This window comes from Nothobranchius furzeri, chromosome 8 (assembly GCF_043380555.1).
Source record: "Nothobranchius furzeri strain GRZ-AD chromosome 8, NfurGRZ-RIMD1, whole genome shotgun sequence".
NCBI classification, from domain to species: domain Eukaryota; kingdom Metazoa; phylum Chordata; class Actinopteri; order Cyprinodontiformes; family Nothobranchiidae; genus Nothobranchius; species Nothobranchius furzeri.
In genome coordinates this window covers 57,575,891-57,645,050 of record NC_091748.1, presented here as the reverse complement: position 1 = coordinate 57,645,050, position 69,160 = coordinate 57,575,891, and the positions used below count along the sequence as shown (strand labels likewise).

General features: G+C 41.2%; 7 protein-coding genes across 11 annotated transcripts in view; 2 read left to right on the top strand and 5 right to left on the bottom strand.

Annotated features, from left to right (window-relative positions):
• mydgf (myeloid-derived growth factor) overlaps positions 1-2,505 on the bottom strand; it is a 9,698-nt gene extending 7,193 nt beyond the window's left edge. The window contains exons 1-3 of the mRNA XM_015971302.3: positions 2,263-2,505; positions 333-383; positions 175-236 (exon numbers count right to left, since the gene is read on the bottom strand). Of these exons, the coding sequence (XP_015826788.1) occupies positions 175-236; positions 333-383; positions 2,263-2,424 (275 nt within the window). The 5' untranslated portion in view covers positions 2,425-2,505. The remainder of the gene's footprint in view (positions 1-174; positions 237-332; positions 384-2,262) is intronic.
• Positions 2,506-15,837: 13,332 nt separating this feature from the next.
• loxl5a (lysyl oxidase-like 5a) lies at positions 15,838-22,115 on the bottom strand. Of its 2 annotated transcripts, none has more exons than XM_054752366.2 (7): positions 21,978-22,115; positions 17,714-17,822; positions 17,197-17,334; positions 16,557-16,713; positions 16,325-16,420; positions 16,146-16,261; positions 15,838-16,072 (listed from the first exon to the last, which is right to left on the bottom strand). In XM_054752366.2, exons 1-7 carry the CDS (start codon positions 21,982-21,984, stop codon positions 16,066-16,068), a joined length of 630 nt encoding a protein of 209 aa, XP_054608341.1. In that variant the 5' UTR covers positions 21,985-22,115; the 3' UTR covers positions 15,838-16,065. The 2 variants fall into 2 exon arrangements, with proteins under 2 accessions (XP_054608341.1, XP_015826789.3); XM_015971303.3 differs by lacking the exon at positions 21,978-22,115 and adding an exon at positions 18,068-19,019.
• A 790-nt stretch (positions 22,116-22,905) lies between these two features.
• mibp (muscle-specific beta 1 integrin binding protein) lies at positions 22,906-25,944 on the bottom strand. 2 transcript variants are annotated; one of them, XM_015971306.3, is made up of 8 exons: positions 25,768-25,938; positions 25,022-25,112; positions 24,494-24,542; positions 24,109-24,283; positions 23,599-23,670; positions 23,411-23,517; positions 23,228-23,313; positions 22,906-23,130 (listed from the first exon to the last, which is right to left on the bottom strand). In XM_015971306.3, the coding sequence occupies exons 1-7, from the start codon at positions 25,791-25,793 to the stop codon at positions 23,228-23,230; spliced, it is 606 nt and encodes a 201-aa protein (XP_015826792.1). In that variant the 5' UTR covers positions 25,794-25,938; the 3' UTR covers positions 22,906-23,130. The 2 variants fall into 2 exon arrangements, with proteins under 2 accessions (XP_015826792.1, XP_054608344.1); XM_054752369.2 differs by lacking the exon at positions 24,494-24,542 and having other exon boundaries at positions 25,768-25,944.
• Positions 25,945-29,255: 3,311 nt separating this feature from the next.
• On the bottom strand, positions 29,256-44,556 carry atcaya (ATCAY kinesin light chain interacting caytaxin a). Of its 2 annotated transcripts, XM_054752367.2 has the most exons (12): positions 44,418-44,556; positions 42,635-42,732; positions 38,524-38,582; positions 38,179-38,424; positions 37,851-38,024; positions 37,671-37,773; positions 37,462-37,593; positions 37,142-37,228; positions 30,261-30,359; positions 30,014-30,049; positions 29,640-29,708; positions 29,256-29,433 (listed from the first exon to the last, which is right to left on the bottom strand). In XM_054752367.2, the coding sequence occupies exons 2-12, from the start codon at positions 42,709-42,711 to the stop codon at positions 29,406-29,408; spliced, it is 1,110 nt and encodes a 369-aa protein (XP_054608342.2). In that variant the 5' UTR covers positions 42,712-42,732; positions 44,418-44,556; the 3' UTR covers positions 29,256-29,405. The 2 variants fall into 2 exon arrangements, with proteins under 2 accessions (XP_054608342.2, XP_054608343.2); XM_054752368.2 differs by lacking the exons at positions 42,635-42,732; positions 44,418-44,556 and adding an exon at positions 40,163-40,351.
• LOC139071448 (uncharacterized) lies at positions 30,897-33,991 on the top strand. The gene is made up of 2 exons (XM_070553930.1): positions 30,897-31,080; positions 31,876-33,991. Exons 1-2 carry the CDS (start codon positions 30,991-30,993, stop codon positions 33,802-33,804), a joined length of 2,019 nt encoding a protein of 672 aa, XP_070410031.1. The 5' UTR covers positions 30,897-30,990; the 3' UTR covers positions 33,805-33,991.
• Positions 34,975-36,827, bottom strand: LOC129164485 (uncharacterized). The gene is made up of 2 exons (XM_070553931.1): positions 35,865-36,827; positions 34,975-35,468 (listed from the first exon to the last, which is right to left on the bottom strand). Exons 1-2 carry the CDS (start codon positions 36,690-36,692, stop codon positions 35,142-35,144), a joined length of 1,155 nt encoding a protein of 384 aa, XP_070410032.1. The 5' UTR covers positions 36,693-36,827; the 3' UTR covers positions 34,975-35,141.
• Positions 44,557-45,797: 1,241 nt separating the features above from the next.
• The window catches only part of zfr2 (zinc finger RNA binding protein 2), a 24,766-nt gene continuing 1,403 nt past the window's right edge, over positions 45,798-69,160 (top strand). Inside the window, exons 1-17 of one of the 2 annotated variants that reach the window (XM_015971308.3) lie at positions 45,798-45,892; positions 50,327-50,558; positions 50,736-50,844; positions 51,256-51,489; positions 52,210-52,535; positions 52,745-52,933; positions 53,134-53,344; positions 54,130-54,296; positions 55,909-56,028; positions 56,185-56,330; positions 60,773-60,899; positions 60,980-61,173; positions 61,936-62,104; positions 63,130-63,304; positions 68,126-68,214; positions 68,330-68,425; positions 68,644-68,755. In XM_015971308.3, coding sequence (XP_015826794.3) covers positions 45,840-45,892; positions 50,327-50,558; positions 50,736-50,844; positions 51,256-51,489; positions 52,210-52,535; positions 52,745-52,933; positions 53,134-53,344; positions 54,130-54,296; positions 55,909-56,028; positions 56,185-56,330; positions 60,773-60,899; positions 60,980-61,173; positions 61,936-62,104; positions 63,130-63,304; positions 68,126-68,214; positions 68,330-68,425; positions 68,644-68,755 — 2,749 coding nt within the window. In that variant the 5' untranslated portion in view covers positions 45,798-45,839. Of the gene's footprint in view, positions 45,893-50,326; positions 50,574-50,735; positions 50,845-51,255; positions 51,490-52,209; positions 52,536-52,744; positions 52,934-53,133; positions 53,345-54,129; positions 54,297-55,908; positions 56,029-56,184; positions 56,331-60,772; positions 60,900-60,979; positions 61,174-61,935; positions 62,105-63,129; positions 63,305-68,125; positions 68,215-68,329; positions 68,426-68,643; positions 68,756-69,160 lie in introns of both variants that reach the window. The other variant, XM_015971307.3, reaches the window with a different exon arrangement.

Genomic DNA, 69,160 nt, shown 5'->3' with positions numbered 1-69,160 from the left:
TCGTCACAAGTGAAAAAAAAAAACGTGCGTGAACGGAGGGCGCCACAGACAGCTTGGTTTGGAAATATGGAGGCAAGTGTTACTAATGTTTTAAGGACTTGCATCATTCTGGAGAATGAATATTTAGAGTCCAGAAAACGAGCCCTCTGAGGTCATGGATCATGTGTGACTCACCTCCACACTGAGCAAGAAAACAGCCTGTCATCGTCACTCAGACCCACACTCATCAGCCATTGCTGTTTAAAAAATGAAACAGAAGTCAGGAAAAAACCTGCTGTGATCAATGAGCAGTAGAGTTAGTTATGTTGGGAGCACTATCTGGCAAAACGTACCTCATTGGTGCCCCCTTGTGACGCATATGTGAAGGTGCACTCATACTCCCTCTGAAACAAGAAACAGCATGCATTACAGCACAGACAGAGCATTTAAACAAGCCTTCTCTTTGATAAAAACAGACCCGTCTCAATGTTGTTGTCCCAGAGAAATTATATTTTTTCCTTATTTTCATTAGAGTGCATCTTCTATAAATATAACCTCCAGATCACACATTTGCTCTGATGATCCTTGCCAGTATTTGAAGTACTATTCCTGCTACCTTCAGAGCCAACATTCTTTTTTATCCCCATTTCAGCATTCATTTATTTTATTTTAACATTGTGCAGCAGAATGCTTTCATGTCACCTTATTCTCCCCTAAACAGAAATTAAATACTATTTTGTCCCGGATGGCAATTCAAGGTAAATGATAAATAGTCCGTATAGCGCTTTTCTGAGTCAGAGGACTCCAATGCACTTTACACTACAGTCAGTAATTCACCTATTCACACACACACACACACACACACACACACACACACACACACACACACACACACACACACACACACAGAGAGAGAGAGAGAGAGAGAGATGGTGGTGATCTACACTGTAGCCACAACTGCCCTGGGGTGCACTGACAGAAGCAGCAGGATGAGCCTATGACCGTACATACATGTAATCACACAAAGAAGACACGCAAGAGAAAAAAAAGCTTAAACTGAAAGGATGCACAATCTTCTACACCATCATGGTTTTCATTTGAAGATGTGATGCCAACTAGAACACACCTGAGTCCAAAGGTCCAAAATAAATGCCTGATGTTTGATGAGATATATAACATCTTTATACAGGCTTCACGAGAATCCATGATTGTCCGGATTATTTTTGTCATTTGTTTAAATGAAAAAATACTCATCTAATTTTATTAGTTTAAAATAAGTGTTTAATATCTAAATAATTTAACAATTACTTGATTATACTCTATAGGTGTCCTCCTGTTGACAGAATATTGTTAGTTTTGTCTAGTCTTAGTCATCACGCGTTACTCTTTTGTCATTAATTTTGGAATGAAATTGAACTAATCAGGAAATGTTTGGGGCGTTATTAAAAAGTGTTTCACGTGTGCGTACATGTAAACTAAAGCAAACAAAAACTAGTTTAAATGGGAAAATGTTGTATTTTGTTTTTTTCGCAAGCACAGAAAGGAAGTATACTTTGTTATAAATTTGTTAATTATTCTAGCTAAATTCTATCTCCACAAATGCAAATATAGTAACCAAAACCCTAATTTCAAGCACTATTATAGTGACACTCTATCATACATAAAATTGATTAGTGGATCACTAAACAAAAAAGCTTTAAAAACTATAACTATTTGCACCACCTATAATTCATTTGGATGTGTGTAACATTTCTGTTGTGCACCCCCTGGCATATGTTTCATTTTCTTTGTTCAATTTTGTATACAATTTGTTTGTATACTTATCATCTTGTTCAATAAAGTTTTGAAAAAAAAAGACAAAAACTAGTTCAGTCACGCAGCTCTCATCCAATCAATGGGTCCGTTGTGGCATTTCAGCAACGACGTGTCAGCAGTTTACAGGCTATGTCGTCATCAAACCGCGACGACCACTGGCAAATGGAATGTAGTTTTTCTACTTTTTATTATTAAAATTTTTACATGTTAAGACAAATATTCAAACTATTTCGTCTACCTACTATTTTAAATATTTGGTCTTTCAATGTCAAGCTAAATAATTATCAACAAAGCAAAACGAACAAAAAAGCAACGATTATTTTTTTTCTCATTCAAAGCCAGAAGACTAGAAGAACTTCAATTTTAACTTAACTGCTGGTTTTAGCAGGGGTTATAGTCTTTATCGGAACTTATGTCAATTTAAAGACATAGGTCGAATACAGACAAAAGCTTAAATTAGCGACTTACAATCCGCTCGGTGAAAGAATGTACAACTCCTCCAGGTGTCACGTTAAACTCCACTGTTTTTGTGTTTTCGGGCGAAGCTTCAGTCAGGACACACACAGAAACCAGCGCACATAAAAGCAGAAAGGACATGTTCGCCACGGGAAAGTTCCTCTGGGTAGCCATCTCTGTTTAGTCTCTGGTGTTGCTGAGAACGGCAGCCCCAGTCACAAGTGTTTCGTCGACTGTTAATGTCGTCAGCTCCTCCTGCGCCAAACATCAAACCCAAAAAACAACAACAATGCTTTATAAAAAAACAGAATTACATTTCCTTTCTCGGAAAAAAAATGAGTGTGTTTGATCATGTATTTTTTTTTATTGACTTAAACATTTCATTGGGACATTTCTGTTCTACCACACGATGGCGCCCTTGTTAAATCAACGTCACAGTTGCATTTCAAGTAAATAAAGTAGAGGAGTATAATATTCTTCTAAATTTGGATTTGTATTAAAGTTAAACCAGAGTGACAGTTTTAAAAAGGGTGGCTTGCCAACTCCGGGTCGGGAGAGAGGTCCTACCTCAAGTGGAGGAGTTTAAGTTCCTCGGAGTCTTGTTCACGAGTGAGGGTAGGAGGGATCGGGAGATCGACAGGCGGATTGGTTCAGCGTCTGCAGTGATGCGGACACTGAGCCGATCTGTCGTGGTGAAGAGGAAGCTGAGCCAGAAAGCCAGGCTCTGGATTTACCGGTCGATCTATGTCCCAATCCTCACCTATGGTCATGAGCTTTGGGTAATGACCGAAAGAACGAGATTGCGGATACAAGCGGCCGAATTGAGTTTCCTCTGTAGGGTGGCCGGGCTCAGCCTTAGAGATAGGGTGAGGAGCTTGGACATTCGGGAGGGACTCGGAATAGAACCGCTGCTCCTCCGGATCGAAAGGAGTCAGTTGAGGTGGTTTGGGCATCTGGTCAGGATGCCTCCTGGACGCCTCCCTGGGGAGGTGTTTCGGGCATGTCCTGCCGGCAGGAGACCCCCGGGTCGACCCAGGACACGTTGGAGAGGTTACATCTCCAGTCTGGTCCGGGAACGCCTTGGGGTCCTGCCAGAGGAGCTGGTGGAGATGGCGGGGGAGAGGACGGTCTGGAGCTCCCTAGTTGGGATGCTGCCCCCACGACCCGGATAAGTGGAGGAAGACGACGACGAAAGAAAATAACCATTACAGATTTATTTGCCCATCTCAATCAGTTACCACCTTTCCAACTGATGATAATCCTCTTCTATATCTAAATGCATTACTTTATATGTGTGTTTGTTTAACATTTGTGTCATTTTTCCAATTGCTGGTGTTTTCCTTGATTCTTCTTGTGTATGTCTTTTGCCACTTGTAACGTAGGCAAATCGATTATTTTTATTTGTTATGACCAGGAAGATGTAATATTCTGTATAAATATTAAATATCAACCTGCTAGGTCATTGTTGTAATTATTCAGAAGATTATTTATTGTAATTATCAGAAGACTCTAGGTTTTAATTCAGAAGATCTAGGTTCTTTGCTTTTTCAGTGATCAACCACACTTTGTGTTACTTCAAGAAAGAGTCAGTGTGAGTGGATGTAACTAAACGTGTTGAAGGAACCTATGTGTGAATGCGATGTCAGTCAGAGCTTCCTTATCAAAGTAAGCTGAGTTCTGGTGAAAAGAATTTGGTTTTCTCTAAGCTATAAAGTTGTTATCATCAGAAGCACATCAGACTCAATCTGTCATGTCTACTTCACCGGTTTTTGAGAGACCCTCTTGGTGGATCCGAAAGTCGCAGGGGTCGGCTGACCTTTGGCACTGGAGAGCTGTAGAATACCGTGGTACCGACTCTTCAGTCCAGAGATGTCTCGGGTCACAATAGCTGGATGGAACCGTGCGTCTGGCGGACTCTTACGGAGTCTAACAATATCAGCTTTGTTTCTGCAGGAACTGTTTGCTCATCAGCTTTGCATGTGCAAAAAGGTTTTGGCGACGTGTCAAAATCTTTGATGGTTAAAGAGGCTTTGCTACAGAAGGCCGGTCTGAGCGATTCTCTAGAACTGTCAAATCACTCAGGATGATCCAGTTTTAAGGTTTTGATGTTATGACTTGCACAGCCAGTCAGAGGCTGACAAGTTTGAGAGATGTTACCAAGACAACTCAGAAACACGCCTTCTTGATACAGGATGTTCTGACTGGTTTAAAAGTCTCTATGTGTTGGAGTTTAACTTAACCATACTTGTTGTTGTGTGAGTGCAGGTGTGAGGACCTCATCGTCTAAACATGTTGAGCACATGGCAGGTTCTAGTAGACATAAACATAGCATAACCTCCATTCAGTGAGAACAGATTAATGAAGCATTTCATTATACTATAATTATTATAAGTAGTAATAAACAAATGTTTATTTAATGATTATCTATATTATAAGTCGTGGAAGAAGTTCATATTGATTTAAGAAATCATTCTTGAATTTAGCAATTGATTCAAGCTGGAGTTCTTCCTTCTGTGGATGCAGCCAGATGGGACCTTGGGAAAGAAAGTTATTGTTTATCTTTCAGACTTGTAGAGTCTGTGAGTCCTAGCTGTATGAAGGCAGGCTCATTTAAAGGGAACACATGCAGTGTTATGTCTCCTTTCTGACCAGATGTGTTGGAAGGTCAGAATGTACCTAAACTGACCATTTCTGTCACACTTTTGTGACATTTAGTGCATGCCTTCCCTGTTCCTGTCACTTTTGTTAGGGTTGCTTATTTTGTAATTTCTGCAAATTTACATCGTGATTGTTTTTTTTAATGCATTTCAAATCTTGGTCTTCAATCAGCCAAAAAGAGCACACGTCACCCCTCTGTTCATTGAGCTCCACTGGCTACCGCTAGCTGCACGCATCAAATTCAAATTGCTAACGCTAGCATACAAAGTCCGAGATGGTACGGCTCCATCCACCTGAATCCTCTTGCAAAGGCTTACGTCTCGGCCCGGCCGCTCCGGTCATCACAGGATCGTCGGCTAGCAGTGCGTACACCACGCTCAGGACAATCCAGACTCTTCTCATGCATCGTTCCACAAATGTGGAATGATGTTCCAAGCACTACAAGAACAGGGGCTTCCTTTTCAATTTTCAAGAAACTCCTGAAGACCCTGCTCTTCAGAGAGCATCTTCTTAACTAGCACCCTCCCTGCATCCGTCCCCCTCTCTACCGTCCACTCCTTTGTTCCCTCCTCTCCATGGCTGATGTCAAGTTGTTGTTGTTGTTATTGTTGTTGTTAGCCTCAAGGGCAACATGCCGATTATCACTTGTAAGTCGCTTTGGACAAAAGTGTCTGCTAAATACATAAACATAAACATAAATCTTGCCTTGCATCTACTTTACATGTTCATGTAATCTGGCTTCCTTTGATCATTTGGGCTCCTTGTCTGTGTCCCTTACAGTATAGTTCTGGAATCCAGGTTCTTCATTTTTTATTTGTGGATTTTATTAGTCGAAGGTTAAAATAATAGCTTACTGCCCATGTGTTGTATATGTACCCTTGTTATTATTTTTCTTCAAATGTTTGGTTGGTGCTGCTGTAACAAGTGAGGTTCACCACTGTGGGATCAATACATTCTATTCTATTCTATTCTAATCAGCAGGTGATTAAAAGGCTTCTACAGAGCCAGGTTAACCACTGAACATGTGAATCAAATATTTTGGAGCAGGGAAACAACTCAAATGTGTTGGATTCCGGCTCCTGGTCTATATATCAGGCAAACCTTTCCATGATTGGGTATCTAATTGGACCAATTCTAAGCTAATCTTGTTGTATTTGTGCTTTACTTTGTTTATTTTGTGCTGCACCGAGTCTTGGTCAAATTATTAGAGTTTTACAGTTTTATATCTGCTGCTGTTTAATTCTTTCCCTGAGAAGAAGTTGAGAAATAAAACATGTTGGGATGTTGGAAGGGTCATATGGGTGTCTGTTTGGATATAGTCCAGGATGTTTGTCCAGGAATTTCACATTCAGGTGTAAAGCTGAGAGGGCAGAGCTCATCTTCTCAAAATGATGGGCCTCATTAACACTGATGCTTATAAGGTCCCACTCTGTAATTCATCACTGCAAGGAATTTGACACTGGCTGCTTTGTGGTTGTAAATAAAACAAAAGCTGCCTTCACACACAACAAAACACCCTTAAAAGTATTTCACTGTTGTCAAATCACATATATGTGCTCTCATTTAGTTGTTTAAAACCCTAATTCATTAGTATGACTTGAGAATTTCTTTTCATAGTGTGAATATGTGAATGACTGTTGCATTGTAAAGTGCCTTGGGGGGGATATAGGAATCTAAAGGTGCTATATACAGGCGAGCACCATCACGATTAGAATCTTGCTGAAGTATCCAAAATATACAGGTGAAGCTTGAAACATACTTAGGAACCCTTTGCAGGCGTGTTGGATTCGTTAGCTGATCAGTGTGACACTTTCAGTCTAGATTATTGAACCTTTTCACAATATTCTAATCGTCTGACATTTTGAATGTGGGGTTTTCGTCAGCTGTAAGCAGTAATCATCACAATTATTACAAATAAAGGCTTGAAATATCTGGCTTTGCATGGAATGAGTCTGTCTCACATATTAGTTTCACTTTTTAAGTCAAATTTGTGAAAACAAGTGAACTTTTGCACAGGTCTCTAACTTTTTAAGATCCACATGTAAATACAGGCCATTGTCCATTTACCAGTTTTTTAATACAATTCAGTTGGACAAAGTAAGTTTCTGATCACTCTGAGAATCGATTCCTCCCACAACCATCAGTCTGTATCACATAAAAAAAATAGTTTTTGGTCTGAATGTGTGTGTTTATGTCAAAAATGATAAAATAAAATGGTCCTGACGGGTTTCTCATTATATAAGATGAAATTCAGAAACTACAGAGATCAAACTTGTACAAATACAAAAATTATTCTTCCTCTTCTTCTCTGAAAATAACGGGGAACAATCTGTCCTAAAATTTCTCCAACACTCACAGTTCAGCCTGAAATACACATGCCATGTTTCTGTTACAGATGTTGTTTGTCCAGAACATCTGTCCTACAGGAGACACCAAGCTTCCTGCATGTCTGCATGTTAACGGCCCTGGAGCCCACAAAGAATCCTCCAAGTCATAGAGTAACACATGTTTGGTACGAAAACATTAACATTAAGATTGTCTGGCACTCGTGTGCTAAAACCATAAAACATTGTGAGCATTTAGAGCAAAATTCAGACACAAACTAGCTGAAGGGTTTCAACTCAACAACCTGTGTGCTCCGACCTTCTGACCTCCATCACCTCTTCATTCAGACAGCCTCTCTGCCGTGTTAGACTGTCCAGCCCCAAAGAACGCAACCACAGGATTAATAACAGGATGTGTTCTCTCAGGCAGCCAGCTGAGTGTTTCCATGTATTTACAGCAGCTGCAGAAAGGAAAGTACACTCATGTTTTCTTTGAAAAGGAGAAAGCTGCTATTGAACCTGATGGTGTGTGGAATCAGACTGACAGACCTTTTGCGGGTAAAAGTTTATTTGTAATTTTAGCTCACCAGATGACTACATCGGGAGAGAAGAAATCGTAGACTTTTGCTCAAACAGGCTCCCCTCATCCACCCGTCTGTCTCTGCTGCAGACAGACAATTCCCACAAACAGATTTATCAAACCGGTGCCAAATTCTGTCACTAATGTAAGCCCATTTTCCAGACTTTACAGTATAGACACGTTTATCATAATGTACCTGAAACGGCATCATTCAGACATTTGTGCCTCATTGTGCCACATTTGTAAGCTTTCTTTCTTTTGATAAATGCTCTGTTTCTTTACAAAGCTTGTTTGAATACCTCTTTTTAAAATTATAGTCACAAATTCCATCAGGTTTTCCTGAATGCTTAGCACTGATGTGTGGGTGCGTTTCAGTTATTTGGTGCAGATCTTCCAAAATAAAAATAAAAACATCAGATTTTACCAATTTACATTAAGGGTAAAAAGCAGAAGTATTAGCGTGGTTTCTGTGAATAATTACTATCTAGATAGCTCTTTGAATGGCCTCAGTTTGGAGAAACAGAGATTAGTTGTGATTGTACTGATATGTTTAGACATCTCTGTTGTCATGTTGATGTTAAACTGTATTCGGGGTGAAACATTTGTGTATTGTATCATATATTATAAATATAACAGTTAACTTTTACAACAATTAAAAGGATATGCAACTTTTTCATATAATTTTCTTGAGCCAGTATGTGCTAAAATGACCCTTTACAGAAGAATAAAGTGTCACTCAGACACCACCGCCCTCTGTGGTCAGAGTACAGCATTTGCAACTTCAGAGTGGGAGTCCAGTCTGTTGGACTAAGAAAAAAAGTTGAGCTGACATACCTGGCGCTGCAGTCTGCTTCTAGCTCATTTCAATTCAATTCAATTCAAAAATACTTTATTAATCCCAGAGGGAAATTGATTGCTGTAGTAGCTCAGAATAATAATAATAATCATCAAGTCATCAAAGAGTTATTGTATATTACAATGGCTGTTGGCAGGAAGGATCTCCAGTAGCGGTCAGTGTTGCAGCAAAACTGAAGAAGCCTCTGACTGAAGACACTCTTCCGTTGTCGGACAGTCTTGTGAAGAGAATGCTCAGGGTTGTCCATAATTTCCTTGATTCTCTGGAGAATCCTTCTTTGCATTATCTCCTCCAGTGGTTCCACAGTCGTCCTCAGAACAGAACCAGCCTTTTTTATTAGGCTGTGGAGCCTTTTCAGATCCCTGCTTCTGATGCTACTACCCCAACAGACGATGGCTGAAGAGATTACACTCTCAACAACAGACTTGTAGAAGATCTGCAGCATCTTGCTACAGACACTGAAGGACCTAAGCGTCATCAAGAAGTGCAGTCTGCTGTGTCCCTTCTTGTAAACGGCTTCACCGTTCTTTCTCTATAGTCCAGTCTGTTGTCCAGGTGAACTCCAAGGTATTTGTATTCCTCAACCACCTCCACGCCTTCTCCCATGACGGAAACAGTGTTTGACTCCACCCTGTTTCTTCTGAAGTCTAAAATCATCTCCTTTGTTTTGTTCACGTTCAAGGTCAGATAATTGTTTCCACACCATGCCACAAAGCGCTCCACTAGCTCTCTGAACTCAGCTTCCTGTCCATCTCTGATACACCCGACGACTGCAGAGTCATCTGAGTATTTCTGTAGATGACAGGTCTCTGATTTGTACTGGAAGTCTGAGGTGTACAGGGTGAAAGGGAATGGTGAGAGTACAGTCCCCTGTGGTGCTCCAATGTTACTGATAGCCTGGTTTGATGTGCAGTTCTTCAGCCTCACAAACTGTGGTCTGTTTGTCAGGTAGTCTTTAATCCAGGTGATAGTTGAAGCCCCCACCTGTGTCTTCTGGAGTTTCTGACAAAGTACATCAGGCTGGATTGTGTTAAATGCACTGGAGAAATCAAAGAACATGACCCTCACAGTGCTGCCTGCTTTGTCCAGATGACAGTGGGTTTGTTGAAGCAGCTGGATGATGGCATCTTCAACTCCAGCTCCATGGCGATAAGCAAACTGTAGCTGGTCCTGATATGTCCTAGTTTGCTTGTTCAGGTGGACCAACAGGCGTCTCTCCAGGACCTTCATGATGTGGGATGTCAGGGCAACCGGTCTGTAGTCGTCACTGACTGATGGGCGAGTTTTCTTTGGAACTGGAACAAGGCAGGATGTCTTCCACAGGACTGGAACCTTCTCCTGGGCCAGGCTGAGGTTGAAGAGGTGCTGCAGAATCCCATAGAGCTGCTCTGCACAGGCCTTCAGTACCCTGGGGATGACACCATCTGGACCTGCAGCCTTGTTCCTGTTCAGTCTCTCCAGCTGCCTCTTCACCTGACTTCTAGAGACAGATAGGTGGGAGGGGGAGGTAAATGGGGCAGCAGCATCTCCTGACTTGGTTGAAGACAGATTTATAGAACCAGAAGAGTCCATGATTGCGTTAGAGGACAAAAGAGCTGGCATGTGACAGGAACATGTTGGATCAGAGGAGGATGGGATGTCTGATTGGCTGGGGACAGGTGAGGAGGATGCTGGGTTTGTTCCTGAATTGAACCTATTGAAGAACTTGTTCAGTTCATTGGCTGTGTCCAGGCTGCCATCTGTGCAATCCTTCCTCTGCTTGAAGCCTGTGACCTTCTTCATCCCTAACCAGACATCTCTAATATTGTTCCTCTGTAGTTTGTTCTCCAGCTTCTTCCTGTATGCCTCCTTGCTGTCTCTGACCTTGATCTTCAGCTGCTTCTGTATACTCCTCAATAATTCCCTGTCTCCCTCCTTGAAGGCTCTTTTTTCTCATTTAGAAGATTCTTCAGTTCACTGGTGATCCAGGGTTTGTTATTAGCAAAGCATCTCACTGTTCTGGTGGGTATGATGTTGTCCACACAGAAGTTTATATACCGTAGTTTCCGGACTATAAGTCGCTCCGAAGTATAAGTCACACCAGCCATAAAATGTATAATGAAGAAGAAAAAAACATATATAAGTCGCATTGGACAATAAGTCGCATTTTGGAGGAAAATTTTATTATTTTTCTTACAAAATCTGAGACCAAGCATTTCAAATTGCAAGACAAGTACTGGTAACAATAACAGAATAAACAATGCTGGCGCAGCAGCACGCCACGGTCTCCAGCAGAGGATGGCGGTGTTTGAAACCCTCCCAGCGGGATAGGGGAGCTCATTCCTTGGTCGGAGCCGGCCCGCAGCAGTGCGCCACAGGCTGCAGCAGGTGATGGCGGGGCAGAGGAGCTGAAATCTGGGCCGGATCCAGTGCACAGCGGCACGCAACAGGCTCCGGCAGGTGATGGCTGTGTGTTTTTAATTCCCTGCGGGGCAGGTGAGCTGAAACCTGGGTTGGATCCAGCCCGCAGCTGCGCGCCACAGTCTCCAGCAGGTGATGGCTGTGTGTTTTAGTTCCCTGCGGGTCAGGGGAGCTCACTCCTGGGCCGGATCAGGTGTGTAACAATGCGCCACAAGCTCCAGCAGGTGATGGCTGCGTGTTTTTTATTCCCAGTGGGGCAGGGGAGCTCATTCCTGGTCCGGAGCCAGCCCGCAGCAGCGCGGTATAGCCTACATAATTTGGTATATAAGTCGCTCTGGAGTATAAATCACAGGACCGGCCTGACTATGAAAAAAAGTGTGACTTATAGTCTGGAAAATACGGTAGTCAGTGACACACCCAGTCATGTCATTGATGTCCTCTTCATATCCTTGGCAGAGTCATTCGATCTGTGGTCTCAAAACAACCCTGCAGGGCTTCTTCAGCATCCTGTGACCATTTTCTCACAGTTCTTCTTGTCACAGGTTGCCTCTGAACAAGTGGTTTGTATTCTGAGCAGAGAAAAACAAGATTGTGATCTGATTGTCCCAGAGGAGGTCTTGTTTCCGATTCCGGAACTGCGCTGCTCTGGGTTGCTGCATGTTGGAGTAATCAATTTCCCTCTGGGATTAATAAAGTATTTTTGAATTGAATTGAATTGAATTCTTTACATTTGCATAACACAAATCCAATGTCTTGTTTTCTCTGGTGGAGCAGCTGACAAACTGTTGAAATGTTGGAAGTGTAGCAGAGAGCGAGGCATGATTAAAATCACCAGATATAGCCACAAATGCATTGAGGTGCTGGGTTTGTAGCTTAGCTACAACGGAACTGATGGCTTCACATGCATTTTCAGCAATGGCTGAAGGTGGAATGTAAATGGTTGCCAAGACAACACTGGTGAACTCTCTTGGCAAATAATATGGGCGACAACTTACTTTCAAGAGTTCAAAATCTGGGCTGCAAAGACGACATTTCACTGAAACATGACATGGATGGCACCATCTGTTGTTGACAAGCACTGCCACTCCACCTCCTTTTCTTTTTCCGCTCCTCTTCAGATCTCTGTCTGCTCGTACAGTCAGGAATCCTGACAGAGACGCTGGAATCGGGGATATGGTCCTGCAGCCACGTCTCAGTGAAACTCATAACACTGAACTGCTGATACTCTGGCTGAGTCCTTGAAAGGGCTTGGAGTTCATCCATCTTGTTGGCCAGTGATCTCACATTGCCCATTATGATCGATGGAAGAGATGGTTTGAATTTCCTCTTTCTTTGTTTCCGTTTTGCGCCTGCTCTGCATCCACGCTTCTTGCGTTTTAGCTCATTTGGGATTTGTGGCTTCAGTTGAGGTATTATTTCAGCCTTTCCAATGTTAATCAGCTGCTCCCGATTGTAAACCTGCTTGTTGCCATGGTTACGCATCATAACACATGCTCAAAAAGTGAAAAAATAGCAGTAAAAATCCTCCAAGCTTCACAGCACCAGAAACAGAAAAGTTAAAGGTCCAAATAATACAGTTTTTCTTAGGACGCTAGAAGAAAAAATGTCCAAAAAGGCAAAATTTACATGTAGTTAACAGAGCTACTCCAATATGCAGCCACCCAGAGCAGTGCGAGAATTGGAATTTCCTGCATGTTTTAGGTCATGAACACATCTGATTTGTTTAATTCAATGATGAATCACTCATGTAGACACTTAGGAAGGTTAGGAATACATTTCAGCTGTTAGATTAAGGTGATAAAAAGATAAATGCACAATAAGGAGATAAATTGTGCTTTTGGTCCTACTAAATTGACACTAGGGGGTGCTGCAAGCCAAAACTACCTAGTGTTCCTTTAAATGGAGCTCTGTCCTCGATGGAGACTTTCGGTTTTGTCCTGTGTCCAGTGTCCTGACTGCAACATGTGTAAAGCCCTGGATCTTTAGCGTATTGTGTGTTATAGTTTATGGTATTTGATGTACTATGTATTTTCTGCAAAATGCCATCACCTCAGTGATAAATGCGAGTGCATGACTGTGAGTTTGTAATAAGTGGTCATATTATAAAAATACCAACGTATTGACCCTGAAACACTTTGTAGAATCTCAGGGTCTTCTTCACGGGTGAGGGAAAGATGGAGCGTGAGATCGACAGGCAGATTGGTGCCAGTAAGCATCTGGTTGTGTATGTTCCTAAAATGGTGCCATGATTTAATCTCCATTCTCATGCCTCATAAACTTGTTACAGTAACTCATTAATAAAGCTGACACACACACACACACACACACACACACACACACACACACACACACACACACACACACACACACACACACACACACACACACACACACACACACACACAGCTCTGCCACCAAGGCAGGATCCAGCAGTCAATCAGAATTAGGCTGTTCATCTTATATTTTTGACACATTTAATGACAGCTGTCAAACAAGCAGACAACAATCCAGCTTCAGGGGGAATTTTTGAATACAGCATCTATTCAAACATAAAATTAAGCTTCAATATTGACTTAAAGATGTGGTTCACCCATTTAATCAATTCATCTGAAGTGGTCTTTAGTAGGAATGAATGGTCAAAGAAAACGGTTAAATGGAACAGACTTACCTCAATCATGTGACATGTGAGATAATGTTATATTTTAGACATATAGATTGAAATATAGATGTATAATGAGGCTTTTACATTTGTAAATGTGTATATATTGGTTAAATTAAATAAGTAAGTATGTCAGTACCTGCTAGCCACAGAAGCTGCAGCTACTAAGCAACAAACCAACCATAGACTACTGCTTTGGATCTAAAAAACATTGTAGATATCAGCGAGAAAGCTACAATTAGTTGGCTCACAATCAAACTAGAAGTTTGCCCCAAAGTAGCTGCTGGCTGCTGATCCACCATCATTTTGAAAATACTGCGCTGTATTCTGGGAAATTTTTGATCAAGAGAAGACAACAAGGCACTTCCCATGTGTCCTTGGTTAGTTAGCTAAATGGCAAACAGAGGACAGATTCCTCTGTAGCATTTTTATTTATTTATTTATTTTATTTAACCCTTATTTAACCTGGGAAATCCTTTGAAAACAAGTCTCTTTTGCAAAGGTGCCCTGGCCAAGAAGGCCGCCACACATTATGAACATTGGAACACGTCTTGGCTCTTCCTGATGGGGCATCTCCTAGGCAACCAGGGTGGGACCAAAGCATCAAGGCGAGGTTCCTTGCTATTAATAAACTCCCAGAATTTGGAGTTTTATTTCCTGATATTTGGACATCTCGTCTCTGCATAGCAATGCGACTCTACCACTGACTCTGCTTTGCAACGCTGATGTTTTATTTCCACAAATAACACAAGTCTGAAGAAGTCTGTCATGTGGTGGGGATGCTAATGCTAATGGTTAGATTCTACGAGCTGAGACAATCTCTGCTGTTTCCTGGACGCTAAACCAACAACAGCCTTCCTCGTCATAAGTCAAGTTGGGTGAGTCCATGAATGTTAAATGACAATGTGACATGGATCAGTCAGGATTTCCAAAATCTTGGGTTTCGCTGTCTATTTTCTATCGCTAATGCAGGGGATAGGTGTAGGAGACTATTTTCATGTTCAGCCTGTTGACTCTGCCTCCTGTTGACCTGAAGTCTCAGACATTCAGTTCTTTTGGGTGCAGTCTCTCAGACGATCAGCCCACGATAAGAAAAGCTCCGTCTAGGACCTGCTGATGTCAGCGGATTGCATTTGGGTTTTCCTGGCCATCAACAGCTCTGTGGAATTTCTCTCCTCCTTGCCATCTCCAGCCACTCTGCCCATCCTGCTCGTGCTCGCCCTGCAGGCTCAACACTTCGACCTGCCCAGAGCAAAACGAACCCGTAACTGTGGAAAAGGAGAAGGATGTGTCCTGACCCTCCATCGCATGCAGACTCACATCAGCAGCTCACCCCTGCTGGACTCTCACACGGAGTGGGCTCACCAGAGAGGAAATGTTTGGGCAAGAATACGAGTGAAGGGGGTTTGGTACACGAGGCTGTTTGTATCAGTAAAAATAATTAAAAATAGCAGCTATCGTTTTGGAAGTCGTGTGTTTTCTGTAAATATAACTGCATTTCTACAGGACAGCTAGACTTCTAAACCCCACAAGAATGTGTAAACACATCATGGCATCTCAGACGTCTCCTGAGGAATTTTTGCCAAGTAAATAAATGTTTTCCCAATCACTCACCTGCTGCGACACGACAGACAAACATAAACAGGCTCACGGTGTGATGCACTATTTATTTTCCTGCTGTTTCTGTGCAAAGTGGAATAATTACAGGTATTTCTCAGAGGGTTGTTAGTCCAGAAGCAGTCAAACAAAACCAGCCACTAAACTCCTCCTAATGAGCACTGTGTGTCCTCACGTAGTTGGAAATTTACACAAATTATCCCATCAGCAGCCGTGATCATTACCCAGGCTTTAACACAAGGCAGTCGTACTTCAGGTTTTAAAATCTAAATACAATTTATTATAAAATTCAATGCAAATCCAGAATATTTATCTAACAAGTAAGCTCTGTTAGTGTTTAAAAGACTACAGATTTAATCAAAATCAACAAATTAAATGCACAGTTTGGTGTTTTACACAAAAAAATCCACATTATTCAACTTTATCATACATGTATTTGTTATCAAACGAATTTAAACTTAAAATACATTTTATATCAAAGGGAAAACGAGCACCATTTTCTTCTTCATGAATAAATCTTCAGAACACTTTCCTATTGCACAGAGACTGGATGATTCTTCACATAAATAAAGAAAATTAACACAAGGCTTTTTTTTACTACAAAATGACATAAATACAAAGATTAATTTGTAAAGCTAACAGTGAGATGGCATAAGAACAGAGCAGCAGCTTTACATCAGGAGCAACACATCTGAGTGTGAACGTGTCGGTCTTCTTCAGGTCAGCTCCTAGAATAAACATCTCTGATTAATATTCATGTTTTTTTTATTTATTAAATAAAAACTGCATGTGCTGACTTACACAACGATCCTGCAGTTTCTTGCCTGGACGAAGCTTCCTGTATACCTGACGTCACACCTTAACTCATTGTTGGAGAAATCGGATTCCTGGACCAGCTGAGAGGGATTTACTGTCACCTGGGAAACAGACCAGTCAAACAAAAACACATATAGCAATAACAACTCTTTCTTTAGAGCTACCTTAAGTATGTAGTCTCCAGGCGGCACATCAGTGATGTCGATCCACTGGCAGTCGATGTTGGCGTGGTAGGTGTCATAGCAACCAGGACCAAGCCCCTAAACACAACCCAAACCCATCCTTTAGTCAACATAACTGGTTGATTTACATTTTCTGTTCAGGATGAATGTAAAAGTCCAACATAAACTAATTTCACCAGATGAAAACAAAAACAAATGAGTCAACGAGACTGACCTGTGTGTGAGCAGTGCAGGCAAAGCGTCTCCGTACCCCTGGGTCACATGACGTGTCCTCGAGACAGAAGCTGGCTTTGTGTCCCTCAGCAACCTTCTGTCCAGTGGAGACGTCCAGCAGGTCATAGTTACTGAAGGCCTCCATACTGTGGTAATGTCTGGAAATGTGTAAACACACACACACACACACACACACACACACACACACACACACACACACACACACACACACACACACACACACACACACACACACACACACACACACACACACACACACACACACACACACACACACACACACACACACACACACACACCACTTTCATCAAAGAACAATAATAGAAGCCACATTTGTTTGTGATACAGCAAATCTAAAGTTATTCTCCAGTAAAATCTGTTTCACTTTTAATATTCAGCGTGTAACGGCTGTTTATCCGCACATTTCACTTCTAAACTGGAATTATTATTTGCTTTATTTCTATTTTTCTTCTTTTTCAAGCAAACGTTGTGAATCTCAAACACGGTGAATTCTTCTAAATAAAACAAGCTATCAAAAACGAGCAAATAACTCTAAAATATACACTTCGTCTTGCAGCATAAATGATATAAATGTGAGCTTATTCCGATGATAAACTCACTGGTGACAGCTGTGCCATTCCCACTCGGATCTGGGTTTGATTGGGAGGAAGTCTGCTGTTCCCTGGTTCTTGACTCGCTGTGGAAACCGCAGCAAAACACGGTAGTCCAGGTCACTCACACTTGGATGATAGGCAGACCTGAAAGCCAAGGAAACAGGACACTAAGCCAAAGTTACCTCTGTGTCCTCAGACAGCCACTGCAGTGTGCAGATCTGTAACCGCCTCATCTTCACACAACTCTGTCGTGCATGGAATTTGCTTCCAGCTTTGAAGTTCCTTGTTTGTTTCCCCAGGGTTTATTTGACTTGGACTATAAGATTCTTCAATCAAAGGAGAACATTCTTCAACAGTTTCCAGGTTTGTGCAGCTGCTGTCACTCAGCTAAAGATTACACCTAATACCCATATCTGAATGCAATTAAACGTTCCTAAAATGCATGTTGATGAAAACAACAGTTTTGAGCTGTTTTCGGACATGCATCTCTTCCAGATTGATATTTTGCATACTAAAGCATCACCTGGAAAGGCAGTTTTCCTCTGCAGCACAGCGGAGTGCATACATCTGAACCCTCTGGATGTAGGAGGCAGCCTGGATGTAGTAAGGGTCAGGTATCAGATCTGGGAGACCTGTAGGCAAATGTGAATAAATGAAACCCATGTGATGTGATGTGAAGGTTTTGTTGATGTGCATGCATTTTGCACCTGCTGAAGATTCATCAGTCAGGACATGTTGGAAACAATTATGAGGAATTTAGAAAAATGCAACAAAATGAACAATAAGAACCAAATAACTTAAATAAACAAACTTTTGGTTATAGTATTGCAACGGTCTTTGTGTCTTTCACCCTGACTTCAGTCTGCTCATCTCTCACCGTTGTAGAAGAACCTGGTACCGTAACCGGTTGCGGGTGGATTCCGTGCGTTTTGCCTGTTCCTGCGGTCTGCTGGGTAAATATTATAGAAAACGGAGTTCCTGTGGTGGATGCTGTGCGGATTCTGGGGGTCACTCTCGTCTGAATTTTCCGGCATTCTGCTGGGGACGTGTATTTCCACAGCGTTGTTGGAGAGCGCAGTGGGGGGCTGGTTTGGTTCTGGGGAGATTCTGGTCAGTGACTGCGCTCTGCTCTGATTGGGGTTCCCGCTGTCCACAGTCCGGGTGAGCAAGACAGATCTTGGAGGTGAATCCGAGCTCTCAGACGCTAACGTGCCGACCCGGGTGTGCGTAAAGTCCTGCACCCTGAGCGGGGCCGGGCTGGGCTGTTGTGCACCACCTTCACCGGGAATGCTGCGGCCTCCTCTGGGGACTCCGCTGCCGGAAAACTCTGGGAAAGCGGCTGAGGTGCTGTTAGATGCAGTCCGGTGCGTTAGGCGCTCCGCAGCATCACCGCTGGTCCGACTGTGCGCAGCAGGCCGGCCGGATGCAAGCAGGTAGTGACCCGCATCAGCACCCAGAACCGAGGAATCAACTTTACTGTCCGCCCTTTGCTCAGAGTGATCCCTGGGTGCGTCCTCGGCGCTCACAGACCTGGCTCTGGTGGACCTGCTGAGCGCAACTGGCTGGTCCATTTGGTTAAACATGTTTTTTGTTGTCAGTAACATTTGCGTGCGTCTTCTGTTCTGCGAAGGCAAAAGATAACGAGACCCGGTGCTGAGCAGACTATAAACCTGACCGTTATTCTCCCACCGAATATGGTGTTTCCACGGGCCGACGCGCGCGCGTAAATCTTCCTGACCGGTACCAAAAGACACCAGAACATCGAGCAGGGTAATAATAAAAAAACTAATCTTGTCCATGGCTCACCGGGGTTCTGTCCATGTGGAGAAGGTGGGGTATGGTTTTGAATACCCGACTCCGTTACGCAGTTGCGCATAGCCCTTCGGGGGGTGGGGTGAAGTGAGTGTGTGTGTTGGGGGGGGGGGGGGTCTTCCCTATTTGGAATGGTTTCGGACTTTATCAGGCAGAGTTGGACCCTTTCTCTGGTTGAATTTTATCATCTTCAAATAAATCTTCAAATAAATGAACAAATAAATAAATCCTCAAGTTGAGAAAGAGGACAGGCATGTACAAAAAGTTTATTGTCATAAATAGGGTGATCCCTTGTAAATAAGGTTAGAATTTTGTGAAGTCTAGACGTGCGTTATCTAGCCTTATGCTGGCATTTCCATTGTGTCCACTTCATGGCACATTGCGTAAAAAGGAAAACAAACATTCGGTGATGGTGTTCACTCCTTTACCACATGATGGCAGTGGACTCCCAAGGACAGGAAGCGCTCTGCTTTGTGGTTTTTAACTTTAAATGATGAAAATTAGGAGTTTCATCCAAAATGTCGGTGTTTTATGTTCTTTATGAGCAGCCACAGTCAGGTCAGATTCATGTTTAGAACTCAGAAGTGAAGTAATGTTTAAAAGGTGAAATCCTAAACCAAACAAATTTACATTTGAAACAGTTGTACGCTCTATAAGTTATTTGGCACTAAAATTAAACACACCAGTCATGGTTTCCATCCTAAACGGGACCAATTAGGAGCATTAAATGATAACAGTCTGTCTAAATTTATATCACGTCATTTACTTCGGTGTGATGTAGACCCTGAGAATGGGCCCATTGTGATGGATATTCAGCACTATAGAGCCTTTACGTTTGTTGTAGTGTTGTTAGTGACATTGATTGATTTTTGTTTGCATGTTGTTGTTTATATGCTACAAAGTAATTGCCCTTTGGGACCAATAACATTTTCTGAATCTGAATCATAATCGGTGAACTGGAACCCAGGTTTGTGCTGTCAAATGTGTCTTTGGGCAGGTCGACTCACCAGAAGGGACCGGTGGCACCTGTGTAGAGCAGCCTTGCCTCCACCAGTGCACCCCAGGGCAGCTGTGGCTTTAGCTCATCACCACCAGTGTGTGTGTGTGTGTGAATGGATGAATGTAGTGCCTCACTGCTACAATGATGATGAAGATTCTGATTTAACCCAGTTTGGCTCAGGTTTACATCTTGTTGAATATTGTTCATGTTTAAAGAGTTTCCTCACTGAGAAACCATTTTTACTTATTATTTTTGAAAAAGATCTGTCACTCTTGAGTTTTTCATGCAGGCTGAGAGAAACTAGACGGAGAAAACGTATTTGTGTGATGTGCTTGTCAGCCACTAGATGGTGCAATCGGATAAAAGAAATACTCCCACTTTAACGTTCATGGTCTTACCCATCTTGCGCACCAGAGCTTGTTTTCCCCAAAGCATGACTTACAAGGCCTTCATTCCTGCTAGAGACCACTGGAAATGTGTTAAAATATGAGTGAAGGACGTCTTTAATGTACACCTATATAAGTTTTATGTGACAAAAAAACTCCTGCATGCATTTCATTTATTTCGTGTAAAAGAAAAGGATGTCTGGATTGTTCGACTCTGAAATGTTTCTAAAACCTCAAATTTTTAGACAAAATGACTAATTTTAAAAGCGTATAAGGTTGATAAAACTACAAGCAGATCTTTTCAGTTTTAAATACCTGAATACTCTGTTTTGTATTTATCCCGACTAACCCAGGTGAAATAAATTCCAACATCTCCTTGGGATATATGTTTCGCACAAGTTGTTGACAGCCTTGAAGTATGGGAGTCTCACCCTCTGCTTTTGTTTTAGTCTCCTTCACACTCAGCCACGCATGCTCAGACATGCAGACTGACAGGCCTGAGCGTACACACACACACACACACACACACACACACACACACACACACACACACACACACACACACACACACACACACACAGTCCCCTGTAATTATTTCAACAATCTGTTTCTAAGCCAGTGAGTGCCTGTGACCAGCATAAAGGAGGTTGTGTGTTTATGTGTGCAGGTTGTGGGACATAATTACAGGGCAGAGGTCCAGCTGGCTTATGCTGGCTATGACTGGATTAGTGTTATTACTCCCATGAAATGACACACGTGGTTCAAAACCACATGTTGGATCTAACAAGGTCATTTTAGATTATGTCAAATACTAACATTTAAAAAAAATGATTAAACACAACTAGATTTTGGAGTTTATTGCAGAAGAAACTAATGTGCATTTGTGCTGTATGTGTGTTTTGTGTTACCACCATGTGGTGTAAAAACAACCAGGCACAACATCTTGTTCATAAAGGACGAGTCCTTCATGTATAACTATGGATGAGACGACCATAGTTACACGGTGGTGTTCTGCAGGTACAGATAGGGACAGGGGACTAGAAGAGATCGTAAAAACAAAACACGTCTATCCTCAGTGTTGAGTCTGCGTCACATGCTCTCAGCAGTGGAGTAACAAGGTCAGGTTTGTTCAGGAAAACAAAAAACACATTTACACTTTCAGGGTAGAGAGGTTTGTTTTGGAGTGTCTGAGGTGAGCTGTTTTCTCTGCTTTGTCCATGCAGTCACACACACACAGCTGTCATTTTTAGCACCACCAGAACAGGATAGTGTCATGGTTTAGTTCAGAACCACCTGTTAGAGCGTCACAGCATTCACCTTGTCCCTCTGTTCTCCATATAACACAGACACACGGTACTTGGTCTAAAGAGCAAACTTTTACTGCCACTAAAGGATAAAATGAAGGAGTCCCCGCGTTTCTGCTTCACGTGTCCTAGCTTGGATGAGATGACATCAGTTTACAGTCAACTCAGACACGAGAATACCTACAACCAAACCCAGAATGTTCTGGATATCCCGTTAGCAGATCCACTTTTTCAACATCATTGAACTTCTACCCACATTAAAGTATAATTGAAATACACACTTACCTGACATGTGCTTTTCTTAGAATAGACTAAAGATCTTGTGTCCTACTCAGTGACAGCATGAGGTATTCCCTTAAGGGAAAAAAAGTGATTCTGATCTATTTATAGAATATGGAAACAGAGGTGACATCAGCACGTGCAGGCGCTGTATTTAAGTCTAATGGTGCTAATGGGCTAAGTCTAGAGGATGGTCTGTGACCTACTCAAGCAGCAACCTGAGGAAAGCCGGGGTCCATTTTAGAAACACCCAGGATGAGAAACTACGACTAGGAGTAGCACCTACTTCTAAATGCAGTCAAATATTTAGTTCATATGGGATATGCAGATATGAAGTTTAAATTAGGATTATAACTGGAGTGCATATCAGGTTCAACAGGAAATTAGTTTTATAGAAGACACTTTCTCAACCTTCAGATCCAAATCAGGGTCGTTTAGTTTTTATCACCAACATCTGAAGGTCGTTAATACACCCGAGCCTCCTGAAATGCAAAATGCTCATGAACGTGTGTAAAAGTTTTATGTAAGGTTCTGACACTTCATCAATAAACCACCCAACAGCAGAACTGGATAGAAAATCTTATTTGAATATAAATTAGGTGTTAATGAGGAACACTGTATGTCCTCTTCTTGGTTTCAATTGTGGTGGACAGCCTGTTGATGAGAAGCCCAACACGTCCCATCAGAATGTTCTGCTGCAGTTCTGAGATCAGATTAAGAACAAAAATACCTCCATCCCCACAGTGGCAGACCATGCCCAATAGGATAAAGGTTAGCACTTAGTAGCAACGCTCCCGTCAGAGGAACAGGCTGGAAACTGTTACGAGCAAAACTGAGTCACAATAAAACCACCAGTGCTGCAGAAGCTCTGATGTTGATTTGTTCCCTTAAAAGAAACACATTTATATTTCTATAAAGAAACGACACTAGGATGTATGATGTGCTGCACCTTTGCAGCAGTTAACGCTTTAATGTCAAAATGCAAACAGTCTGATCATTTAGTATAGAAAACAAACCAAAATATTCATTAGATAAAATAAAAAAAATAAAAAGATAATTTAACATTGTTTATTTTTACAAACCAATAGTTAAACTTCACATAAAAGAAACATAGAGGGTATTTACAAAGTCTTTACAGGTGGGAAAAGGACTCCATTCGCTGCAAAAGAAAGAAGAAAAGTTAAAAATGTAAAACTAAAATATGTATTGAGTATAACAATATTAACTCAATTCATAATAATAATAACAATCCTAACCTATAAGCCATTGAGCAGGTTGTTCTGAAGGTCCTCATACACCTGGTTGTAGATGTCCTCTTTGGATTTCAAACCGTCCAGGTAGTCTGCAACACACCCAGTTACAATTAGCTCCAGTTTTAAATCAAGTCACCAATTAAAGATTTTGAGGTCCATTTTCCTCATCAATCAACCGGAACTTACCTATACTTAAACCACAGTCCTCCATCTGTTTCCTGTGCTTCAGGTACATGGGCCACACATGGCCATCAAACAGACCGGGAGGGTCGGGAACAGTGTACTGCCTCGTACTAAAGACAATAACGGTAGGACTTGTTTTTTAGGCCATAGAAAAAATTATGAAAAAGTGTGCAAAATGCTTCTTAGCTCACCTTCTCCTTCTTTTGCACTCCTCATATGGTATTGAGATGTAAAAGCACTTATCAAAGACTTCCAGCAAGGGTCTAGAGGCGAGAGGTAAAGGAGACATATGGTTACATAGCATTCTTCAAGTCAAAAGAATATAGCTACCACAGCTCCCTTATCTATATCCCTGCAGAGTGCTCAACACTCATCACTAGTACGCGGTGTATGAACACCCCTGTCATCACTTTAAAGTCCACTCAGGGAGCCTCTTTCTCCTGAAGCAGTTATCTCCAACAGCAAGAGCGGCACAAATCTGCTAGCTGGGGTTCATGTGATCTCATGTGAGTGTGCCAAAATCAGCATGAGTCATGATATTCCAGTGCAAGACGTCATGAATTTATCTGACTTTGCGCAAACCAGCATGGCTGATTTAACCCTATCCCAAAAGCTTTGGTGATGCTTTCTCACTGAACCAAACATGTTAATACCCCAACACGACTCCCAGCAGGTACAAACAAGACAACAAGCCATCTTACTGGTAGTTGTAGAGCAGAAAGCCCTCCACAATCAGGATGTGGATCTGCTCATCAGGGATGGCCACATCAGGAACGGAAGACAGGGCGACGCCATGGGAGCGAGCAAATTTCACTGGGTTCTCTATCCAGCCCTTTATCGTGTTGGTCATCGCCTCCATGTCCAAAGCTGTGATCACTGTGTGACACACGTGAGACAGAGAGAAAGAATAATAGAAAAGAGACTAGATTAAATAAATACCAGTAAATACTCCAGTGCACTGGGCATGTGTTTGTAGTTGGGAAGTTACTTTATAAGTGGCTATAGTGCAACTGAGGAGGATGGGGTTTGTAATACAAAATGTAAATGTGAGAAACGAGTTACTGGCAGTCTTCAGTGAATTCTTACCATCCCATTGTCTAAAGCCGTCCTCCCCGACTTCTATTAGATCGGGTTTCTGAAATAACAGTCATCAATAAAACATTGCTGCAACCTCACAGCTCTGAACACTTGCAGATCTCGCTCGCATGCGAAAAGTATTTAGACTAATGCAGTGAGTTGAGAGCAAAAGAGAACACTAATTCAGTAGGATCAGTATGCAAATTATAGGAGCATAAAACCAGAGAGAATAAAAAAGGGATTAATAAATAATCTACAAGTACAAAAAGTTATAAGTACAAAATAAAGGAAAGTGCAAAAAAATTAAAATAAAAGAATAAATCAAAGCTAGTTAGTCAAGTAAGAGTAAGATAATCAGTGTTATTGGAGGAAAGCATGCCAGAAGAAGAAAGGAAAACACATTTTGCTAGGATGAATCAAAGCAAAAGTGTGGGGGAAGGGAGGCTACTCAAGGCAGGGCCTCCTACTCACACATAATGCCCATGAAAGGAAAAAACTAAAATTCATCAACTTCACAATGAAACACTTAAAACTCACCTTGAAAAAGTCATCTTGGTGCACAACACAGCAGTTGGGCAGAGTCTTGATAAGTTTGTTTGTCAGAGTGGTTTTACCACCGTTGGTCACTCTGGAAAACATACAAAGAGATAAAATAATAATTATTACGTGTTGGATGCTTTATTGTGCATCAAAGTAAACATAACTAGAAATAATGATAAGTTGTTGTTAATAGATTAAGTTTTGCCTTCATCTACAAGACAAAAATATGGCATATTTAAAAAAACATACACAAAAGAATAAAAGCTTATCATAAAGGACTATCCACAGGTGTTCGAAAGTAGAGATGAGTAAAACTGAAGAAACATAGTTATCTATTTCACCGTCTTTGCGGAATCGGACGTGATGTGACTGATAAATCTCCCTCCACTTTTAAACTGAACCTCGCGGCGAATTTTCAAAAATCCCGCTCGATTTATGACAACAAACCAGGCAAACCGGACGTGACTTTAAACTGTTTTTTGGCGAGCTGCTGATGAAAGGACATGTTGGGATTAAACTCGGCTTCAGAAAACTTCTAGTGGTCACAACATTTAACACAAACCCAGATTTGAGCAGGAAACGCTTCCACGCATTTCTAAACACACCATAAACAACCGATGTATTTTATATTAGTTCACTTGGCCCAGGTAGCGTAAAAGACTCGACACTCAGCTTTTTCTTATGGAGCATTTGTTAAAACACACAAAAACTTTAGACCGAATAAAAAGCAGAATTACACGTACCCGCCAATTCCTATAATGTACTTCATCTTCTTCGCTTCGTCTCTCAGCCCGAGCTGAATAAAAACTCCCGAGCACAAAGGTGTGAGACTAAAATTTAAGTAATTCAATAGTATTTCTTTAAGTTTTTTTTTTTCAAAGCAGAAGCATCTCAAAGTCCCTCTCTGTTGTCGCTTCTCTAACTTCCACGCGAGCCTTCCAGTTTATATCCACTGTGCGTCGTTTGACGTCATGGCACACGCAGGCACGGGGCGTTCTCGTGATGGGTCAAACGCAACGTGCTCGTGCATTTTTCCGCTCGTACGTTCCTCTCCTCAGCAGCCAATCGGTGTCTGCGCAGCGCCTCCTCACCAGCCAATCACGACGCCGGAATGCCAAGCCGCTTCCTGCACCTGCATGGTATGGCAAGCCAAAACCGCCAGTCCTCAACGGAGACAGCTCGTACTCCCGAGCCAGCTAACAGCAGCTGTGGAAAACTACCATTGATGGTGTCAGATAGTTGTATACATAAAAATAACTGCTGCTGTGTCATGTGTGGTGCTGTGTAATACTGTTGTACAGTCAACTTATTTCCTCATCTTTCCATGAACAGCAATTATTCGAACAAATCTCAATTTAAATGAAATGTATTTAAATTTTAAGTTTTTTTCTAATGTAAATGATACAACTGTATAAAGAAATGTGGAGAAATTGCCACCCAGATGTATTATATTCAAACCAGCATTTAAAGCTTGAATGTGTTCAAGGTGTAAAGCATAAACAGCTGGAAACTTATTACCCGCTATTTTCTTCAGCCAAGAAGATTTTGGTTACTTTGCGTCTGCACCGCCTTTTGACAAATATCCAAATATGTTATTTTATGTGTGTCAGGAAGAGTGAGATGAAATGTGAGCTTTTAATGACATGGGGAGGATGAGCCTACATTTAAAAAGAAAACATTTTAATTGGGGCATATGTCACAGATTCAAGAGCAACATGTACTGAAAGATGCTCCACCTGGTGTTTGGCGCACCCATCTTTAAAGCCAATACATTGACTGCTATAATGTAAATTGTAGATTGTTTGCATCCTCCTCAATGCTACTCTGTGTGTGCACCATGCATGTGTCATTTGTTTTTGGGAGGAGAAATCAGCTATATTCCAAACCAATGTGTTTGGGAAACTGATGCAGCAGCCAAGCTGTGACAATTTACTGGTTATGATTATGTTTATAACATTAAAGGAATCCCCGGTTTAATAAAAGACGTAGTTCATGTTAATTTCACCATGGTCCAACAGGTTTAAAAAATATATAAAATCTGCTATTGCACAAGATTATCAAATGTTATAAACTCAATTCAGTCTTTTAGATATTTTTACGAATATATATTGCCATCTTTGCTTCTCTCACACCAAAATTTCCCTACTTATGGACAATAAATACATTTTCTATTTTTTTCTATAAAAAGATCATCCTCTGAGGAGTTGGACACTAAATAACCTTCATGTGCAACAAACAAACAAAAGGAGAGAACGTGGCAATGCAAACAACTATTAGTACATATAGGCTGATTACAACTAATGAATAAACTTTTTTATTAAATTGCTAATACCATTTAGCTCATTATTTCCAAACAAAAATCCACAAAACTTTCCACTGGGAACATTGTCAGAAACAGATATGGAAGAACTTCCACTAACAACAACTCTCTTTTGCAAGTTTGAAATGAAATACAACCTTTCTTCATGTTTTCTTCAATGTTTGAGTTTGGAGGTTAAATATATTGAGTCATGGAGAGTCACAGTCTCTTGTGGCATTTGCTTACATTTAGCCTTTATCAGGATGTGTTTATGTGCTCTGTGCGTGCTCCTCCTTTGACTGTGTATGTATTTATATACACTTTATGAACCTCTTTAGCAAGGGGCAACATTACATAATGTACAGGAGAAACAAATAAACTGGCACCACTTAAAATAAAATTTTCAGTGAGGGAAAATTTTTTAATATTTTTGAACACATTTAAATTAATGGCAGACATGTTTATATATCTTAAATTCAACTAATAAAAGATGATATATTAAAAACAAAAACATTGAAGAGTTTCTGGAGAGGGACTTTATTACAGCATGGCGGCCATGAGTAATGATCATGCATATGTAATCATTTGAATCTGAGCAAACATTTTACAGCAGACAGATGTCATGAATGTCGTGTTGTGCTTTTACAGTCAAAACTATTAGTTTCCTTATGGATTAAGGATTTAAAAAAAGGTCAAACAAACATAAAAAAGAAGCTTTTAATTTGTTCACTACTTAGAATTTACTTTGGTTCAACAACACGCACCCAGCCAAACACACCAAAAGTTGATGTTGCTCCATCAAAGTTTAGCAAAGTGCACTAATGTCAGATCTCGCCTAAACTTGATTACATCACTATGAACACACTTGAACAACTTTCTTCCCACAGAAAGGCAATGAGACAAACTGAGAGAACAGACGGCACTTCAGACGCAGAAATGAAGCTGCATTCCTGACTTTTTCCAGATCCCAACAGAAACAAGTCATGCTAAAATATCATGTACTACATCCTGTGGTGCAAATTAATTATCAGCAGGACACAAGTATAATGCAATAATTATTAGTTTTTTGTCCTTTCGCTACATTATGTTGAACACATAATAGTGATTTATGAAGGGGTCTTTATGCTGATCAAATGACCATAAAGTGTGTTTAATCAATAAAATGTCCTGAATAAATGGTTAAGAGTCAAGGTGCATACATGTATTCATCTGAAATGTGATCAGGTTGTTGTCTGGCATAAAGCCTGTTTCTGGATACTTTTCTTCTTTAAAGTAGACCTAGACAGAAAGCTGTAAATGATCATAAAGCAGTCCTTATTTAATTATAATAATTCTTTGTTCCACTTTTTCCCATGTAGAAGCTTTGGTGGTTAATTGTTAAATATACATTGTATAATACATGTGATTTGCAGAGTAGTTGTGCATTTAATGTTGGATTCAGTCTACTCATGGTATGAACTAACAATGAAAGCCATTGATAATATTGGTTTTTGTTATGTTGTTCATCTGGATCAGCTTTCAGCAGGGCTGAGGCGCTCAATAAAGAACCAGTGGAATAAAAAACACAAGCAAATGAAACCAGAAAGAACACACAAGCAGCTCATTAATGCATGTTAGTACAGTTTAAAAGGCCTAGTGATGCAGAAGTCATCAAGTAAAATAACAGAGATGAAGGCATCTGGCACACAGTAGCTACATCTGAGACAGCTTATCCACACAAATCTGTGTGCATAGCGTTTTTTTCTGATGGTGCTCATTCTTAAACATATCCATATAATCCATATTTTTATTTAATTTTTTTGTGCAAAAGAACCACTTTGCATTTTGAATTGTACACAGTTGCTCTGGGTGGTTTGTGCATCATCATCAAATCAGAAACAAGCTCCTGAACTGAATTTACAGCATGAGAAAATCAATCCACCATTATGCTGCAAGGAGCCTGCAGGGTGATCCATCACCTCAACATAAACTACATATCAGCTCCATGGAAGGTAATGTGATCGAGGCATTAAACCGCACAGAGAGTCATCCTCTGGCTGAAACACAACAGAGGTTTGTTTCACCTTCACAGTTCTGTCCTTCTCACAATCCAACAATCATAGATTTTGGCCTGAAAATGAAACAACAAATATAATCTTTAAGAGACAGAAAGTAGAACAACACAATCAACATAAACGGCAAGTAAAGCAAACTTTGTGGCATTGCTGAGTGAAGAATGCATGTCCCCCACCCTACAACCTTAAGTTGGGTCTCAACTCCAGCAGTTATCCACTGTGGAGCATCAGGCAGAATGGAAAATTCTGTATGACCTGTTACCTTTCAGACTTTTTAATTGGTTGCTGTGGGACTGACTGCTGCCCCTGCTGTCGTTGCTCCTGCTCCATCCTACACACACACACACACACACACACACACACACACACACACACACACACACACACACACACACACACACACACACACACACACACACACACACACACACACACACACACACACACACACACACACACACACACACACATTACGTTTTTGCTGACATCTGCGTTTTTTAAGAGATTTTTTTCAGCCAGTTATTTCAGATGAATGTTTAAGCCCCTTTTGCAGTTTCAGCATAATCCAATTTGAGAAACAGAGGTGAGGCTTAGAGAGTAGCGTTTGTCAAAACTAAGACAAAATCGTTCCTTTACCTTTCCCTCCGAGCTTTAAGCCTCTCTTCATCAAATCTGGGGGGAAAAAAGTAACATTCTTATTACCTCGAATCATAAATCCCATCATTCCAATCCTTACACGAGGCTAGAAGAGTAATCCCACTTTACTTTTATTCAAATAGGATTATGAGAGGAATTATTTATTAAATTTACATACATATTTTTCAGACTGCAGAAATGCTCTCCTACGGCAGACTGCCACCATCTAGCGGTTACAGATACTTACTGCACCACAGAGTCAGGAACATGGACGTGCTCCATGGGGACAATCTGCGCAAGTTCATCCAGACTGTGGACATACTGGATCTTATTCATGAACTTCACGCTGCAGAGGACAAAGGGATGAACGGAAGGCTTTGTTCATTTGAAAGCAAAACAGAAATTAGGAATACTTTTCCAGACTCATGTTGTTCCAGCTGTGACTATTGTTCATTTTTCACTTTTGACTGATAAGCAGATGAGCAAACATGAATTATTTACGCATAGTCAGAGAGTGTAATGGCAAATGGTATGTTGAACTCTGCTTAATCTTTGTTCGTCTAGTCTGGCCTTGCAATAATACAACGTTTTTGGACTGAGATGAGTGATGTACGGCAGCGTAGAGCTGCCACCCTACGCAAAATAAAATTGGAGCGATATCACGTTATAACATATTAACTTTATTGTTCTAACAATATAACTTATTGTTCTAACAATATAACTTTCACGTTTGTACAATATAATTATCACGTTTGTACAATATAAATATCACGTTTGTACAATATAACTTTCACGTTTGTACAATATAAATGTCATGTTCATACAATATAATTATGACATTCGTACAATATAGTTATCACGTTTGTACAATATAATTATCACGTTTGTACAAAATAAATATCACGTTCATACAATATAATTATCGTTTCACACGAAACGACACACGACAGAGAGCTGGCAGATCATCTCCCGGAAACATGGCCTCAAACACAGACACCCCACTTCTGAGATTTTTACGGAACCGTGGTGTACCTGAAGACTGTCTCTTACGAATGCTACAAGATGGTGTAAGTGCTCTCTTTCAAGGAACATTTGTAAACTTTTAAGCAGGTGTGCTTGAAACGTGTGCTGTGCTATTTTAGTAAGTAACTTACTAGAGCCAAGCCAAAGGGATCACAATTCGCCCACTTTGGAGCACGTTTGGTTATTTAACGGCGTCTAAATCACCGTCTTTAAACTTAAAACGCCGAAAAAAGACTGCGGTCAAGTGAGCCGTCGTTCGTCTGGCCGTGGTCAAGTGAGCCGCAGCTAGAATTGAAGTGCGCGTTTATACGGTAGTTTACGGTAACACCGTCTGCAGGAGAAGAGCTGAGTTGAGCGACAGAATGGGCTGAAATCAGGATGACAGAGCTGCTAAATGTGCCTTTTTGATACACACATACTAAGTATCTCAAGTACTACCAATTACTACTAGGCTTTTCTTAACTGTCCGTTTACGAATCTTTGTAAAAACACGAACCAAGTTGACTTTTACTTTGAACTCTCCTTAGCTAAAAAAAAGGAAAACCCTTTTCTTTACGAGTTCTCATGAGGGCTGATTTGACCAGGAAAGATATGTAAAACATTGATTTAGCTTTTTCCAAATGAACTGAGCGTTTAATTTTCTGTAGAATAAATGATGTGGAGCATCTAATAACACTGCTGGCACAGATTGAGGATAAAAATAATAGAATTTCATAGAATGGCATGACAAATCATTGTCATAGCACAAGTAAAAATTACATTCAGCTTCATTAATTAAATGTATTGTGACTGGCAGTAGGTGTCTCTTTGTAAAGTAATAAATGTCTCTGTTATTTCAGATTGATGCCACAGTGATTGATTTCATGGATGATAAGACCCTGTCTGGTTACATCCCAACATATGGTGATAGGATAGCTGCAAGACGGTTCTGTTTGGATAATAATGATGCAAGGACAAAGGAATCAAGAAAAAACTCATTTCTTGAACAATTGAAGAAAAAGATGGGCATCGATGAAAATGGGAAGAACCCCGATCATGAGGATAAGTTATCTTGTAAGAGAAAAAGAACATATGCACAAAACAACAAATGGGCTCAGAAAAAGACTAGAAAAATTGAGCTGGGCTGGATCCATGAAGGTAAGCAAGTGAGAAAGCGCAGAGGAGGAGGAACAAGGACCTTTGATGTTCCCAAAGACTCCAAGAAAGCTGACTTATTACAGTATGCCAAGGATCTTTTCTTTCCAAATGGAAAAAGCAGATTTGGAAGATGGGATGTGTTCAGATGTGATGTATTAGACTATCAGGAAGAGGCTGTACTTGATGACGACATCTCAGTTGGGGAGCTCTACTCAATACTTAAAATGGGAATGTTGAGATTTTACTTGTGCACAAGAAGACTTTCTTATGAAGATGAAGGCGAAGAAGATGAAGTTAGTGATAGAGGGGAAACATGTGAAAATGTGACACAACTGACTGACTCACATCAAGAAGATGAGGAAGCTTCTCAGACTGTTGTGATCTTGTCATCAGATATCAGGAATTCTGGTGAAGAAGCATCATCAGACACATCTGAGGTAATGATTGGTCCCTACCTTGGAGAACCTCTGGCTTGTCACCTTGATGACACATTAATAGGTGAAGCAAACCTGCAGTTAGAAGGAGATGATCTGGTCATCACATCCATTACATTTCCTCCAGCAAGCACTCCAGGCAGTTATACAGATACACCTATAAGCAATGAAGCAATGAGTTCTTCTGCATCATATGAAGTAGTCTGTGTCACCATCAAAATCCACAGGGTTAACATTCTGGAGGAGATGATCAACCAGTTCAAAGATACAGCACTCCTGAGACACCCATTAAAATACACCTACATTGATGAAAAAGGAGCAGATGCAGATGGTGTATCAAGAGATGTGTATGCTACATTTTGGGCAGAGTTTGTTGACAACACAGCTGAAGGAGAGGAGTTCAGAGTGCCATCACTGTCTCCTAAATGGCTGGAGGAAGAATGGAAGTCCATCGGTAGAATTTTACTGAAGGGATTTCAAGACCATGGATATTTCCCTTGTCGCCTTGCCCCTGTTTTCACAGTGGCACTTATCTTTGGTGAAAATCAAGTTACAGATGATATGTTGTTTGAAAATCTCCTCTTATACCTAAGCCAATCAGATCGGGATTTAATAACAAGAGCTCTAAAGGAAGATCTTTCAGAAGAAGACAGGGATGAACTTCTGGATCTCATGGATCGCCTGGATGTATCAGTCATCCCAACGCAAAAAAACTTAAAAAGCATTCTTCGGAAAGTTGCTCACAAGCAGTTGATCCAAAAACCATCTTATGCCATGGAGAAAATTTCATTAGTTGCATGTCACTTTCTAAAAGAAGCTTTCCAAAGCCCACAACATGTCCTACAAATGTATGAAGATAAAAAGCCAACAACAAGAAAGCTTTTGAAGTTGCTCACTGCATCTCCCATCTCTGAAGCCGAGAAGCAGAGTTTCAGATTTCTGCAGCAGTACATCAGAGGACTTGATGATGCAGGCCTCAGAAAGATGTTCCGGTTTGTTACTGGGTCAGATGTCATCTGTGTTCAGAAAATTGAAGTGCTGTTCACACCTGTGGATGGACTGGCACGACGCCCTGTGGCACACACGTGTGGCCCCGTTCTGGAAGTACCATGGACATACACGTCCTACCCAGAACTACGAAATGAACTGGATAACATTTTGGCAGCCAAAAACTGTTATGAGTTTAGCATAGCTTAAGGTCTCTCATGTTTAAAACCCTAGAAACAAAGAGTTGAAGAAACAACATGGTGCTAATGTGTTTGTTAAGCCCACCTCCGCAGTGAAGACATTATGAAAAATGAAAGAGCTAAATTTTCAGGAGATGTTTTATTAGTAACCAAAAAGGATTTTGAATATATTTGAGTCTCTTGGAGGGTATGCCACATATTCTCCATCATCAAAATGTACATTTCAGTTTACAGTTTCATACATTAAAGCTTTACTGCTCGAAATGAAGCATGTTCAATCCGTTCATACACTATGAAAGTTGGACAGTGTTTATAATGATAATGTTTTCATGATCTGACAAGGTTTCAACAGGTCTGTTTTATAAAGATGTCTGTTACAGCTCACGTTTTTTAGTAATGATTCAAGCATTACTATTGATTATTTTCAGGAGTTTTTTTTTACTGTGTGCCAGTTATTTGATTTAGAACATATGTTCAGGAAGTTCTTAACAAACTTGCATGTCAGTCTGTGGATTGATGCAAAAGTTGACTGGAATAAGATACACAGAATATAGCCATTGGCAAAGTTAATTATGTAGCTTCTCAAGAGTGCATTTTTTCTTCTTGAATTCAAATAAAAGGAAGGTTAATATCTAACAACATTTGTTTATTGTTCAATAATTCTGAATCGTAACATTAACTGTTCAAAAGTTGATAGCAGTTTTATATATGTTTATTGAATCTGAAACACAGATGTCATGAATATCAACTGTCATGTTCAGAAATAAAAAAAATGGTTACTCATCAATCTGAAAATAGAAATCAGATATAGCAGAAATGAAGTCATTAAAATGTTTTGAGAAGACAAAAGGTTAAGGTTCTTCAGTGCCTTTTTCCATTGCCACTGATTGATTAATTAATTTATTTTTGACTATTCAATTACTTCAAAGTTGTAATTTGCATTAATAAACATAGGTGGCAAAGGCTTTTGATAAAAGGAAACAAAACCAAGGAAATTCCCATGACTGTTTCGGAAAATCATATAAAAATGAACAATATTGTTTATATAAAGCTGTGAAAAGACAGATTTGAAAAGATAACATCCCAAAATCAATCAGATTACCTTTAGTTTTAAAATCTAACTTCAGAAAATAACATTCTCTTGTTTTTTCAAAAAAGGAAGCAGATAACATATCTTTCTCTAAATTTGAATTCTAGTTGTATCATTTACTATAGGACAAAAAGTATCAAAGAAACTAAACACAGGTGGTGATCACATGTACATTTGATCACCAATGATATCAATATGGTATAAATATATGCAAATATGTTAAAATACTGCCATACATTCCAAATGTTTTTTGAAGTTTATAAGTCCTTCAGTATGTAGGCTCTCAGGAAGAGATACAGTTCAATGGCTTCATCTGCTGTGCTTGGTGGAAGTAAGAAGTTCTCTGACATTAAAAGGCAACACAGGCTGAATACTGTTTCATCGCAGGTATATGGTCCTCTCATTTGGCATTCTTCTTTACATGCATCCACTGCCTCCTGAGAAACCTCTCTCAGATGATCATGTCCTCCAAAAAGATGTGGAATGGTGTACATAAGAATTGGACGTCCACTTGGAGCAATTGCATGTCTGCTTCTGCGGATAATATGGGTGTTCCACAAATGCACAACTTGCTGCAGCTCCTCCTGTAAAATATTATTAATTTAAAAGATCCACTATCAGTAAAATATCAAGATTTTTGGTTTAGCATTTTAACCCACAAGCATCACATGCAGCCAGTCAGGGAAACGATCAGATTTTATGAAAAAAATGTACTCATAATTACGAATAACAGTGGCGCGAGCAAAATGGAGTTGTCAACAATGGAAGCTTTTTTAAGTATGACCAGAACATTACCACAATAAGCCTGGTCTTGTACACACACACACACACACACACACACACACACACACACACACACACACACACACACACACACACACACACACACACACACACACACACACACACACACACACACACACACACACACACACACACACACACATGCTTAGCGGGTAAATACAGGCGTGGTGGCCTACCTCAATGATGTTCAGGCAGGTAAACAATATGAGCTGCTTGTCCAAGAAGCATCCAGAGAAACAGTCTTTGTCCTTTAGTTCCTGGAGACGATTCATCCAGTGCTGAGCGTGGTGCCGTCTCAGAAACGCCCACCAGCCTTCAATTCGCTGATTGTGATTGCTGGACCCAGTGATAAAACTGTTTCTGACATTTTGATCCTGAGTCCATCGCAGGAATCTCTGCATCTCAGCCATTATGACATTTTCTGTTCCTAAATCAGAGCGAATCCTTGCAGCTGTGCCCATCCTCTTCTCAACTTCTGTGATGAAATAACCTGCGATGACTTTGGGGTCGTTGTTTGTTGAATAGGCATGAAGCCAAATCATTACTCTTGAAAAGCCATCAATCGCTCCATTTATGCAGATTCCAAATGGTTTTAGTTTGTCATAGGAGTCAACATGCCACATGAAATTCGGTCCAGGATTAACATACGTGCGGCGCGTTAGGCGATTTCTGCGTCTTTGCGCAACCCCATGAGGGTCAATATATTTCAGTAAATGTCTCACAGTGCTCTGCGTGACAACATAACCCGCCTGAATGCAGTTCAGGTGGTGTAGTTTGTATCCATGAAGCCTCCCGTACCCCTGCAGTTGATCTATGAGAAATGCAGCAACCTCCAGCGGATCGGAGTCATTCTTCCTCCTGTACAGCCCCATGCGTTTTAAGTTCCTTCTCAGCGTCCGCATGCTTATTTCAATACCGTCCAAGCTGCTCATCAAGAGCAACATCTCTCCGTGCCTCAATCCAAGCATGAAATAGAATTTAATGAGTTCCGATAGACGAGACATTTTCTCACTCACTCAAAACGTGTTATTTATATATATTGTACGAACGTGATAATTATATTGTACGAACGTGATAATATTGTACAAACGTGATATGTATATTGTACAAACGTGATAATTATATTGTACAAACGTGAAAGTTATATTGTTAGAACAATAAAGTTAATATGTTATAACGTGATATCGCTCCAATTTTATTTTGCGTAGGGTGGCAGCTCTACGCTGCCGCTGCCGTAGTTTTGTACCACACTTGGAGTGATTTCTATTGTATTTTTGTCATTGTATTTGGATCAATTTATCCATCCCAGACATTCAGCATTCAAATCAAACCTTTATAGTTCACGGTATTTCATCAGTATTTACATAAATCCATAATGTGCTTTATTCTGCCCTGGAATACTTTTGCATTTTAGTTCATGATGGAAAGGTGTTTGTACGGCTGATGACGTTACCTGATGAAAGGTCTGGATATAGCCAGAACCGTTCGTATGAACCAAGTGGGATGAGCGATGACCAGAGACTTGAGGTTCTTCCTCAATCTGTAACAGGCATAGTCAGAAAATAAAGGCCATGAGTCCATTTGTTTATACTGATTAACAAGATGAGACATCCTCTAGTCTCTGTCATTCCTTTCAGCATCAGCATCATGCACACCTGTCTGCCGGTGGACAATTTGCAACAGTTAAAAATAGCAGCGTATCATTAAGATATGATTATTGTGAATTAAAATGAAACATCCTTTCATTCAGAAATGTTTCATGATTTCCCCCACCTTCTGTCAATCATTTGGTAACATTTCTTCAGCCAGCTGATTCCTGGCATCTTACTACGAGGAGTGGCACCGTTCATGTAGATGATGAGGTAATCTTCAGCCACAAGCATCTCCAGGCTGCTGACCACGTACCTGGAGGTCGAAGGATTCGTTATTATTGTGGTTTTACATCAGAATTGTTACACGAGGGCTGAGATCAGCGTGCATACAGGAAGAGGTTTTCCATGATGTAGTGGTAGTCTGGACAGCTGCTGTCAGGCAGGTAGCAAGCAGAGAACACGATGATGGCATTCAGGCCTTCTCCATAGTAACCTGATGAAGAACAAAGTTAGAAAAAGGGATCCTGTGTGTGCTTCTGAGATGCTTGCAGATGTCGTACTGACACTGACCTCCGTGCGTGATGACTCGGAGGTACGGTTTGATGATCTGCATGTCGATACGATGCTCCTGTTCCCCGATGAGCACCGTCCTCCACAGACGCCCATTGTTGGCATTTGCATCCTCACCCGCCTCTTCTGTGCCATCACGAGGACCTGCTTTGGCTGAGGCCACCGGTGTGTCATCTGGACAGGGGCACACTTAGCAGTTAGTTATGCGCACAACGGCGATATAAATAAAATCTGATTTGTTAATTTGACAAAAGCGAGGCATGTTTTTAATTATTTGTTTGAGATTACTGAACCAACATCAGGAATACAAAAGAGAACGAACTCGCACCTTCCCACTCCAGGTCATTCCCATTAGTGATAAACTCCAGTGAGTCAGTTTCATCCGGTGTATCTATGTCATCCACGTTGATGTCCAGGTCATCCGGTGTGTCCAAGAAGTCATCTGACAGCAGAGAACCTTCGCTCTGATCCAATGACAGGTTCATCTCCGGGGCAACCAGTGTGCGCCGTTTACGGTGAGGTGAGGAGACACCTCCTCCTCCAGGTGGACTCATGTGCAGCGAGTTAGGAGGAGCTACAGCAAGGAGATAAAGGAGGAGAAGCTTTACGGTATTCCTCAAATAGCTGCTGTTTTATTCCCATTATTGACCCTTCAGTGATGGTTTTTACTTACACGCTCTGTTGTCTGTGAGACCACGATTTGGATCCATGTCACCGTACTCTGGAAGAGGTCTGCAAGGAAAAGATGTCTTAGTAAGCCCCCGATCCTGTGTAACAGTCTTTAAAGACAATGTCACCCCCCAAATCAACTTTTTTTCTGGCTGATAAACTATATAAATGAGTTTCTGATTGTGCTGTAGACACGTGTAGTCAGCAATTTGGCACTTTAGTGCATCTTAATTAAAATTTGAATTTTCTGCCTAAAACTGTCAGTGTTGCGCCGTCGTCAGGGAAAAACTCTGCACTTCATTTGAATTTAAATCTCCCATGGCTATAGGCTAAGAGGCACACTATGACATTAGATGGTACATTATGATGTCACAATGCCACTGTGTATCTATGTCTATTCCTGTGTGTGTTGTTAACTCATTCACTGCCATTGACGACTAAAGTCGTCATTTGCATTTTTTTTACTGTGTGGACGTCGGAACGAGCCCCCGCACCGTGAGAACAAACATCTCAGCTCTAAAGCCGATCTTCATCCACGTACGTCACACGTCACGTGATCAGGAAGCAGAAAATCCACGTGTTAGGAGAACGTTTTGGGCCGCTGCTGTTAAAAAAAAGTGAGTCGTGAACCGGAAAAGCTTCTGCCGATCACAATTCAACAACAGGTTATGAAAGAACGAATAGAGCTCGAAACACGCAGATTCTTCCTGATGTAAGAGGTGAGTTTCTGCTTTGTTTTGGTTATTTTTGGTTGTTTTGGCGTCAACATCATCCTAGCGCACAACGTTCTGTGACTTTAAAAAAAACAGCAAAAACGGTGAGAAATGCTCGCAGCGAAGGGTTTCACCGATCAGCGAATGAGTTAAAGGCTCCGCCCTCTCAGCCAGCCATACAACGCCTCCTTTTGGCGCATTTTTCAAGCAGGAAATGGGAGTGGAGCTAGACTCTGGTAGGGGGTGACTTGCTCTTTAGCTATAAACTATAAAATGCAATGTGACAAGTATGCTGTTTAATGAACCAGAACAGAACGTGGGTGTTGTTACAGATCTGGATTAGAAGTACAAAAAAGGAGAGAAGAGATCAACTTGTCTCTTGGGAGACATGAAGATCATAGAGCTGCTGGGCAGGGTGTGAGTCAGAGCAGAGAGGAGAAATGGAGGAGAAATGGAAGACAAAGAAAAAAGCCTCAGAATACAAAGAAACAAGAGCATGTTTATGTGTGTTTGTGCAGCAAGTGTTTATCAGGTAACATAGAGCAAATGTCCCAACACAAATGCGTCATGCAGTGATTCTAACGTGGGATCAAAAGACAAAGTGAAAAACCTGATCTGAATTGTTAAAAAGGGAAACAGCTTTGGGTTTTCACTGCATCACTGTGAAGGCCAACCATCAGGAGGACAAAGTGTGACAATGTGTGCGTCTCTTCAATCCATAATGTTGGCTTCATCTCAACGAAACAGGCAGCAGTCTGACTCCACAGAGATAACCCATGCAGAGATAACTGATGAGCTGTTGTTTTTGTCAAAAATGAAGCCACCTCCATTAAAACATCAGCACTTTTGCCTTTTAACAAAAACAACCTTATTCCGTTCTCCTATTTTTAGATTCTCATTTTCACAAACGTAAATAAACGTGGAGCTTACCTGCTGTAGAGAGCACACTGCTTCTTTACGAGAGTGCTGATGCAAAAATAGCTCTTTGATAACTAGTGAACTTGCTAACTCATTCCCTGTCCTCCCTGATCATAAATATGAACACTTAAACTGAGCATCTTTCTGTATCTTCTAGTTGCTGCAGGCTCCGTCTTTGCCTGTCTGTTAGCCAAAACCTGCCTCCATTTTCCTGGAGTGGTTTTGTTGTCTGTCGATGCGTCACATGACGTAGCCTGAGATCATTTACAGCCAGAGCTGCACCTGCTCCCTGGATCCCTGCCTCCTCGAGAGGAGAGGAGGGGGAGGGACCACTGAACCTTTTTTCAAAATTGATTCAGACTTGAGCTTCACTGGTCCCATTATGGCTTTAATCAACATTTTAAAGACTCAGGGGTCTCATGTCCAGACAAGACCTATAGAGAAACTCCTTCATGAGTTTATCTCCAGCAGGCTGGATTATTGCAATGGTCTTTTGTCTGATCTTTCCAAAAAGCTGTGAAGCAACTGAACCAAAACAAGAACCAAAAGAATCAAGCACATCACCCCTGTTCTTAAATCGTTACCAGTAAACTACAGAATTCATTTCAAAGTGTCACAGTACGGGATGGTGGGACCCAAAATGCAGAACCCAGGATGACAAGAGGCAGGAAATGATATATAAGAAAATCCTTTTATTTGCAGGATGAGTCCAAAACAAAGATAAATCCAAAAGGGCTGAAGCCAGTAATCCAAAATGTCCAAAAATATAACCTAGAGATCAAAAACACTAGAAATCACGAGAAGACCCAAGAAACACTAGAGCTAGAGCCGAGAGACTGACAGAATAACCACAAACAATGGACCAACACATGACAAAGGCAAGACAGGGCTTAAATAACAGGGAGGAGTCATTAGGGAAATTGGCAGCAGGAGTGTGGAGTGAGGGCTGGAGGGAAGACAGGTGAAAATAATGATCAAAATGGGAAAACAGAATCTGAGTAGGGCCAAATAACCTAAAAACTCTAAAACACAAAACTAAACCTAAAGACTGCGGGAAGGACAACACACACACACACACACACACACACACACACACACACACTCTCTCTCTCTCTCTCTCTCTCTCTCTCTCTCTCTCTCTCTCTCTCTCTCTCTCTCTCTCTCTCTCTCTCTCTCTCTCTCTCTCTCTCTCTCTCTCTCTCTCTGACCCATATAAACAGAACTGGGGAATGGACAAGCACACACACATACGCTGAGCTGGGGACAAAGAGGCTGGGGCTACAAGGACACAGAATGTGAATGAAGACCTGGAGGGGCTGGGGATGAATGGGATGACACGGGACCAGGGAGGAATAATTTTAAAGCCTACAACATAAGACACCTAACTGAGATGCAGACAAAGGACACAAGAGGGCGCTAAAAGACACAAAAGGGAATCTAGAGAGAGATGGAGAACACCAGGAGGCACATGAAGGAAGGGGCAGATGCAGACCATGACACAAAGTGCTTCTACTAGTTTATAAATCACTCAAGGGCATGGGGCTAGAATTTATGTTGGCTCTCCTTCCAGTAAAAACATCCAGCAGGTCTCTGAGATCCTTAGGAAACAGTCATCTGGTAGAACCCGGGTCAGAACCAAACAGAGTGAAGCTGCTTTTAGCTACCATGCTGCACACAAATAGAATCAGCTTCCTTATGACCTCAAATCTGCCCCAACTTTTAAATCTAAATTGAAAACTTTCATGTATTCATCTGCCTTTGAATGAACGTTTCTCATGCTGCGCCTTCTGCACTGTAACTGCTCACCCTTTAACTTGGTCTTTTATCTGATTCTTAAATCTGAAATTAGCTTGTGTGTTTAATTTGGTCTAAATTTATTTGTGTATTTTCATTGTGCTGTCGTGTTGATTTTAATCTTCATTTCTGTGCATGAAATGTGCAATACAAATGAAGCTGCCTTGCATTTTTGCACTGTACGGTCTCAATCTCAACACATCAACTATTGTTTGTTTATCAGGTAAAATTCAATAATCTTCAATTAAGCACTTTGCTTTGCTTCTTTGGTTCATCATTGTGTTCTTGTACTTTTCAGAACATCTGTCAAAAGATTGCAACAGTCAAATTGATGCAATATTAAAAAGAGGTACATTTTGACTATCTATATTTAAAAAATTGAACTATTAGTAAAAAAAAGAAAATAGCTGCTAGTAAATACACAAGCCAACTTAGAAAAATCCTGAAAAAGATAATCATCAGTACATAAAGAAATGTGTAAAAGTCTGAAAACATCCATGGTTTCTTTTTTACTTTTTGACTTTTGTGCAATCTTTCAGTGTCATTCTCAAGGATTTTGATGTCTTTTAAAGGTTTTCTTTTAATGTTTGCTGAATTTTCACTCACTGTTCTACCAAAAAAGAAAAACGAAAAAGCCTTTAAAAGGGCTTAAATGTTTTTTAACCATGTCCTCTTGCAAAGAGGTCCCACCTGGGGAAGTCTTCATCCTGCCACTCATCTTTTACTTCCATGTTCTCCATCCGTAGAGTTGCCTCAGTGGTGCCCATCCCTCAGGGGAGAGCAGGAGCCTGAAGGAGTGAAAAGGAATGTATTATTAAAACAATTAAAGAGAAACATGGTTTCATAATGTTAGTGTATGCAGCTGAAAGGCAACACTGCAAAAACATGGTGTTGTCTAAGACCCTAGTGACGGGGGAAAAGTCAGCAAACTGAGAGGATTTTGCTCAAACAATTCACTCCCTTTCATTGAATTAAAGTATCTGAAACCACCTCAGGTCACGTGGTTTCCATCAGCCTGCCCACAGGAGCACATGTGATAGACATGTGATTTTCAAGGACAGAGCCCATTTTCTTGTCTGGGCTCCCCACAAAGTCAAATGGTGCTAATAATTTCAGGAAGCTGGTGTGGGGCGCAGCATTCCAGTTTAATCCTTCCTTAGTGCCTTTTGATTTCCATTCACACAGAGGTATTTTGTCATGAAAGACAAACTTCTCTTCAGGGAGCATTTATTCATCTCACCTTAAAAGTTTTGAGCAAAACAGAATATGAATGAAACATTTACGTATGCACTCCTCTTCTGCTCTGAAATATAAAATTATATTCCTTTATGTTTAGTCTTTGCAGATGCTTTTATTGTTGCATCCAAACTCTATGCAGGATTCAAACTTGCAACCTTCTTGCTGTGAGGCAATAGTAGTATCAACAGCCTATTGAAATGCATTATTAACGCAGCACAGGTCTCTTTTGGCTGCATGCTAAAGAAACAGTGGCAGATCTAGGATTACAGGGCCACCAAGGGGACACAATATTTAGAGATGGGCCAAGTATTAGTCCAACATCCTTACACAAAACGTCACGCTGGAAATTCCTATTTTACTCATTAGCACCACCAGTGTTTGGATTTAGAATAGCATCCACCTATAGAGGACAGATGAGTGAAAGAGAAAGGGTGTATCAGGGGGCGAATCAGATTTCAGCAAGGGCCAAAGCCCTGCTTCCCCACCTCTAGAACCGCCTAGTCTTGAGGTTAGTTTATACTTTTCTCTCTGTGTCGGTATGGAGACACACAATGCCATTATCCGTTGTGACTTGTCAGTGTAGTTCTGTCAGCAGTTCAACACATTATGAACAATTAAACCTGAAGCAGATTGAGTTCAATTGATATAATTACTAGGAGTAGAAAGATGTAGGTTGTTTTGGCAGAAACCCTCGTGGGAAAAAAATTAATTGGACTATGGCCAATTGCTGCACAGAGGAAACAAGTGATTTTCACAGGACTTTCATCACACAGGAGGAATACAGCCAATTTAATAGATCTACATCTACTATAAGAAAACAAATTTAATAAAGTCTGGAATGCTGGAAACCAGCCATTAAAGGACACTGACTTCTTTAAAAAATCATGGATCGGTTAAGACTTTTACAAAATACTGAAAGGAATTGAATGACATTTGTTTTGATAAGATGATGGTAAAAAAAAATAGATCACAATACTCTTCAGTTTTTTTCCTTTGAGATCGAACTCATTCACATGTCAGTGAAAGGTGATGCACGCTTTGCCGGGAAAATTTCAGGATGTAAAGGACCTTTCTGCAGAATCAAGAATCATCCTCCATATGTGTGCTGCATACAGTAAAATGGATCCACGTCTTTTTAGGTCGCTCCTAAATAAAAACCCCAATAGAGACCAGACAATCTAACGTGTTTGCAATCAGAATTAAAATATGACATTAGGTCAAAAGCATTACTCACATGAAAAATTATCCCCTCAAATGGTTCCTCTGGACCTGCCTGCCTTCTTCCCCCTCAGTAGATGAAACGATTTGAGAGGAGAAACTCTCAGTCTCCCACAGTAACAGAGAAGCATCGGCCAGTCCGAATTTCTCTCTCCGTCTGGCCGTCTTTCATTGATTTAGATGCACATACACACACTCATCCACTGACAGTCATTCAGTGTCCTCGGTGTCGGCAGCAGGTGCCTGAAGACAGGGAGAACCTCTGTTCTGGATGCCCCCCTCCTGTCCTCCACCCCTGACCACCTTTGTTGGGGAAAGATTCGCCGTGAAGAGGGAGACGACAGCCTGCTTCTCAGCTCCTATCGACCCCACCAGGACACAACATTCCTTTAATGGGAATGCATCTGCTCTGGCATCCTGATCTGGCACAGCTCTCTTTCGGTTTTCTCTTCAATTTTGATCCAAGCACATCTTTTCACACCACTACAATATTGGTTTCAAAGCATTTTCTTTACATCCAAAACCATACACAGGTGCAGCAAATGAATCCCTGCAGCAGCTTGGGGAAAAGTCTGTGTCCTTTTCCTCCACTGGATAATCCCACTCTGGGTTTCACTGGTTGTCTATGTGGCTGCTGTTCCATGGCAACAGCATCTTCATCCCCACCAATCTCTCTCTCTCTCTCTCTCTCTCTCTCTCTCTCTCTCTCTCTCTCTCTCTCTCTCTCTCTCTCTCTCTCTCTCTCTCTCTCTCTCTCTCTCTCTCTCTCTCTCTCTCTCTCTCTCTCTCTCTCTCTCTCTCTCTCTACCCCAGTCTCTTTAATACTTACCAAACCACATGTCCCCACAAAATATGAATTATGCATTTCTTTACCTCACTTGCTTTCAGCCAGTCACATTTCCCAGCATTGTGCTGCACAATGTGTGCTGACAACTTCGCACAGTTCTTAATATAAATAGTTTCAAATGTCTCAAGTGTTAATCAAACCCAGGTTAATAATAATAATAACAACAACAATATTATTATTATTATTATTATTATTACGAAATAAAATATGTTTTTGTTTTAAAAGAAGCGATAACACTGATAAAAGGACAATTTAAATGTCCTCCCAGTGACATCCAACCATTCCGTAGAAATGATGAGAGATGAACAAATCAAGATGGTACACCTCCAGCTGCTTCCGTATTCGCTAAGCTTAAAGGCGGAACTGAAGTTACATTCAGAAAAATAATCCTTAAACAACAAAATGATTTAAAAAAAGGAAAATGAATACAAAATTGATGTATAGAAATATTTCTCAACATAAATTCAAAAGATATTTTATTTTTGTCTACCGCTCTTTTTTGAGAAACAGTTAGGAGAAGAACTATCTTGACGCCTCACTGTAGCTTTCTCCGGGCGGTCTACGGTGCTGTGCTGTACCGGAGCCGAAAAGATGGCTGCTAGCAACTATTTCGGGTTCACACATGGTACCGGTCCGCAATACAGGTAAATTAACGTCGTGAAGTCGTTGTCATTATACATATTAAGTCGCGTGAACCGGTCGCTGTTGTACTTTGGAAGAAACACGGTTATTAGTGACGTTTCAGTGGCCTGTTAAGGATTAGCTTGACCCTCTGTTCGATTGCTAACGTTAGCTGAGCGAACTCGCAGGCCAGCATTTACCGATACACGGTTTAAATGGACCCCCGCAGTGTGGCCATCCTCTGTTGAGCGGCAATACAAACTAGTAACGTGACGGGGGGATTCAAGCACTGCAAAAAACTGCCTGCTGCTCGCCTGTTGTGCTGCAGGTGAGGTTTTGGTTCTGGTTGGTGTTTTTGAGGATTAAGCGTTTGGATCACAGAGCTCTCTCAACAATGATGTTTTGGCTCAGAGTGAAGCAGGTAAATAAATATCTGTGGTTGTTAAGAGACACAGCCAATTAGCGTGGCAGTCGCAAGGAGATTGTTGGGCAAGTTTGCCTGATTCATCAGTCTGACAGGTTGGCAAGTAATCAACGTAATGTGCTATAAATTATTCTGTGGTTGGTGAACTGTGAAGCTTTTGTGTTCCATCTAATATCGCGGCCATGCTTCAAGCCAACAAACCTGGCTGACAGGAATATTGTCTTTACACCACAAATCTCATGCGTTCCATTTTTCTGTTCTCCATCTTTGCACATTCCCGGATCCTTCTCTATAGCTGACTGACAGCACGCCTGTTTTTGGGGTTAAATTTTTATCATTACCTTTAGGTAATCTGATTGAAAATGCATTTATTTGACCTATTTTTGTTATTTTTCTGTGTGTTTTTCAAAGTCCAGATGTTAAACTTAATAGTTAATCTGTTAAACAAAAGCATGATGACCGGACAATGATACAGAAATATAGAACTGCTGCAGCATTTCAGTTCTAACACGGGAAAGACCATGGTCTTGAGTTGAAAGGGGTAGAATGCCCTCTCCGTGCCAGGTCCTGCTCCAAGTGGAGATGTATGAGTGTCTCAAGGTCTTGTTCATGAGTGAGGGAATAATGGAGCATGACATCGTCAGGTGGATTGGTGATGCGTCTGCAGTGATGCAGGCGTTGAGCCGGTCTGTCTTGGTGAAGAGAGAGCTGAGTCGGAAGGTAAAGCTCTCGATTTACCGGTCGGCATTCCAACACTCACCTATGGTCACAAGCTTTGGGTAGTGACCGAAAGAACAAGATCACAGATACAAGCGTCCGAAATGAGTTCTCCGCTGGGTGGCTGGGCTCTCCCTTAGAGATAGCGGGAGAAGCTCGGTCATCCGGGAGGGGCTCGGAGTAGACCTGCTGCTCCTCCTCCTCCTGGCTTGGGCGTCTAGTAAGGATGTCTTCTGTGCGCCTCCCTGGTGAGGTTTCCAGGCACATCCAACTGGGAGAAGACCTAAAGGGAGACCCAGGACACGGTGGAGGGACTATGTCTCTCAGCTGGCCAGGGAACACCTTGGGATTCCCCCGGAGGAGCTGGCCCAAGTGGCTGGGGAGAGGGAAGTCTGGGCCTCCCTGCTTAGGCTACCCCGCCGCCCGACCCCGGATAAGCAAGAAAGACTGTGACTTTTCATCTTTCAATGATCATTTAAAGGGACCCAAATGTTTGGAATTCTGTTAGAATATGATAAATGTCAAGAGCACAAGAAAATGGCATGAAACACATAAACTGTTCATATTAAAGCTTTTTTAGAGCTTTCAGAATCTGTTGGGGATATTTTATAGCCCTGTCATGTGGCTGTCCTTCCTGCCACTAAAAGCTCAACAGTAGGGCTGCAACAAACGATTATTTGGATAATCGATTAATCGGATGGGGTCTCGACACGATTAATCGATTAATCGGATTACATGGGGAAATTTTTAAAAACTGCTAGGGAAATGTTATTTCTCTCCTTCCTTCACTTTATTTAACACAACATTATTAGAAAACAGTTCAATAGCAGAAAAACAACATGCCATCACCTAAATTGTCTTATAAGGTGTATAGACAGAGACCCTAAGCTACATCTATCTGTGACCTAAAATGCTTGGTCCAAGTTAAACAGCTTAAGGGCAATTCTCATGTGTTTTGTTTGATCTCATCTGTTGACATTTATTTTAAATGTAATTAAACATAGGCTGTGAATTAATCAAAATTGATCACTATTTCCAAAAATGACTGAAAAAATACCAAATAAAGCAAAAGCAAATGAATGCCATCCTCCTTGCGATGATGCCCTGGGCAACTGCCATAAAGTCACATCAAGAAATGCTGCTGATCATTCCAATGATCCCAAATAGACTCACATTAGGCCACATGAAAGCAACTGAACCCAAAAATATATTAACCAGTATATAACTGCACTCTCACACAACACGCCTGCAGCAACAGTTAGGACTCCTCCCTCCCTTTTAAAAGCGTTTTTGCTTCTGATGACATTGTGGTTGTAAAACCACACGCTAGTAGTCTGGCCCCGGTGTGATCAACCAGTTTCTGCGGGAATGTGACGGCGGAACCAGGGCCAGATTAACACTTTGTTGTACCCTGGGCAACAATATTCAAGGGCTCCATCATCACGACCCAAGGATCACCATAATGTGGTCACATACAGAATATTTTACTGTAATATGCAGTAAATATACTCAATACTTGAATGCCTGACAACACGTAACCTGCCCAGAGTAACCTTTGACCCACCTCGTGTGGACTGACCAATGAGGAGAGGGTCTTAACTTGAGGCCCTCTCTTCATTGGTCAGTCTGCATGAGACTGACTCTCAACTGACGTTCAGTCATAGGCAGCGAAGCGCCTCTGTGCAGCGCAAAAGCCCGGGTGGACAGTTTGTTTAATGTAGGGTGACCATATTTCCATTTCCAAACAAGAGGACAGGGGATCTGTGCCTATGACGTCACACTATGGCAACGCCACACAAACCATGTTGGGACCCATTTTTTGTAAGAACTAAATTAATATCAGATTCTGCCAATTAAAGGGCTCTAAAACAATTAATATGTAAATATTTTGCATATTTAATGCAAAATCTAATTTTTCTGCTTTAATGCTGCAACAAGGTTTTATTAATAATAAATTATTATACCTTTTGTTTTACTACAGCATCGGTAAGCTTCCTGTGCAGATTATTAAGGATGCTTGTTTCAGCTGTGAGATTAGACGATAGGATCAATGAAAAAATAAGTTGTCACACACTCCATGGAAACTTTCAGAGAATCCACAAATGGTGGCTTTCAGATGGTTTTGTTACTTTTAAAAAGTTTAGAAAAGAAGCAGATGAGACAGCATGTCTGATAATTTAGTTTTTCATCTGATAATATTAGAACATGTCAGTAATGTCTGAGGGGCTTTTATAAACACTGTATAACTAACACTCCTGGAGAGGGTATGAATTACACAGAGGCTTCTGGGGAGCCCATTTATTGGGGGGGGGGGGGGGGGGGGGGTGACTGAGTTTTGAAGGTGCTCTGAATTGTATCAGATGTATAAATATAACATGTGTATAACTTATTGTTTTTTACTGGTAAAAACGTGTAGTGGAGATAAATCTACCTACATTTTACTTTTCAACACTTTGTTTTGTTTTCTTGTTTTTATTTAACTATTTTCCTGTCCTGTCCTGTCCTGTCTCTCATCTTCCTGCATCTCCTCTTAATTCTCCAGAAAATCTGTTGCCTGGATTCTTACCTTTTCACCTCATCAGTTACTTTTGAGCAGATCAAAGGGATCTCCTGACCGCAAAGCGGAGAGCGCGTTTTCGATGCTGCGTGAGGTGACTTCACCACAGCACAGGTGATGAGCTCCGCAGTAGCGCGCTTCAGGCACAAATAAGACAAAATAGAGAACATGTGCGGACATGAACGATCGTGTGCTAATTATAGTTTTTTGGTTGAACCACTTTGAGAATGGACCGTGCGCTGGAAGCAGCTGCCTGGATCGCTGCACAACAATGCCGAACCGGTTCGCAGCAGCGCAAGTCTGCCGGCTCTCTCTCGCGCTGATCTGCCGGCTCTCCCTCACGCTGATCTGCGGCTCTCCCTCGCGCTGATCTGACTTGCTCTGGTCTGCGCGCAATGGCGGGCGGGAAGGGGGGGCGCTTTTGGAAGAGTTGTGCGACACAACGAATCGATGACGCAATTCGTTGCCAACGCTTTTAGTAATCGATTTTCATCGAATTTATCGATTCGTTGTTGCAGCCCTACTCAACAGAAATCCTGATAATGTAAGTTGTTGATGGTAGAAACTGCTGTCTAAGAAAGGATGTAATTTTAATGTTCTGCTTTACTTTTATGCTTCCATTTTGCCTATGACCTGTTGAAACATGGGAGCATTAAACTAATTCTGATCAGGAAGCTTAAAACACCTGAACTGAAGGAAATCTGTGTTAATGGCTGCTTTGTTTTTCTAAAACCCTTCTCCTGTTCTACTTTCCTTTAGTACCCAGCCCCCCCCGGCCTACTCACACCCGTCTACAGCCACATACAGCGTGCAGCAGGCTCCCACCGTGGCCCATGCTGTGACGGCGTCCTACTCTCCAGCTCCCGTCCAGGCAGCCCGACCTGTGGCCTCAGCCCCATACCCGACCTATCAGAGCCACCAAGCACCTCCAGACTACACCTTCAGGCAGCCAGATCCACCACAGCCCACCACCACCCCTCAGACGTACCAGGTATACTCAGACACGGTCAGTCTCTTTTGTGTCGGTCATCATTCTTGCTTTTCTCCATTTTAATTGTGTAAATTGTATTTAACAATTATTATTTTGGTGCAAGTAAAGATACTTAAAATATTAAAATCATTTGGCCTCAGATTAAGCTCAAAATAACACATTTATTACTTGCTACAGGAAAATTATAGCTATGTGCCGACTGTGACGACTTATGACAACAAACAGTATTACCAGACAAGCATCGCTCCAGCTCAGAGGACACCCACGGATAACTACTATCAGACTGGTGAGTCACTTGAGTTTGATCTACTATTACTAAATGACACAGCTGGTAAATTGTTAGGTTTAGGGTTTATTTTAGTTCTGCATCACACGAGGAGAGAAGTAGCAAACCGATAAATGTCCTGTTTCTAAAACGACCAACAGTTAATCTTTTATTCATTTTACTGCTCAAAGCAGAATTCGGTCACAAATTTGTGAGACTCCAACACATTCAGCCTGTCTAAAGGAAAGCCAGTATAGTTTTTCTGAAGTGCACAGTCCATTAGCTGCAGTTTAGTCCTTATTTGCTAGTGAAATCAGTATCCTGGCTCACCTACCACCCCCACCCTAGAAATGGGCCTACTCAGAGGATGCAGTCTGTGTCTCATGGCGTGTTTGCTCTTGCATCCTATTCTGCTTCTCTCTTTCCTTTCAGTATCAGTAGGAGTGAAGAGTGCGTACAGCCCAGCTCCCTCCACTGTGTACAACCAGCCCCCTCTTCCCCAGAGGCAGGTGACTGCCCTAAAACCTTTGGTGCCCTCCAGCGCCGTGTCTACCAGCTACAACATTTACCCAGCATCCAGCAGTGTCCAGCAGCCTCCAACGCCCATCTCATCTTACACCCTTGGCTCCTCGTTCAGCTCCACAGTTGCACCCACCTCCTACTCTGGTGAGTTGAGACAAAACTGATACTGTATCTGCTCTGATGAAGGGGATTTTGTGTTCTCGCAAGTCAAACGTGGAGGATGGCGGATAAGCCACTTCAATCAATCAATCAAATTTTATTTGTATAGCACCTTCAACAACATTATCGGAAGCCCAAGGTGCTGAACAACTTCATTAAAAGAAAAACATTCCCAGTACATGGGCATAAAAGCAGGATAAAAACATAAAATCATAAAATATCAAGCAAACACTATTACAGATAAAGAGAGATATCGGAATAAGACTAATCGATAAAAAAAACAAATGTCGGAAAAAATAAAATCAAGCATCTGGGTTAAAAAGAAGAATAGTTAAAACCATAATGTTAGGGCAATTCAAATGATCCTAGCGCTAAAACGCAATCAAATAAAAATGAGTCTTTAAACGAGACTTAAAGACTTGAAGGGATGGTGCCTGCCTAATGCTCAGTGGCAATTCGTTCCACAGAGTTGGAGATTCTCCTGGTGTGTACTGGCATGCAGCGAAGCTCGCGAGTAAACCTTGCCACTGCCGTTCCGCACCGCACCAGCATCAGAATGCTGGATGTCAGGCTTTGTGCTTTCCCCAGAGAAACTAAAAGGGCCACTTTCTTTTTATTCAGCTATTCATGTTTGACCCATATCAGGCTTGCTTACTGTTCTTCTTTACAAAATCTGTCCTCTTTATCCTGCTCTCTCACCTCTAGGCATTAGCTACTCTGGTTATGACCCTGCTGGCTACACCTCTACATCCACTCCCTCCTATTACCAGCCAACTCAGCAGACTCTCTCCCAATCTCAACCTCCACCTCACCAACCCCAACAGCCCCAGGCCCCTGTCCCGCCACCTCCCAAGCAGCTGACAAGTTCCTCCTGGAGTAACTCTGGGAGCAACATGGTTACAGCTCTGACCGGAAACACCTATAAAAAACCCACCTTTCATCAAAACAAGCTACAGCGGCCTAAAGGACCCCCGAAGCAGCCTCAGCTTCATTACTGTGACATTTGCAAGATCAGCTGTGCAGGACCTCAGGTTAGCAAAAACATGACGTATCTGAATCAATGTGCAGAGAAACGTTACCAGAAATGCTTAGTGCACAACATCATAAATGCATGAGAAAATATACTATTTATATACTGTGACATATGACACGATACTACCTTTATTAATATTAGGTCACTTCATTGCACAGATGCTCTGATTTTGTAATTTTGCTGACTGGTTTGATTTACTTCCATCAGACGTACCGAGAGCACAACGAGGGCCAGAAGCATAAAAAAAAGGAAGCAGCCCTGAAGGCAGGGGGGCAAACTGGGACCAGCAACGGGCCCAGAGGAGTCCAGACCCAGTTACGATGTGAATTATGCGACGTGTCGTGCACGGGAGTGGATGCCTACGCTGCACATATTCGTGGAGCCAAACACCAGAAGGTTAGTGAAGCTATGATGTTTTTTTATCTAATAAAAACCTTTAAAAGGATTCACTAATTATTGGCAGACTGCCGTGTGCACATGTGAGGTTTTATTTAAGGCTGCCAAGTCTCAGAACAAAATATCTCTGTAGCAATTGAAAAGAATGAAGCATCAGCAGCTTTAAAATGTTGATTTTCTTCCTGTCTCACTTTTTAAAGGTGGTGAAACTTCACACTAAGCTTGGAAAACCGATACCGTCGACTGAACCGGTGTTGGTGAATTCTGCTCCAGCTGTTACCACCTCAACAGCTGGGAAACCCACTGTGTCCACATCCATTTCAGCCCCCTCAGTGTCATCCAAACCAGTGGCCTCAGTAAAAACAACCCTGCCAGTCAAGAAACCAACTCCTACCAAAATAACTCCCAGTTGTAAGTTTGATTATTTTTAGTATTTGTTTGAAAATCAAATAGATTAGCAAGTTAATTGGCTCTGAATCGTTTTAGATGTTTGAAAATAAAAGTCTTTGTGGCAGTGTGTAGTTTCCTGGCGCCAGGGGGCAGTATAATACATTTCAGGGTAGTTTTACTCCATATCTTCCTGACTGTTGCTAGTTTAAAGCATTACGGTAAATGTTGTTAACTGTGGAGCAGAAAGCACTTGACCTTGTTGTGACTCCTCAGACTTTGAAGGCTCTTAAGTTAACTCCATTGAGAGAATGCGATGACGATGCTAGTTTTCTGACGCTGTAGTTTCCAGATCTACTCGGGGTCCTGCGCTTGCCGATGATGTCATCATACTACGGCAATACCGCTCGGCCGAAATATATTGCATCTCTTTTTCAATTCTGTTCTTTCACATAGGTTTTGGAAAGAGTTTAGCAGCTTTGTTATTGAATTGGTGTTTCTTACTCCCTAAATGATTTTGAACGTGGTAATGTAACATCCGTAAGTTGTATGTTCAGCCAGTCATCTAGTGTGACGTCATCGCCAGGTGCAGGACCCGAGCCGGCCAGAAAGAAACTATAGCGTCTAATATGGCTGCCCCCAAAGACGCTAGATCCGCGACCTGATTTTTATGGTTATGTTACGAAGCCACCAATATATTTTAACAACCGGATATCATTTTTTTTCAACATTGTCTATTTAAGCTAGTGACCTTCATACCTTTTATAAAAAAGTAAATGTTAAAAACAATAATATTATCTTCCCTGCAGCTATCAAACCAACCAGTGCTCCAACAGCAGCAACAGCACCCGTTGTGGCAGCTAAAGTGGTGGAGCCTGTTCAGCCTTTAGTCCAGAAGATGGAGCCACAGAGTGATGATGACAGAGCTGGAGGTCAAGCTGACGTCCAGCCTGTGGGACATGACTATGTAGAGGAGGTGGGAGGAGAAATGAAAAAATGTAACCACATTACCTGTTTGTCATTAATTAATCAGAATTGATCTACATTAGTTTTAAAGTAAAATGCATGAAGTAAAACATTTTAGAAATATGATTTTCCATTTGTTATGGGCCTTAACATAATTCATAATCTCAGATTGGTCCACCACTGATGATGAGAGGACGTGTTTCGGTCGCGTTCGGCCTTCTTCAGGGCATAATAACCTACAGTGATGTTCAGCTTTAGCTATATGTTCATCACATGAATATAGAAAATACCATTATTTTCCCTCAGTGGGGACATTTTGGTGTCACATCTGCAGTTGCAGTCACAACAGGGACAAAAATAAGAGTAAAAAATAAATGGAAAGTAAGAATAAAGAGTAAACAAGACAACAAAATGCAGAAACACTTAAGAGTCTAAATTCTCAAAGATAAAAAATTAAAATACTGGATAAATACACATTTTAAGAAATAAAAAAATATTTTGCAGAAAAAGATGACGGAATATTTACACAGAATGGAAACAGCAAGTGCAATAATGAGTGGGCTCAGGTTGAATCATAGAAACTGATATCACTAAAGTAGCAAGGATGATTTGATGCTAAAGAATTTTTTTTTAATAAAAACATTTATTTATTTATTTAGCAGTGATCGTTGTAGGGTTAGCTGCTGGGAGGATGGATCTTTGATAACATTCTTCTGTGTATCCAGGATGCAGAAGTCTGTCACTGAAAGAGCTCTGCAGCAGCTCCACAATAGCTTCATGCATTGGGTGGGAGATGTTGTCTAACAGGGATGTTATTTTTATCATATAATACAACATTATATAATACAAACTTCTGTTTGTTAAACATTTAAAGATTTCTGAATAGAACATGCGGACATGATCATTTAAGGAAGGTGGTGTTGCACAATTTAGCTGTAAGAAGATGCATCGTAACACACAGAGACATTGTCAAGCACGGGCGTGGTAGGTTCATAATTTGATTAAACGGCTGAAACTTGGTCTGATTCAGATTCCGTGGCAAGTTTGGGATCACCAGTGTAGCAACAAATCTACAAAAGAGTATAGAAAATAAATGAAACAAGGTTGTACTATAAAAATGTTCACAAACATCGGTAAACTACGTCTGTAAAAACAGCTGACCAAGTCACAAAGGAAAAGATCATTTTAAATTATTCTTCAAAATATTGAATAAAAGAGTGTAGCTAACTGTGAAGCAGTCCACTATATCATAGACCTTTGTTAATCTCAGGTAGCACTAATCTCATTTAAAGGTAGGGCTGGGCGATATGGCCTAAAATCAATATCAAGATATATTGAGGATTTCACCTCGATAATGATAAATGGACGATAACTACGGGTATACGCAGAAACAAAGGTTGTCCACTAGATGGGGCTGTCACATTTTCATGCGACTTAAGGTGGTACAGCTTCTTACAGGGACATGAACCTATACACATCTTTTGATAAGAGTCAGAATTTCGATAATGATTTATTGCCCAGCCCTAATTAAAGGCCTAGTAAATACTAGATATTTAATGATTTCTTAATAGGGGAAACTTGGCCACATTTGTTATGTAATTACCAAACCTTTCGTGTCTCAGATTCGTAACGAGGATGGAAAGGTGATCAGATTTCACTGTAAACTGTGTGAGTGCAGCTTCAATGATCCCAATGCGAAAGACATGCACCTGAAAGGAAGAAGGCACCGACTGCAGTACAAGGTAAACAAGCTAGAACAGATGTGAAATGTTTTAACCAAAATAATAAACATAATGATACAGTGGGCACTAAAAATGGAAGTATAGAAGAACTTGTGCGATGGCTTTTATGCTACAGGCCTCCTTCTACATATGTGGTCTTATTCTGTTTCCCTGCAGAAGAAGGTGAACCCAGAGCTTCCTGTGGAGATTAAGCCCAGTAACCGGGCCAGGAAACTCCAGGAGAGCAAACTTAAAAAGCAGAAGCAGAAGGCAGTGCTGAAGAGACAGAGAGATGATGAGCAGCGCTGGCACATGGAGATGAGGTCAGACATAACTCTGAATCACAAACATAAGTTAGGTCCCTTTTTGATGTCAAAGTGGATTTTTGTTTTTCTCCAGGAACTAAAAAAAGGACCATATGAGCATTAAGCACTCATGTAGGTTAGACCAGTAAACGGGAAGTGCTGAATGTGATGTAAGACTCACATGTTTCTGCTTTTTTAATTCCATGCTGTAGTTCTTTTTTAAAACACAGAACAGTTTTGTTACCTGTTTTCCCGCTACGTTTCATTTGCGGCTGCAAACTTCCTCAGGCTGACGCTGATGGTGGCGTCACTTCCTTCTCCGTTTATCCGCCACCATCAGCGTCAGCCTGAGGAAGTTTGCAGCCGCAAATGAAACGTAGCGGGAAAACAGGTAACAAAACTGTTCTGTGTTTTAAAAAAGAACTACAGCATGGAATTAGAAATACGACACAGCAAGAACACACCTGTTTCTGCTTTTTTGTTGGAAAAAAACACAGTTTAGCTCAACAGCTAGAAGACAAATAAAACAACTAGAAAATTGCTGAAAGAATTTTAAAAAGGGACGTGTGCACTGGGGCAAGGTGGTGTCCATGTGCTATAGAGGCCAAATGATCATTTTTGGGTGACATTGCGTGAACAACCCAAAATAATGATATTTAGGTGACTTTGGGGTGAACAAACCCATAATCATATTTGAGTCACGCTGGGGTGAACAACCCAAAATAATGGTGACGTTAAGGTAAAAAAATAGTAATAATCAGAGGGCCTGCCATCTAATTAACCAATTAATTATTTGCATATTTAATTGATCTTGTTCAAATCCTGGTCCTTGTTTTTAAATCCCTGTCTGGATCAGCGCCGCCATATTTAGCCTCCCTGCTGACCCGTTATGTCCCTGCAAGGTCACCATGTTCAGGTCAGAGTGACCTTTTGGTGGTACCGCCATCAAAGCGTAAGTCTAGGGGTGATCGTGCCTTTGCAGTTCTGGGACCTCGGCTTTGGAACCAACTCCCACAAGAAATCAAGCGGTCCACATCGCTGCCCACTTTTAAAGCAAGGCTTAAGCTGTATTTTAGATCTGTTTCTTAGTTTTTATTCACATTTTAATGTTTTTGATCACTATTCTTTTATTTTTAGCTCTCTTTTTTATAGAGCTGTTATATTGTGCTGCTTCTTTGCACTATGTTCAGCACCTTGGGCCCCCTTGATTGGGGGTGGGAAGGGGCTTTATAAATAAAATGAATGAATGAATGATAATTATGCTAATTTAGAGTGGCACACATGTTTCCTGTTCATAATTTGGGATGGAATTCACAGATGTCTTTCAAACAGTCTATATTGGAAGTCACCTCCCTTTCTGGTTGGCTCATGGGTCCCCGGAAGAACGAAAAAACGAAGACAGGTCATTGGCGCTAAATACTGTATTGAACTGAATATAGAACAACCCCGATTATAAGACATCCCCCCTTTCCAAGACTAATCTTCAGGAAAAGACAAAACAAAAATTACCTTTTGAATAAAATATTTTTATTGAAAATTTGAGAACAAGTACTGAGAAAAAAAATACTATTTTAATGCAAACTATCAGAACTTTGCTGACATGTGAAATCAAATGTCAAATGAGGCTTTTATCCAAACGCCCTCTCCCTTGCTGTACTCAATGCTCATGCTGCTGCGGGGTGTACCATCAGATCGCTACACCTGCCGGCTCCTCCCATTGAATGTCGTCCATGCGTGCAATGTTTGACGCCTCTGCTGAATTGACCACAGTCATTTTAAAATTTGCATAACTCTGCCTTATAGCTTGTTAACTTGCCCCACTTTCGGTCCACTCTGCTCCGGACCTCTCGTCTCCATTTTTTTTCTCCTATTAAAAACATACAGCCTGGCACCCTCTGCTGTTACGGGCGTGTAATGCTTAGACCCTGGTTATAAGACAACCCCACATTTTAAAATTATTTTCGATGAAAATAACCTTGTCTTATATGCGGGTCAATACGGTAAGTTGTTTTCTAATCTAATTTGCCTTAAGTCCTGAATCACACATGTTCTACTTCAATTTTAATGAAAAGTAATGATGTGTGTTTTGACCACGCCTGTCATATACTTTGAGATTTATCCAAGCAAGGCTGCTTTATTTGTATAGCACCTTACAACAGTATAAAACCAACCAAAGTGCTTCACAGAAATTAAAAACATTAAAAACAATACACAACATAAAAATGCATAAAGACTAAAGCTTAAGAGCTACCAATAAAAAACACTAAAAAGACTCATGCTAAGTTTAAAGCCAAATCATAAAAATTGGTTTTCAAAAGAGATTTATCAACTTATAAATGTCCGTAATTAGCATGACTACAAATCAGACATCGGCATGTCGCATATATGATGTCACCACAGAACCTCATCTCCCCTAGCGTAGCTGCTACTTACCACACGGCCAGGTTTATGGTGGTTCTTTCCTCCCGAGGGAAGAATTTGTAGTTCGCTAAACTTGCAGCCATTTTTGCTCTTCTCTTCTCCGTGTCTGGTTTGATTGTGTCACTTTGGTGATGTGCATTTGTAGGCCTGGATGTATTTTCACACAAAATCTAAAACAACTGTTGCCCCTGTTCGAAAATAAGTGCTTTCTTGGCATCAGAATGTGTCCTTAAAAATCATGGAACTCATTTGAAATCCATGGCACATAACAAACGAGATTAGAAAATAGCGTTTTTAGCCCCATTGACTTGCATTCATTTTTTCGTTCTTCCGGAAACCCGTGGTCCAGAAATAGATGGGCGTGACTTAGGCTCCCTATTCGACAATTCCCTATTAAAAAATGTGACATACTCACAGCTACAGATGTCAGTCAACAGGGCAGTCTGCCATACTCAGATGAAGGATGTGCAAATGCATCCTTTTTCTAAATAAAGGACTTCTTTCTTTCTGCTTCTGACTCAAACAAAAGCCATAGTCTATATAGTCCAAAATTGATGCCAAAGCCATTTCAAATGAGCCGTTGCCATCTTTCTTTTTTATCAGTCGCCGTAACATACCGCCCACCAAACTGATAGAGCGCTGTTATTGGCCCACCAAACTGATAGAGTGCTGTGATTGGCCCACCAAACTGATGTGATGACACAAGACTGTTTAGGCCTGTTGAGGTTCCTAGACGGATGTGCAAAGCAAAATGATTTAGCTTAGGCTGCTGTCTGTCAATATTTCCAGGCTACGTTTTCTTTTCGTTTTTCCAGAGAGTTTACTAAGGAATTCTATTCTAATAAACAGTAATAATCATAATATGTAATAAGATTATTTTAAATTAATAAAAATACTTTATTCAGTGTTTCTATATTTTTGAAAAATTATCATTTAATATGAGCCTTTCAACTCAATTTGCAATCAAGTGTCCCTAAAATCAGATTTGGTACACCTGTTCTGTCAGCTTAGAAGAGTTGAGTGTTCAGGAGGCCTCACTCACCTCTGTCAGTGTTTCCAAGAGCAGCTGTAGCTACATCGTAGCTCATCCCCACCAGTGTGTGAATGTGTGAATGACTGATTGCGTTGTGATGCGCCTTAAGAAGGTGCTATACAAATACAGGCAATTTACCATTTACCATTGGCTGCTTCTTCTGGCACCGGAGTGCAGACGCTTCTCTTATCTCTCCCTTATCATTTCCCCCCACAAGGCTCTTGTCCTGTCTGTCTACAGAGCACTTCTCTGTATTCCTCCTGAAAACCCTATTTTTATTAAATTATGGATTTGGTCAACTGGTCATTCAACACGATGGACAAGATTTTTTCAACAGTATAAACGTATCAGGGGGCTCCTACTTGTCCAGATGGTACACACCTGGTGTGTTATATACTGGATTCTTGGAAAGAGTGGAATATTATATGCCTTTCCCAGCTGTCCATGGAGGAAATCAAAGATGTATGGATTTTCGGGCTGATAATTACTGGATTTCTTCTGTTTGGAGTGGGGGGGTTTCTGGTATTTTGGAAATTTGGAAAATCGGGGGCAACTGGAGTGAAAACTGTACCCATGGAAAGTCTCAGCCGTGTGGAGACTGCACAGAGTGGGAAGTTACTCGAGGGGAATCGCAAGCGAGAGGTTCTAGCTGCAATCCTGGTGTTGGTTCGCAAAATGGATTTGATCTTGGAGAAAGTCACTGCATGTTATGGGCAAGTTTAAACCCAATAATTGGATTTACTGAGAGACTGAATTATCAGTTAAAAACTGAAATGCAGAGGAAATTATCTCTGCCTGACCTAAACAATTCATCTTATCTGAATATGGTGCCCTGGTAGTCTTGAGCTGTGAGAAGTAAAAACATCCAGGAAGGAATGCAGACAGATGCTGTGAAAACCCGTCTGTACTGCGGAGAGAAATTTCTGTGCTTCAGAACGCTGGGGCACCGACAATAAAGTTGATTCTGATTCATTAATGACCTTACACATTTGCGTCTTTCCTTCAGGCGATATGAGGAGGAGATGTACTGGAGAAGGATGGAGGAGGAGCAGATGTACTGGGGGGAGCAGCGACGCAGGATGGCCCCCCCACCTCTGATGAGTCGCCCCGGTATGCCGGTACCCCCTCTACTGGTGAGAATGGTTTGGATCAATTTGGTATACAACATAAAATGGCAGCAGCTTCTAACCTTTACTGGTTCATTTGCCTTCAGAACTGCGTCCGTCGCCCCGACTCTGCAGATGACCGTCACATCATGGCCAAACACTCCACCATTTACCCGGCGGAAGAGGAGCTCCAGGCTGTCCAGAGGATCGTCTCCCACTCAGAGAGAGCTCTTAAACTGGTGTCAGACTCTCTGCTTGAAAAGGAAACAACCACTGCTCCTAAAGAAGTCGAAGAAAAAAGGCAAGAAACTGATTTTATACTCTTATTCTTGTGTCTTTTTATGTAAAATGATGCATGTGATGATAATCATTAGTTATCACATGACCTGTTCTGTTTATTTAGTTTAGAAAGTTTAGTTTGAACATGTACAAATAACAGAAAAAGAAACAACAACCAAAATACGTGAATAGATGGAAAAAACAAGAAATCATAACTTCAAATGAAACAATGAAATAATATATCTGAAAATGAGCATTTCTGTTTTGCATTTGAAAAAGAAAGTATATAATAAAGAGAAGTTTGCAGAGAAGGACAGAGTTAACGAGTATGTGATTTTGTTCCTCAGTATTCATAGATTTTACAGAGATTAGCTTAGAAATATTCAGTTATCTTCATGTTCATTTAGAATTATTTAGTTAATCACTCACACCCAAATGCTGCCATTGATCATTTAACACTTGTGACTCCTTGATAAATCAGATCTGCGACAAAAAAGCTTAATTTAGGGACCATCAGCAGAGTGTTGATCACTTTTTTCCTTTCATTTCCCGAGGAGAAAAACTGTTGGTAAATATATTTTATCCCAACATGAGCCCAAAGCAGCTTGATAAACAAACAAATAAATAAATAAAAAGGGATTTTACAGCTCAGTCTATCCTGAATACTGCTGCAAATGACTAATCCTTTTTTTTTTTTTTTGTATATTCTTTAATTGAAGTACTGTATATAAAGCTTAGAAACGATGGTAACAACAGATTCCTGTCCTGTCGTGTTCCCCGTCAGTACTGAGAGTGCCGCCCGGCTGCTCAAAGGTGTGATGAGGGTCGGCATCCTGGCCAAAGGCCTGCTGCTTCGCGGTGACAGAAATGTAGAGCTAATCCTGCTAACTGCTAAGAAACCCACCATCTCTTTACTGAAGAGCATCACCATGCAGCTGCCTAAGGAGCTGGCGGTAAGTGAAATGTTAGACGTGATTTATAAAAAAATACGGATAAATTCTTGTGCTTTGCAAAAAGGAGTATGACCGATCGGGATCACCAGCTTTCTCACATTTCGTTTGATTATTAAATCAAATAATCTCTTGAGCATTTTTAGAATCATAACAGGTTTCTTTAAAATAGGTTGATGATTTCAGGTGTGGAAGGGTTTACAAGAGTTTTAAACACCCCTTGTTTATTAAATTTAATTGGGGGGGGGACAAAGACATTACTGTAGAACAGGAGTGGGGAACCCTGGTCCTCGAGGGCCGGTGTCCTGCATGTCTTTGCTCCAACACTTCTGATTCAGTGGTTGATTCACCTGTTCTGCAGCTCATCAAGCTCTGCAGAAGCTTGTTAATCACCTGCTGATTGAAATCGGGTGTGATAATGCAGGGTTGAAATTAAAATATGCTGGATAGCGGCCCTTGATGGAATAGGGTTCCCCACCCCTGCTGTAGAACAAGTCAAATTCAAACCCAGTTGGTATAAGGTTTGCCTTATCTGACAGAGCAGCTAATGATGAAATACAGTAAAACAAAATGTTAGTCACACCTGGACTTAAGATAACTGAACATTTAGGGGTCAAACAGTCAGAATGATGCACACCAAACCAGTTAAGGACAACAGGACAGAGGAGGTAGTCATGTCCTCAATGTTTGTTTCTCTGCTGTAGCCGTATGAGTGTTGTTGAAGGTGCTTTTCACTGATCTTTAGATTTACTGCCTGGTTATGACACCTGAATCCTACAGAGTGAGATGGGATGTTTCTTCACTACACGCCCCCTTTTTCATTTTATAAAATTCTGCTCTTAAAAGAGATTTTTCACAACCTATTATTGAGACACTGTAGTGTCCCTGGCCTTTTTTAATAAGGCAGTTATATCGCAGTGGTCTTGAGACAGATTGCTTTCCCAAACACGCCCAACAAGAATACCCTCCGCCCCCACATCCCTTCCTCCTCTGTAGTGAGTAATCCCAAGTGTCCTTTTAACCGGCAGACATTTTCTGAAGATCAGTATGAGGTGCAGGCTCACCCCGAGGAGGCGAACATCGTGATTATTTCAAGCCAGGAGCCCAAAATGCAGGTGACCGTTTCTCTCACCTCGCCACTGATGAGGGAGGACCCTGCTGATGAGAAGGACATGCAGGCAGGAGGAAAAGCGGCTGAGAAAGGTTAGAGAAGCCAAAGCTTTCAGTACCAGACAACCAAATGTTTGTGGTCTGTGTAATACACTTGTGTAGTACACCTATTATATCTATATTATATCCCTTTTGCTCCTTCACCAGTCGGCACCCTAAATTTAGGCTGAGAAATTAGATGAGAAGAAAGCTCTTAGGGGGGGACTTTGAAAAAGCCCTCATTCAAGATTTCCTTTCATTAATCCCCGACAGTCAAATTGCACGCTCATTTGTCCCAGATATTTTCTTTTACCATGTCTTGCAGCTGCATTAGTCCCCCGTTTTATTTATTTCCTCTCTCAACAACGATGGGAACCAAAAGCCGGGCTCTCCGACCTTTCTGTGCCACTCGAGTGTGTGTTTATGTCATGAACACACACTCATGCAAAACTTGAGAAACGTGCAGGAGCTGGTCATAAGATTAGGATATCATGACAAAGTTGATTTATGTTTGTAATTCCATTCACACGCGGATTGTTTCGCTATCGTGCATCGTCCGTGACTGTGGGGGTGGGGGGTTGGACGCCTGGCGTGAAACCTGTATATTGGATTCATTCATTATACACAGACTAATATATTACAAATGATTATTCCTTTAATGTTCATTATAACTGACAACTAATGAAAATCTCTAATTTAGTAACTCAGAATAGTAGAATATCAATTAAGACCAATGCAACAAAAATAATTTTAGAAATATTGACCAACTGAAAAGTCTGAACATGAAAAGTATGAACATGTACAGCGGTCTGTATTTAGTTGGAGCTCCTTTTGCCTGGATTACTGCAGCAATGCGGCGTGGCATGGAGTCCATCAGTCTGTGGTACTTTTCAGGTGGTATGAGAGCCCATGTTGCTCTTATAGTGGCCTTCAGCTCTTCTAAATTGTTGGGTCTGTCGTATTGCATCTTCCTCTTCACAATACCACATAGATTTTCCCCGTTAAGGTCAGGCCAGTTTACTGGCCAATCAAAAACAAGGATACCATGGTCCTTAAACCAGGTACTGGTAGCTTTGGCACTGTGTTGGAAAATGAAATCTGAAACTCCAGAAAGTTGGTGAGCAGCAGAGAGCATGACATGCTCTAAAACTTCGTGGTTGACACCGTCTACTAGACCTTGGACCTCAGAAAACACAATGGACCAATAACAGATGACATAACACCCCAAACCATCACTGACTGTGGAAACTTTACACTGAACCTCAAGCAATGTGGATTCTGTCTCCTCTCTTCCTGCAGACTCTGAGACCATGATTTCCAAAGGAAATGCAAAATTTACTTTCATCAGAGAACATAACTTTGGACCACTCGGCAGCAGTCCAGTCCTTTTTGTCTTTAGCCCAGGCGAGATAATTCTGATGCCGTCTCTTGTTCAAGAGTGGCTTGACACAAGGAATGCGACAGCTGAAACCTGTCTTGCATACGTCTGTGTGTGGTGGTTCTTGAAGCACTGACTCCAGCTGCAGTCCACTCCTTGTGAATTTCCCCCACATTTATGAATGGGTTTAGTTTCACAATCCTCTCCAGGGTGCGCTTATCCCTATTGCTTGTACCATTTTTTCCCATTATACCTTGTCCTTCCCTTCCCTCTCTATTAATGTGCTTGGACACAGCTCTGTGAACAGCCAGCCTCTTTAGCAATGACCTTTTGTGTCTTGCCCTCCTTGTGCAAGGTGCCCATGGTCGTCTTTTGGACGACTGTCAAGTCAGCGGTCTTCCCTATGATTGTGTAGCCTACAGAACTACTGAGACAATTTATTCAGCTAATGAACTCAGAAGACCTGCAAAAGCATTTAGAGTGTGGCACCAGGGGTCTTCATGTTGAACCTTTTTACAATATTGTAATTTTCTGAGATACTGAATTTGGGATTTTCATTAGTTGTCAGTTGTAATCATCAAAATTAAATAATCATTTGAAATATGCCAGTCTGTGTGTAATGAATGAATCTAATAAACAAGTTTCACTTTTTGAATGGAATTACTGAAATAAATCAACTTTGTCATGATATTCTAATTTTATGACCAGCACCTGTATAATAACAGAAAATCAATGTTCAGCTAATGCCCAGGGATGAAAAACCTCTAAGTGATGGGAGCATTGAAGGGCTGGGCAAAAAAATCGAAAATTTATCGTTATCAAAATTTCTGACCCTTAGCGTGATAATTTTTCCCGTGTCAATAAATTTGATAATCCAAAAATGAAAAGATGTGTGTAGGTTGGTAACGTTTGTGTCCCTTTAAGAAGCTGTACCACCTTTTGTGACTCAACTAAATTACATGTGACTCAACGTAATACATGTGACAGCCCCATCTAGTGGACAACTTTTGTTTCTGCGTACACCTGCAGTTATCGTCCATTTATCGTTATCAAGGTGAAATCCTCAATATTGTGATAATGATTTTAGGACGTATCGCCCAGCCCTAGAATGTTGTCACAAAAACAGTTATGCCTAGAAGGGGGATTGTGGAGTTCCATGGACTTTCTGTCTTGTCGTCTCTCATCACTGTATACGGGGTGCACAATCCTGGTCCTGGAGGGCCGGTATCCAGCAGGTTTTAGTTTAAACTCTGCTTCAACACACCTGATTTCACTCAGCGTGTGATTAACAGGCTTCTGCAGAGCCTGATGAGCTGCTGCACAGGTGATTCAACCTCTGATTCAAGTGTGTTGGATCAGAGAAATCACAAAACATGCTAGATACTGTCCCCCATGGCCAGGATTGGGCATCTTATACAGCATTATCAACAATGAAGCGTTGGAGTGTGTGTTTTGCTGCTTCACAATGATCTGAATTAATGTAAAACTGAAATCACCTTAGTGATCATTAAAGTTCCTTAGATGTGAAAACAGACTCGGGTCATTGTGTTGCTACCACTCCACTGCCTGCTCTAGTATCTGTCAGCATTTAAATGTTTATTTTATTTATTTTTTTGTTCTCCTTCATTTGGAAAACATAATGCAAATGTTTTCTGTCGCTGTTGTCTTATATTTTTCTTAAATTATGTTGATCGGTTAGCCCCATTCTGTCTCAGCAGAGCCTGCTGAGCCACAGGTTTGGTATGAAGTCCACACTGACACTAGCCTGGCAAGCCAGGCTAAATAAATGTATTATTTAGTGTGGCCACGCTCCATTGATGGCTCTCGGTTGTGGGGCGGGTTCTACCGTTGTCTTTCAAATGATCTCCGCATTCCACTGGACAATGAATGTGACATACTCTTGTTTCACTCTGTTGCATCATCCCACCCACCAGCCATATAGAGTGCCCTGATTGGCCCACAAAGTGGATAAAGTTCTGTGATTTGTTCACTAAGCAGATAGAGCACTATGATTGGCCCACCATTATGGACCAATCACAGCTCTTTATGTGTTTGAAACCCCTCTAGAGAGCTGTGATTGGCTAGCCAGATTCCTGGTAGGAGCTGCTGAGGTTCCAATGGAGCGTGCCTAGACCATTCTTTACAAAGCAAGAACTTGGTCTAGTTCACTAGGCTACACTGACACACATACCACTACGAATAAAGACAAAGAACAGCATGCCCATGTTTATTACGCTTTTCATAATGGTAAAATCCTCTTGTTGACTGTAGCTGAATCACAGTCTGAAAAGTGTGCTAAACGTGGCTCTTTGGTTCTCAGTGGTATGATCGTGTAGGCTTCAACACTACTTGTTGTAATTCATCTGTTTGAGCTCATCTCAGTTGTTGCTACAGTTCTCATCAACGTGGAAGTGTGGAAACCCCAGATGCTGAACTTACTATGACATATTGAGCCATCAAAGTACATTTAGGTTTGTTGTTCTGAATTATGACGTCAACATCCAATGTTCTGTCTGTTCTGAGGTAGTCTGTCGTAAAATTGTCTTTTCTTTATCCTGACATTGATGGTACAGTTTAATAGACATCCCACACACCCAAGCACGATTGAAGCTATATTTATTGTTACTGCAAATTAAGGGTGACATAGTAGACTCTTTTCAGGACTTCTGGGTCATTTTAATGGACCTTATGCAAGTATTCCCACTTCACCGGGCCGGCCTGAAAGGATGAAGCGAGGGCTTTTAATTGGGGTATCTACTCGGAAATGGCCCGTTAGAGTAGCTGGGTGGGACTTGTGGGTACCTGTGCTTACTGGTTGCAACTCAGAAGGCATATTATACCGGCAGACGTCACCAAAAACTGGCATTTGTTAAATCAGAAGAGTTGGTGGTTGGCTTGCAAAGCTTAATGTAAGGAAAATGAAATGAGCAGTGTTGACGCTGCTTCATAATCATTTCTAAAACTCCCCACACCAAAAGTTATGCCACTTTCTGGTTTCCTACAGAGCACTGTAAAAACTGGCGATGGTTCTGCTTTGCTGTGTTTGTCTCTTGAGTAGGAGTTGGGAATTCACTATATCTAACTTCTCTATATAATAAACAGAACTGAAATAGAAATCTGTGTTTGAACAGGCAGAACATCTAAGAAAAGGGAAATAAAACCACGAGTGTTTAGGAATACCACAAGATTTTATTTTGAACTAAAATTTTAAATAGAATATGACCACATTTTTGTGATTACCTGGGATTTCCTTATTTTCTAACCTTCATTCCTGACAGGCCTCTCTAAAGTACGCATTTGTCATTTTTTTATACAATTATTCAGCAGATATGTTGAACAGAAACATGCTGTTTTACCTACCTGTGTATATCTTGCACCAATTTCATAAATACTCCATTCAGATGCCTTGAGAAATGAATGACATCTTTCAATGATCATGTGGGTTTTTGCATCAACTTGATTATGAGCACTAAGTTTGTGCGTCTCCTTTTCCACAGATGTGTCTGAGAAGGATCCACCTGACCTTTTAAATAAGAAGAAATGTTTGGATTATCTGGCTTCTCTTCGACATGCTAAATGGTTTCAGGTAGAAAGTTATCGTCAACACTTTTTACTTTGTACCGATAGCTTTAGACCCTGTTGGTCCTTTTGCTCCACAGGACAAAACTAATGTTGATGCCGCTCATTTCAAACCCCTGTAGGCTCGTGCAAACGGACTGCAGTCATGTGTGATCATCATTAGAGTGCTCAGAGATTTATGCCAGCGTGTTCCCACCTGGGGGAGAATGCCTGGATGGGTAAGGGTTTTGAACAAAACTTTGTTTTGAATATTTTTGTCCATTTTTGGCTTTTTGTGAGAAGACACATTAAAGTCATAGTTAATGCTTGTATCGACTTCAGCCATCAAGTGATTTTAGTGATTTTGAATGCAGATTTAAATCCACCTTGTGTGGTTATAAATGGCTTTTAGCCTGTCTGTTTCCATCTTTGTGTTTTTTTTTTTTTTCCTGATCAGGCGATGGAGCTGCTGGTGGAGAAGGTGATCAGCAGTGCCGCCGGTCCGCTCAGCCCAGGAGAGGCCATGCGCCGGGTGCTGGAGTGCATCTCCACAGGAATCCTGCTACCAGGTCACAAATGATCATAAACTGATGAGTAGACCTGTAGTAGAGTCGGCCTAATGACAGCAGCTGCTTCATTTGAATCATCTCACTTTTATTATTTAGTGACGTCAGCTGGAGTGTTGTTAAAATAACATTGCACATACGTCTCCCTAACAGTGTCACTCAAACCGTTGAATTACAAAAATGTTTGCATAAAAGGGATTTATAGATGGTTTCTTAGCATTTTTCTTATTTTGATTGAAAATAGCTTTTGCTTTATCATCTCTCGCTGTTATTGGGATCGAAACTTGTTCAACTTCCCTGAATTCCCTGAACAATCTGCTAGTGAATTCATGCTAACGGGGAAGGCTTTACTAAACAGATTTCCTCCACACTCGCGAGTGAAGAAAAGTCTGTCTGCACTCACGTCTC

Bases quoted from the DNA above. Each gene is read 5' to 3' on its own strand.
- mibp (XM_015971306.3), bottom strand. From the start codon at position 25,793: ATGAAGTACATTATAGGAATTGGCGG. The intron at 25,113-25,767 runs GTACGTGTAATT...TATGTTTTCCAG, and splicing joins TACATTATAGGAATTGGCGG to AGTGACCAACGGTGGTAAAA. The intron at 23,314-23,410 runs GTAAGTTCCGGT...GGTGTGTTGCAG, and splicing joins GGACTGTGGTTTAAGTATAG to ACTACCTGGACGGTTTGAAA.
- LOC139071448 (XM_070553930.1), top strand. From the start codon at position 30,991: ATGGCCTCAAACACAGACACCCCACTTCTGAGATTTTTACGGAACCGT. The intron at 31,081-31,875 runs GTAAGTGCTCTC...CTGTTATTTCAG, and splicing joins TACGAATGCTACAAGATGGT to ATTGATGCCACAGTGATTGA.
- LOC129164485 (XM_070553931.1), bottom strand. From the start codon at position 36,692: ATGTCTCGTCTATCGGAACTCATTAAATTCTATTTCATGCTTGGATTG. The intron at 35,469-35,864 runs GTAGGCCACCAC...AATATTTTACAG, and splicing joins CCTGCCTGAACATCATTGAG to GAGGAGCTGCAGCAAGTTGT.
- loxl5a (XM_015971303.3), bottom strand. From the start codon at position 18,989: ATGGACAAGATTAGTTTTTTTATTATTACCCTGCTCGATGTTCTGGTG. The intron at 17,823-18,067 runs GTGAGAGATGAG...ATTTGCCTACAG, and splicing joins TACCAGGTTCTTCTACAACG to GTCTCCCAGATCTGATACCT. The intron at 16,262-16,324 runs GTAGCTCTAAAG...TCTGTTTCCCAG, and splicing joins CTGGAGACTACATACTTAAG to GTGACAGTAAATCCCTCTCA.
- atcaya (XM_054752367.2), bottom strand. From the start codon at position 42,711: ATGGGCACCACTGAGGCAACTCTACGGATGGAGAACATGGAAGTAAAA. The intron at 30,360-37,141 runs GTAACGTCATCA...TGTCCTCTGCAG, and splicing joins ATATCCAGACCTTTCATCAG to CGTGAAGTTCATGAATAAGA. The intron at 29,434-29,639 runs GTAACAGGTCAT...TTTCATTTTCAG, and splicing joins CCAATTAAAAAGTCTGAAAG to GCCAAAATCTATGATTGTTG.